A 71,711-nucleotide genomic window follows, 5' to 3' on the forward strand; every position below is an offset into this window, starting at 1 on the left:
TGTGGTGTCTGACCATGGCCTTTTGGAAAGCAACGAGCCCTCTGGGCTTGCTGGCCAGTGTAGGAAGGCCTAGGCAGCATCTGCTTGTCGCTTGCCAGCACAGCCCACCAAGGGGTAAGCCATGGCCATTGTGGGTAGAGGAGAAAGAATCACTCCATTGTCTGATTTTTCCCCTCTGTGGCTTTTGTTGCACAGCGGGAGGCTCCGTGCTGAGGAGCGTCTGCTCACGGCAGTCTTCTGCTCACGCTTCCTCTGTGTGCTTGTGCAGAATCTTGCACTGGAAAATTCCAACCCTTAACACTGGGATTATATGTCACCATGGCTGAATCAGAGTGCACTTCATTTGCTGCGAGCCTGAGAAAGAGCCAGAGAGAGGGATAGAGATAGCATTCCCTCATATAAAGAGAGGATTGAATGAGGTCAGTGAACCAAAGAGCCAGCAGGTCACAAACCCTTGGAGAGGCATGAAAACCTTTTTGGGTTTCCTGTCTGTGGGAGAAAAAAAAAATTCACCTCTTCAAACTCTGAAAACTGAAGTATCTCAGGCAGCGGTGTGGTTGCCTGAGCTGCGAACAAAGCATTTGAGGACTCACTGTGCTTTCTGCACTTTGGTATATTTCTGAAATTTTTGGTGAGCAAGGTTTTAGAAAGTATTTGCATAGCCTTCTCCTTCAGTGTTTCCAGACTCTCTGGGCTGGTGCAAGACAGGAAGGCTGTTCAACTGAGCATGCTCAGAGTGTCGGCAGCTCATCTGTGAGCCGAGCACCAGACCCTCTCACCATCGCTTCCAGGGCCTTTATTCTTAGCTATGTGCTCATGTCCGAAGTGGATCATCCAGAAAGCACTGGAAACATGAGTGCCATGGTGACATTCATCCTCACAGTTCGGTAAATGGCCTCGTGACTGTCTGCACTTTCTTGGAAGATGGACTTTCTTGCATCAAAGGCTGTCCCTCAGGGAAAATGACTTTGGACATCAGAAACCCAGCGTTATAGAAAGGATAGTGACAATTATGCTTAATTTTGGTTTTCATTTATAAGGAACAAATGGATACAAATAGCAGCAGATATTTTAAGCCCAGCATATAAGAATTTTAGACACGAGGTCATGAAAGCAATCTTTGGTGCCCCAGCTTCCAGTTAATTTCAGCCTAATTTTTAATCTGAGTGTCAAAGCACTGTGACAAAAAATAACTTCTATTGACTTCCTTCTTCTATCTTGTGGCCTTGAAATGGTTGTAATGAAATTTGTTTACATACTGTTTCCTAAAAAAAAGCGGAACTTTCTAGAAATGAGGCATATAGGCATATAGGTTTTTTTTATAATGTACCGTGTTAGAACAAGTCTTCAATGCATATCTCGCATCTCCTGGTCTGCCTTAGATGTCTGCCATTGCTGGGAAAACTAGCCTTATGCCACTGGTACCAGGCGGCCCCTTGTTTGGGCTCTACCACATGGCCCTCCTCCTCCCCTGGGCTTCTCTGAGACTGTAGCTGGCATTCAAGTGCACACAACCCTGAAATGGGAGGAAATAAACAAGCAGCCCACAAGGCAATCCCTGGCTGAAAGCTTAAGGCTAAAGGGTCCTTTTTATTGTCCTGAGGCTGGGGGTGCGGGGAGCATTCTCACAGGTTCCTAGATGAGGGGAGTCCCTTCCCACCTCCTCTTCCTGCCCTGCTTCCTTTTAGTACCAGGCTCCTGTCTTCTGGGACCACTCTCCAAAATAACCTCCCTGTGTGAAAGTCCCAGCTGAGCCCTGAACGTGGCAGGGCTCTTGGATTGCCTTCTCTGCCAATCAGATTCAAAAATAAATTTGAAAAATGCTGAATGGGTGACCGTAGGCATCAGCGCGTGTGTTCTAGAGCTGTCAGGGCCACAGCCAGCCCTGACTGGCCGGCCAGTGTCTGAATGTCCCTAAGCTTTGTCAAGCCTCAAGGACATCCTTGGACAGGTGAGATTTGGGGGGAGGGGGATGACAACAAAACCAAAGAAAATGTTTTCCCAATTATTTCCCAACTGACAAATCCTCCGGACCTTCTGCATTGCTTCTGGATCTCAGTATAAATTAAGTGCAAAGGATGCTAGACTGTTCCAGGGAAAACGGAAGGCCTGCTCTTACGGCCTGGTGTCTGCCTGGAGATAAAGGTAGAGCTGATCCGGGACAGGCTGCCTTTCCCACCTCATGACCTCTCCCTGGGATGGTGGGCTGGACCGGTCAAGGCAAACGTGGGCTGTTCAGGATTCAGAACGTTCTGTACTCATGACCCAGGTCAGTGGGGTTCTGCCGGGAGGGATGCTCTTTTTCTGTAGACAACTTCTCCAGCAGGAAGGACATTTGTTGGTGCCCATTGTTGGGTCCCACCCCAGATCTCCAGGTCTCCTGGGCTGGTCTGAACTGGTGTGTCGGAAACTAGGTCTGGGGCCCTTTCTTCCACACCCTGGCTTGTGGCTTTGGGCTTTGGGCTGATTTGTGTTCTCGTCCCTGGACGGAGCCTGAGAAACAAAAGATCAGTTGAGGAGATGGGAGGTAAGGGTGAAAGCAGCTGGAATGGCGTGGGCAAGCACTTGGTTTGCAGTTCCTTGGACCTTGGAAGTTAGCAGTCTGGAATGTGTGCCGTTTTTCTGAGAATGGCAGATTAGTTCCCACGCCAGCTCACAAGGCATAGTAAATCCTGAAGCTAGCTGAAATTCTGCTGTGTCACCATGAAAATGAACAGGCCATGCTGCTCTGGGAGAATGAAAAGCCAGTCAGAACAGGATAAAGCAGTAATGGCAACAACATAAGGGAGGTAGTCAAGGGAAGGTTGAGTTGGCATGAGAACATTTCTGAGGTTCTGGGGTCTGTGGTCATGTCTTTAGAGCATCAAGGTTCTGGCTTCTGTAAGCAACATATTGAGTGTGGACCTGGGCTCTTACCTTCTCTTCTGAGGCAAATTTCCCACCAGTGTGGGTGAAGAATTCTGAGACAAGTTGATGGCTGAAAAGGAAAGTTGGAAGAGTAAGGGAATCCAAGAAAATGTGGAATGTGTGTGTATCTCTGCTATCGAGGGCTTTGAGGGTGAGATGTAGCTGAGCATGCATGGACAGGTTCAGAATTCTCCCTGCCATCAGCAGAAGCAAGGAAGGAAAGCAGATAATCACTGACCAGTGACTGGGCCAGGCAGGGGCTGCTTTCCTGAGCCCTTTTATATGCTCACTCATGCTCTTAGTCCCGTTCCATGTCATCTGTCTTCTTGGTACCTCCTTGGCCAGGGATGGTCATTTGACCAAAGCCTTGCTTGTGAACATACTCAAGGCATTTTTCAAGCCAAGAGGGAAAGGATAATGTGAGTTGTCTTTCTGGTACTGTAACAAAATGCCTGAGATAAGTCAGTGAAGGAAAAGATTGATTTTGTTCATGGTTTTAGAGGCTTTCTTTTTTTTTAATGATTTATTTTTTTAATGATTTATTTACTCATTTATTTTATATGCATTGGTGTTTTACCTACATGTATGTCTGTGTGAGTGTCATATTTCCTGGAACTGGAGTTAGAGACAGTTGTGAGCTGCCGTGTGGGTGCTGGGATTTGAACCTAGGTCCTCTGGGAGAGCAACCAGTGTTCTTAACTGCTGAGCCATCTCTCCAGCCCCCTAGGTTTCAGAGGCTTTCATTCATGGTCACTTGTCCCTGTAGTTTTGGGCATGTGATAGCCTCATAAAGTCTGGTATAAGAGGCTGGGGAAAAGCGGGAGAGGGAAGGCAGGTCTCCTAACATCCCCTCTAAGGGTACACTTTGAGGAAACTCACTTCCTTACATTAGGTTTTACCTCTTAAAGAACCCGTCGCCTTCCAGGGACACGGCAGGCATGAGCAGGCACTTCCGAACCACGGTGAAAGGGGCTCAGGCTCCTGAGCGCTTCTCACGTTCACAAACACAGGTCCACTAGCTGCATTTCCTGGGGTGGTGCACACTTGCCCCTTGCTCTGTGGTACACTGATCCAGCTTTTTCTGTTTTTGTACAAATTATAAGAGCTGACAGCTGAACGGCTGGCCTCCGGAGAGGCAGGGTAGCCTTAATAGAATTAATTAATTGAATAATATTGCCCGTCAAATGGCTCCATTATGCCCGAGAGGGCCTGTGACTTAATTACTGATGTCATTTATCTTTCTATTTGTACCTCAACAATGAGTGACTCAGTTCTCATTAACACTGGGTCATCTTCCAAAGAGAAGAAAATAGGGCAAAAAAATTATCAGGAAATGGGTGTGTGTGTGCTGTCTTTGTTTCCTATCTCATTATCCTGGGAAATCATAACAGACTCTGCTAATTAGAAGGGCATTTAAAGCACCCCACTTCTGTCCAGAAACCCCACTGGGAACATGCCTTCCTCTTGGGAAGAGATGAGGGGCATCTCCAAGGAAAAGGGGTGTCCTTGCTTCAGCTGTCTCGGGCAGGGGCCTATGTATGATGGATGTGGCTAAGTGTCTGCTGAGGCCTGCCTAATCCAAGTCATGGGGAACTGTCTTCGGTGCTCCAACAGTCCCCGGGAGATCGGAGGCTAATTAACAAGGGAGCAGGTGTGAAGACGACCCGACTTGATCTGGCCAAATTAATTGCTGAAATTGGACTTGTGTTTGGTAACTGGAAACAGTGAATTAACTCCAGCCGGATACAGCTAATCCCTAGCTGGCCTGGGACTGTGAATAAAACACATTGGATGCCCAGAGAACACAAACAAAGGATTTGCAGCCTCGGTAAAAATGCATCCTTGTCTGGGAAAGGTTGCGAACCGCTGCAGCCACAGATGGTGGCCCAGGGTCTAGGACAGCCTGGCTTAGGCCTGTGGAAACCACGTTAATAGGGTCCTTTCACCCGGTGTGGACATACATTAAGGTATTACTGCTGGCTGGTTGTAGGCTTTTCTCTTTCTTTACCACAAGAGCGGCATTGTAGAATCAATCTGGCATCCATGAGTGGGAATTTTTTAATTTCATTCTTGTTCCTGTGATGACACACTCTGAGATAAGGAGTTTATTTTACCTCCCTTAAAGGCAGCTACAGTTGAGAGTACAGAATGCACATACATTCCCACCACTCAACTCACTTGCTCTGCTTTAAACAGTCCAAGATGCAAGTCAAGGGGATGGCGCTGCCCACGGTGGGCTGAACCATCCCACAGTAGTTAATACAATCAAGACACTGTCTCATCCACAGACAAACTCAATCCAGACAATCACTGGTCAAGTCAGGCTCTACTTCCTGGTGTTTCTAAATTGTGTCAAGTTGACAATTAAAACTGATGGCCACAGATCTTGATTGCAAATAGGGTTTTTGTAGCTGATTGAGTCTGGATAAGGTCTTAGGCCCCTAATCCAGTATGGCCAGAGGAAATAGGAACTCAGAGACGTACAGGGAAAACTCCATAAGGACATGATATCTGACAATGCAGATGCTCTTAGGAGCCAACGAACACAAGTAAACCACCAAGATGCAGGGGAGGGGCCTGAAACAGATTGTCCCCCTGGTCCAAGCCTGTTGTTGCCTTCATCTCAACTTCTGACCCATGGAACTGAAACTGCAATGCCCTGTCCAAGGTACTTTGTAACAGCAGCCTTTGCAAACGTATCCAGGGGGTTCTGGTTTCAGAGTGTCTGATAACATGCTAATTACTCTGAGTGTGTACCTTGTTGGGACCGGGCTACCTGGTGAGGATGATTGATGCCTGCCTTTGGGTCTGGGCAAGAAGCTGATCAGCAGGCAGATAGCAATGTGTCACCTCCATGGTGCTGGGCTCCGGGAAGGGGTAACATAGGCACCTCCAGGGGATAGCAGGCTGGTGGAAGGGCAGGTTGTGCAGGTGACCTTGTGCTCAAGTCATAACAATGCATCTCAGTGTCCCCTCCTCGCTGGGGGAGTACGTTGTTGGGGAACACCCTGAGCTGGCCTGTGAGGACTCAGCTTCTCTGGGGCGGGCAGGGAGGTAGGGAGGAGACATCGCAGCAAGGGCCACCTGGCCTTTGAGAGCAGAAGAGGAAGGCATGTGATGGCTCCAGGACAAGGGATCAAGGAGACATCCAGCTGCAGCATCGGAGAAGGCAGCTGTGTAGGCTGTAGGGTTTATCCTTCTCTCATGCTTCACGGCCTCAGTCATCAACAGACTAATGCCTGCAGACCACATGTCAGGTCTGAAGTAGGGGGAGTGAGCGGGGACAGACTGGACACCCTCCAAGTAGGAGTCGTGGTCCAGAGCAGGGACATGAGGGTCCAGCTGTACCTAGAGCAAAGCTGCCACTTCTGAGGAGTTCAAGCTTAGCAGAGGCACATTGGAGGGGAATCCAAAGCCATATGTGGTCCCTAAGAGGGAGAGAGGGATTGGGAAATGTGAGGTCCTGGTTCTGAAGGGAGCTATCCTGACCCACGGTCCACCCAGCTGAGAGCTTCCATGTGGTTGGGCATGAAGAGGTAGTGAGATACAGCCCAGTCCACACAGCTCTGGCATTTCCTAGGCATGGGACATCAGAAAGCAGCAAGAAAGGACAGTAAAATTTTCAAGGTGGATTTCTTGGTTGGGTACTGAAGTCATGGTTTCTCTTTTCCAGCTGGCCTCTATTGACTTCAGATTTTTCTCTCTTTTTTTAACTGATGTTTTTATTTTATTTTTTTCACTTTACATCCCAATTGCAGCCCCCTTCCTCCTTACCTTCTGGGTCCCCCCTTCTCCTCAGAAAAGGGAGCCCCACCCTAGTACCAACCCACCTCAGCACATAAAGTTAAATCAGGACTAAGCTCGTTTTCTTCTACTCAGGCTCAACAAGGCAGCTCAGCTAGGGGAAAGTGATGCAAAAGCAGGCAACAGAGTCCATGTCAGAGACAGCCCCAACTCCACTTGCTAGGAGACCCACATGAAGACCAAGCTGCCCATCAGCTACATATGTGTAAGGGGCCTAGGTCCAGTCTATGTATGCTCTTTGGTTGGTGGTCTGGTCTCTGTAAGCCCCCATGGGCCTAAGTTCGTTGACTCTGTCGGTGTTTTTGTGGAGTTCTGAGGCTCCAAATCTTAGCATATATTATCTAAGTGCACAGGTCTGTGTTTCAAAAGGAAAAATAACAATAATTAAGGTTCCTGTAGCTTCCTTCTGTCCAAACCAGTCTTGAAAAACCACTTTTTGGAAGATCTTTACATGTCAGCAAATAAGAAACATATGGGTTTAATTTCTTCAAAATGCACCAGGTTGGGGGACAGCAGGGGGAGAGGGGGCAGCGGGACCTGGCAGGCAGCATCGTTGGATTTGCCAAACCCCAAACATCTCGCACTCTCTGAGAGACGTTGTGTTGTCTCCGCGGTGTCATCTGTCCAGCCCAGCCGCTGCATTCCTGACTGTGTCATCTTAGCTGCCAGAGGAGCAGCATTTACACGGCCCGTGTGCTGGACCGGCCTGGCTATGGGGTTCCAGGATGGCCTCGTCCTGTCTGGATCTTCTTAGCTTGCCACCCCGCTGTGGTAGGAAAGCAGGGTGGAGCATGTGATTCTGAGAAACCTTGCAAGAGAGACTGTGAGGTTAGCATAGGAAGGAAACCAGCTGGCAGAGAGGAATACCGGAAAAAGCCAATGGGTAACAGGTAGGACAAACAGGAAAATCCCATGGTATACAAGTACAGGGGAATGCTGGCCCTATGCAAATGGCCAATAAAAGTTCCAACCCTTTGGCTGTGCTACTGTTGAGAGCATTTAGCATCTCCTCACTCTGGCCACTGTGTTACAAGTTGTTATTTCTACATACAGTGGCTCTTTCTGCTGCTATCCATGTTCCTCTGATTAATTTTTTGTTTTGAGGTTGAAGAGCCTAGACATGGCATCAGGTGCCTACTGGACCCCACATTCACTGCTGACATCACCCTGCAGGTCTTAAGACCTTAAGGTCTTGTCAGCCACCGTAATTTTATGAGGCAATCCATCCGTCATCATCCCTCATCCCTCCGTGTACGTAGTAGAGCTCACTGTATGTGTTGGCTAGTGTCAAGTCCAAGGCCATACAATGTGCTAAGACTCTTGCCAAGTTGCTGCAGATGAGAATTCAATCCATCTACTCCCAAGTGTGTTTTGCAAGGCTAGCCCTGGCTTCACGCACACACACACACACACACACACACACACACACACACACACACACACCATCTTTCCAGTGAACACTCTGGCAGGCTGGGGACAAAATTGATCTGTTTAGCACCCACAACATGTCCACAACAAGCAAATGGGAGATTGGTGACATCATGTTTGTGTATCTTCTGCTACACTTGCCAAGTGGGGAAATTGTTTGCTGCTGCTGCTGCTCATGAGGTATAAGGTGGAGGTTCTCCTCAAGCAGCCACACGGTGGGCAGTGAGCAATCCTCCTGTCTCCTTCCTTCTCCACCCTCCTACTCTGGGCGTTTGTACGGAGACGCCTGTAGCAATGGGGTGCTGGACTGGTCTGTTTGCCTTTGGGGACGTTTCCTTTTGAGGCAGGCAACCTTCCCTCTGTGTCTCCGGGGCCAACATGGTGATAGTGGAAGAGGAAGGCTCCGACCGAAGTGGTGTGGAACGGATGGAGTGGCAGCAGGATAACAGCCCCAGCAGGGAGTCGTGGCTCTGAATGAGTGATGTGAAACAGGAGAGGGAACTGAGGGTAGGGCTCCTGGCAGTGGATGGGGTTCAGCTTGGCCAAGGGACTGGAAATGTTCTTGTCCTTTAGAATGTTTTCTATTGATGTCTAGTGGTTACACGCACTTGTGGGGTACAGTGATGCACCCACACCTGTTCTCGGTGTCTAATGATCAGGCCAAAAGTATTCAGCCTAGCCCTTGTCCTCGGAAGGCAAACCTCTACCTTCCCAAACCCCGAAGTCTCAGAACAACATCCTTCTCAAAGAGTTCATTTTGTGGCTCTGCATCGTGAGCTGGCCAGTTGTAAGAACGAATTCAGTTTTAAAAGCAAGTCTCACCACCGTGTGCCTGAAGCCGGGAGCCGGTGCCCTCTCTAATGGCCTCGCTTTAGAACCTCACCCTCCTGTCCCTGCCGGTTGAGTGAGCTTTTGCAAGCAGAGATGAAGGAAAAACAGCGTTATCTTTATCCTACCCACTTATAGGCCAGACTGGCTCATACACACTGGACAATGGATTTGGGCTTGAGGAGGAAAATGAAACTTAGCGAGATGTTTGCTCCAGGGGGAGAAATTGAGCCCAGAGCTCCAGCCTTTGAGATGGAATCAATATTTTGGCAGGTTAGGCTTAATTGCCTGCTGAGGAGCAAGTGGGCCCCTGCTCCTGCTCCGTTTTCTGAGGTTTTCTCCCTCTTGAGGCCCTGGCATCAGCAATGTCAGAGGTCATCCCTACGTCCAGGTGCACGTTATCACCAGGGCCCTGAGGTTCACACAGCACCCTGATGCATCCTGCCAGGTAGGTCCTTCAAAGGTGCAGCCAGGACTGAGGACCGCTGAGCTGGAGAGATGAAGGCTGATCTCTGGCTGTGTGCAGAGGCTTTGGGCTTTCTGTCACTGCGGCTCTGTGACCCGTGTAGGCGTGAGCAAAGAGCGACCCCTGACAGAGTCCGCCCTGGGAGATGGGAGTTCACTGCGGCTGGCACGGTTGTTGGGTAAACAGGCATCATGAGCCAAGCCCACGGGCTGCGTGTGCATGCACACAAGCCCCACCCTGCGTCTTGAGAACCCCTCACACTGGCTGCCCTGTTGGGCCTGTGAGGTTCGGAGCTGCAGAAGCGGTTGGCATGGTGACCTTACTTTCTAATCGGCCCCTCAACACTCATCACCACAGTCTGATCTCCCATTCAGTAAAGCGGTCCAGTGTTGCAGTGGTGGCCGCATGTCATTGCGGCGACTCCGGAGGCTGAGGCTGCAGGTTGCATGACGGCACACAGGCAGATGTGGGGCTGAGGTGTCTACATCTGGATCAGCAGGAAGAGAGAGAGACGTGGGGACCATCTGGGGCTTTTGAAACCTCAAAGCTCACCCCCAGTGACCCACTTCCTTCGACAAGCCACACTCTGATCCTCTCATGCAGTGTCATGCCCCAGTGATTACGAATTCAAAGCTATGGGCCTGTGGGGACTGTTCTTATTCAAACCACCATGACTTACAAGCATGAGGACCTGAGTTCAATCCCCAGAGCCCAACCAAACAAAACCGAACATCGTTGGTATCATATACTGTAATACCAATGCTATGGATGCAGAGATAGTGGATCCCTGCACTCACTGCTTAGTTAGTGTATCTTTTTTTTAAAGATTTATTATGTATACATCATTCTGCCTGCATGCCAGAAGAGGACACCAAGTTTCGTTATAGTGGTTGTGAGCCACCATGTGGTTGCTGGGAATTGAACTCAGGACCTTTGGAAGTGCAGGCAGTGCTCTTAACCTCCGAGCCATCTCTCCAGGCCCCTAGTTAGTATATTTTAAAAGGTGAGTTTCAGGCCACTGAGATTCTGTCTCAATTCAAAACAAACAAAAAAATGAACAGTGCCTGGGGAATGACACATGACTTCACCCTCTGACCTATACATACACACACAAATGACTGAGGCTCAAGCATGAAGACCTGGCACTCACGTAAAGTCCAGGCATGGCAGGCAGTGTCTGTGACCCCAGTGTCAGGGATGAGGATAGAAGGATCCTGAGGCCCTGAAGTTGACGAGTGGAGACACCCAGCAGTGGCCGCTGGCCTCCCCTGATGTTCCAGACACGCACACTGATGCGTGTGTACTCAGGGAACATGCTCACATGTATCACAAGATGGCTGACTGGGTAGGTGAAGAATCTACATGATTGCTAAGAATGTGCATAAAGCCAGAGTCCGGCAGCCCTGGAGATGCACGTTGGATCCCTGGCTCCATGCAAGGACTTATTCCAGCTGCTGCCCTCTGGGTGACGGTAACCAGGGGCCGCTGTCCTCAGCGGCAGCCCCTCCTCCTTCATGCCTCGCCCAACTCCTGTTTGGAAAAGCTTACTCAGTGTTACTGTCATGATTTTTCCTTATATTTCCACATCTCAAGATGAGGGAGTATTCTTCATCATCTTCTTGGAGATGAGTCGCCAGGACTCTTCCGCATGGACAGATGATGGAATGCATTGATGTGAGAGGCCCTCCCCCCTTCTTCTCCGAGAAGCCTCAACACTTGCACCGGAGGTTAACTTTCCGACCCATGGATGTGGGGGCACACTCAAGCCGCAGCACCGTGCCTGGGATCAGCTCTCTGGATGACCCCCTCATCCTCTGAGACCCCTCCCCGACGGCTCCCTATACCACTCTGCTCTGCCCCACCCTTCCCCGGTTCTTTGCATTCTCTGCTCACCTTCCAGGCTTCTGACATAATCTCATCAGGGACTTCTGCCAAAGCCCAGGGAGCTCCTTCCACTGCTCAGATCCCCAAGGCAAGTCTGGAGGTGGCGTGTGCATTTGCATCGTGCACCCTCAGCGCGAGGACCTGAAGCAAGCACCCGCTTCGTCTGAGGGTGCCCCACCCATAACGGTTGCATCGGAGTCTGTATTTTGGTAGTATCTTAGCATGGCTCCAGGGCACACACACTACACTGCTGCAAATAAAGTATTTAAAAATAACTTTAGATCATTAAAGAAAATCAGGAAAAATTTGCTTATTTAATCAACAAAGCCTAAAAATAAGAAGCCACATTCGGCAATGTGCCTGGACACTGCACTGAGAGTGGAGGGGAGTCCATTTCTAAAGGGACACTTCCTGAGGAGTCTTAGCGCACTGTGGCTCTGTAACGGGGCAGCTTCCTCAGATGATGTCGGAGGAACCTCAGGTAGGACAGGAAAGGCTTTAAGATTTGGTGAGAGGATTTCCACTGCAATCAGTTAGCACTCTCTGACCTGGCCCCCTTTACTCACAGATCCTGGGGTTGGCAGTGGGAGCAGATGAAGCCCTTGGCTAAATGTGATTTCTGGGTTCTCGGCGGGTTGGGAGTGGATAAAAGGATACCAGCATAATCACTAAAGGGCCCACACAGGAAAATGCTGTGGAGGAGACTCAGCGGCATCTTTTTGACCCTGTTATCAGCACAGCTTCCTTCCATGCATTTCCTCACACTAGGGAAGGAAATCTTCATTTATTTAAGTCTCTGTCTTTTAGGAACTTGATATTTGTAGCTGAACACTACTCCTGGCCCATATACAACCCAGATGTCCAAAACAGGGACTTGATTATCAATAAATTATCACTTATAGACAGGATGAAACACTATACAGCATTAAAAAGTCATGTGGTTTCAAATTATGTCTCACAGAGCACAACTCCCCTTTCATGTCAGTCAGTCTCCTGTGCCACTGTGACAGCGATGCTGTCCTGGGGAAGCTAGAAAACGCGGACCTGCCACTTCTCCCCACCGAGCAATTTACCCTTCTTTGTAGGGATGCCCCAACACCTTCATGGGATTCAAGAATTTGATACAGCTACAAAAATAGTTTGCAACTGATTCTTGGACTTGTCTCTTTGCAGGGAAACCACATGTGCATGATCTTTGCTAAAGCAAAGGGCTGGAGCTGTAGCAGAGTAGACGCTGCTTTTGTATTAAAATGCCACATATAAATACTAACGTTTCCGGGTGTTATGGAGTGCTGTCCTTGGAGACAGTCACCCATTTCCGTCAGTCAGAGCAGCTGAGACTACCTCCAGGTGACAATCAACAAGACCCTACAGCCGATGCTCTCTTGTCCACGTTCCATTGTCTCCCATCCCTCCTCCCTTACAGCCTAGTCTTTCCATTTCATGGGCTCCTTCCAAGTTTCCTAGCTTCTGTCCACACTTATTCCCACCTAAACACACACACACACACACACACACACACACACACTTAACAATTAGAAGCTGGGATCCACATATGAGAGAGAACATTACGTTAATATCTAGAAAATATAAATAGTTTCAAAATTTACACAGCAAAATGGCCGGTCAATAAATGGTCCAATAGATTGACATGCAGTTTTCATGATAACAACCACTAACTATATTTTAAAAGTGCTCAGCATTCTTAGGCACCAAAGAAATGCCAATCAAAGCATCTAGCCTTTTCTTTGTTCTACCAACTCTCTCCCTTGGGGATGGATTCACTCTCAGTTCTCTCAGTGTGCTTCTGTTATCCCTGTGTTTCTGCCCAACTCCCTGTTCTGGGACACAGGAGCCTACAGTCCCTCTGAGGTGCGGGCTGCACACCTATGATTGTAGCTATTGAAGTGTGTAAGCCAGAACCATAATACTTAGTAAGTCCTGAATGGCCAGACTGCCATTCTCAAAATTATCCTGTTGCTGTTGTTGTTTTTAAAAGTATTTAAACATTTCTAATATAATAGATATCTATGTGAGAAAATGAATGTCCCTGAGGTCAGCTCTGGTCCTTTGAATAGACGCACATTCCCGTCCAGGCTTCTTGCCCTCCGAGGTGGGTGGAGGTAGGAAGAGAGGAGGGGCTGGAGAGGTGGTGCAGCAGTTAGGAGGACCCAGGTTTGCTTCCTAACTGCCATGTCAGGTGGCTCTCAAGTCCCTGGGTTCCGATGCCCTCTTCTGGCCTCCGGGGGTACCCACTCACTCATATTTGCTCCCCCCCACACACACACATACACTGAGCCTAGTTAGCTCAGTGGGTGAGGGCATGTTAACATGTGGGCATGCTGGGGGTTCCATTCTCAGGTACACACACACACACACAAGCATGCACACTCATGGAGAACTGTGGTAGAAGACTATGTCAGGAAGGACGCCTCCTTCTTTGTGTCTGGTCTCCTGTGGAATCCCAGAGTCACACAGGCAGGCCTTCGTGTGCTCCACTCTCAGATTTAAAACACGTGGGTGAGTGGGGCTTGCTCAGATACTGCCTTTCCTTGTCACCAGGCTCGAAACAACACAATATAACAACTATTTACACGGCATTTACATTGTTCTGGGCACTCTAGAGTAACCCGTGGGTGACTGAGAGTACATGGCTGGGCTGATGAGGTGGCTTAACAGTTAAGAGCACTTGCTGTTCTTCCAGAGGACCAGCATTCAGTTCCCAGCACCCACAGCAGGTACAGGGGACCCACAACTGCTTCTAACTCCAGCTCCAAATGTTCTTGTAAAAATTCATCTTCAAAGTATACGGAAAGATGTGACAAGTTCAATGCAAAGACCACACCAACTTATATATCTTATATGAGGAGTGTGAGCCCTGAGGATTTTGGTATACTTTCGTGTGGGAACCAACCTGCAGACAGAAAATTGCATGTGTGTTTGGAAGAATTAAAGAGCCTAAAGTCTGACAGTATAGACCTGTCAAACCACTTTTTTTTTTTCTGGGATGTTTGTGAGCAGTTTTCTAAAGAGTGCCTGCTCACTGGGCTCTTGACTCTGTGGCTGGCAGCTAACTTCGGGGACACATGCTGACCATGCAGGCCCTCCAGCTGGTGGCCCCCCAGCTCTCACTCTACTACACCATGAACAGGCAAGTCGGGGCAGGTCCAGCAAAGTTGGCGGGATAGTGGAATGGTGGCAGATACTACAAAGGATGGGGATGGTCTCAGATGGGAAACAGGAAATGCCCTGGTCCTACTAAAGTCTCCCTCTCTTTTTGCTGCTCGGGGCTGTCTGCCTGGGCTGATTTGCAGAAGCTCACTCTCCAGGGAGGGTTCTCATCACAGGCAAGGAGGAGTCTGCAGATGGGGGGGACCCTGCTCAGAGGGTTTCTATTTCAGAGCTGAGCTCATTAGTAGCTTCTGCTAAGGATGCCAGTCCCTAGGCACTGCAGATACAGCCTTGGGGACCACTGCTTCCTAATTCCCACCACAAGGGAGCAAACTCCAGAATCCCCTTTCACTGTCAGAATGAAAGAGCGCCCTTTGGGCATCTTGTGGGGATCATCAGCATCACCCCCACTTCTGAGCCACTCATGTCCTGGGATGGTGACCTGAGGAACAGCTGTTGCTTCCTTCAGGCGACCCTGTCACCCTCTAAGCCAGTGGTTCCCTATGCCACCACGCAAGCTCTGTGTCACTTACACAACCTCTCCGCATGTCCTCTGTGTCTCAAATGCTCTCTGAGGCCTTTTTCTTCATCATCCCAACAGCCCCGAAGCTCAGGCCCCTCTATTTCTCCCGGTCATGTCTCTCTTCTGTGGCGGTTGATGCTTGCCAAGCACAGATTCCACCTCTGGCACACATGCCTTGGCTTACCCAATAAGTCTTTCAATAACGCCTGTCAGTCAGGTAAGAAAATGGACTCCTGCAAACACCTTGGCTGGAGACCGACCCCCCACATACACACACACACATACACACACACCTCCATGTGGAAGATGGCAGAGTCAGGACATACACCAGTCCTGGCAGCTTGGCTCCCAGTTCAAGCAGCCTGCCCTAGATATAAGGATCCTGTATTGAACATTTCAAAGGCTCGGTCCTGCCATCCACAGCTTCCAGTGGTTTCCACGGTGCCTCAGAGCCCTGCGGGACAGGGGATTGGCCATGCTGGGAAGCACAGCAGAGCAGCAAGTCTGTCCCTCCCTCCCCCTGGCATCCTTGTGTCTGTGTCTTCCTAGTCAAGGAACTTGGGGCAGTCCTGCACCCCTCAACCAAGCAGGGCTTGAGTTGTCTGAACTCTAGCTGAAAACTTGAAAATGATCCCCCCCCCAAAAAAAAATTATGTGGAGGAAATTAGAAGGCAGGCTTTTACTACATAGGTAATTTTGTTATTAGCCTCATTAAACATTGTTTTAACTGCTGGGGAGGTAGTTCCGCAGCTGTGGAAAGCAGGAGGACCCTAGTTCGGGTCCCTGAAGACCCTGAGTCATTCTAGGTGGCATGGTGGTCCTCCTGGGGTTCCAGCCCAGGCAGGTGGGGTTAGGAGATCCTGAGAGTAAGCTGACTAGCAAGACGAGCATGTGAGGAGCCCTGGGTCTGGTGGGGAGACGGGCCTCCATGTATAAAGGGGGAGAGTCTCAGAGCCAAAGGGAATGATTCCCAGAGGCAACCTCCAGCCTCCACAGTTTGCTCACACACGTCCCCTCCCCACAAAATCTCACACACTTCAACAATGGGAATTAAAAATAAATAAATACAAACATAAAATCTGTTTTATTGAGAGGAAATCCACGCGATGTGAGAGTAAGCATTTCAGAGTCCAGTGGCAGTAATTCACAATGCCGGGAAGCCATAGGTTTTCCACCTATGCTGTAGGCATCTGGGAGGCGCACACCCCTCGGCCCAGCTACATTAACCTTGGCTGTGCCGGTCTTTAAGGCCCAGCTCAGCATGCACATGATAAGGCGCCTGTGTCTTCAGCTGCTGTTTCCACCTGGCACGTTTTTCAGGGTGAGCACCGCGTGACACGCGTCAGCTTGCTCTTCCTTTCCACAGCTGAGCAGCGCCCCAGGGGCTGGGAGCCGGCTTTGTTTGTCCATCCACCCGCTTGTGCTCGGGCTGTGAGCACCTAACAACGGTCAGAGAACAGTTCTCCATTAAACTTTCGGAGCAACCTATTAGCCTCGTTTTTTAAAGAAAACGGCTCAAAGAAATCACGAGGTATCCAAGGTCACATGACAAGTGAGTCAAACCTGTGAGCTAGGGCTCCTCTAGCTGTCACAGAGTCCATTCCTTCCGTTCACTCAACAAACGCTCCCAGCTAGCCAGAGGTAGGGTGGATTTTACAACTCCCAGGAAGCCTTGGGAGAAACCAAACGGGGCTATTTAAAGCTGTAACAGGCCTGGTCCCACAGGAATTCCTTTAAGCACGCCGCTGAGTGCGCGTGCTGATTGGACACTGTGTCTCCGGGCTTGCTCACATTTTACAGGGGGATTTCTGGTTTGACAGAAGCAAAAGGACCACTAGCCGTCCCTCACAACTTTTTTCAAGGACCTGAAGTGGGCTCCCGCTTCGGTCTGTGGCACTGATCTGAGTCAGGGAAAGCCATTGCCAAGCGGGATCTATTGAAGGCCACGAACCGAACGTTAACGGGTTAAATGGGGCCAGGAAGAGGGAGCAGGGGTCGGAGTCAGGCTGGAGGGAGGAGGGGTCCGGCTTGAGCGTGGGGGAGCATCTCCCATCCCCACCCTTCCCACGTCTGGCTGCGGACCAGCCACCCTCCGCCTCCCCGCCCCGCCCACCCGCTGCGTCGGAACCTCGGCGAGCCCACTGTGCGTGCCTGGCTGAGCTCACCTCCGCACCCACGCGGCGACGCCACCACGCTCCGCCAATGGGACAAGGCTCTGCGGGTCTGCCCACCGGTGGAAAATTCCATGCGCTCGGCCGCAGGCCCAGAGGAGCGGAGCGCCGCGATCGCCCGGCGCCCGCCCAGCCTCTGGCCTGATTGTTGATGTGCGACCCACGCTGCTGCTCTTCCACTTCTACGGCAGCAGCTTTGTGCGCAAAACCCCATGAGACACCGGGGGTGTGTGTCACTGCGGGGTGTGTGTGTGTGAGGGCGGTGGTGGTCGTCCTCTGTGTATGTTGCAATCTCCCCTCCTCACCTTGCCCATTTAAGCTATAAATCCTGCCCGGGATTGCCCCCTCCCCCGCGCGCCGCAAATTCCCGGGTGGGACTTGGCGCCCCAGTGTCTGTAGTGGAGATAAAGGACAGGGCATCTTTCTTCATCTGCCTACCCTGGGTCAACGGTGGGGTCTAGAAAGAGGGGTTGAATTAGCAAAGAAACGGGACAACACTGAGGAGTTCCGTACAGGTGACCGACCCAGAGAGACCGTGTTGTGATTCAGACAGGCACAGAAAATTCCAGAGCCGCTGGAGAAGGGTCGTGCTGGTTTGTCCAGATCGAGGAGGGGCTGTGTGGGAGTGTGTGCGGTGGAGGAGCCTGGGAGCCTGCCGTGGGAAGGAGGGGAGGTGCCAGAACCCTAGTGGTGTTGACCAAGTTAATTATGTCAGCCAGTCGTTGTTATTTTCAGGGCCCCGGACCTGTGTCTGCCCTTAGAAGCGCGAGATACCCGGGAAAACAGGAGCTGCAGTCAAAAGGGAAAAACAGTGGTTTCTGGGCAGAGGACAGTGACAGCCATCCATAAAGGAGGTGGAGAGAGACACAAGGAGGAAAACGCACAGGTGTTGCTTCTTGAAGCTAAACGTCTCAGGAGAAACAGATGGACAGAAGAGGAAGAGATAGAAACCCACAAAGAACCCAAAGCCCCGGGGTAGGGACAGTGACTCAGAATAGCAGCTGGAAACTAGGCCAGAGGCAGGTGCTTCAGTAGGCTCAGTCAGTGATGTTGAGTACACGGAGGCCTCAGCCCTTCCAGCCTCCAGGGCAGCTGTCTCTGCTCCCCTTCCTCTCCATGGCAACATAGAAACTAGAATCCCCACCCACCCCAAAGGCAGCCTTAAAACCTAGAAACAATCCAGTTGTCCCCACCCCCATCTGTTCAGGTAAAAGCTAGCCATAAATTCTCCTACCAACCAGTCTGAGAGTGGATACTGTAGTCACATTCCAGAGGGTTTCACTGGGTCCATCTTCATGAGGTTTCACCTCCATGCAAAATCGTATTTCTACATGGATGTCGGCACTTTACTGAGAGGATCAAAGAAGAATAAAAATGAAGTCGGTCGCTGTTGTTAAGATCTCAGACCTTCTGAACTGGGCTGTAAGCTGCCTGCTCTTGATTCCCTTTGAGCTTTGGAGGTTTTGAACCCCTTCTGCACACTGGGTTACCTCACCCAGTCCCTTCTTGTAAGCCTTAACATCTGCCAGCTCCAAGCACAGCTCCTATCAACTGTATAGTTACCAACTCAGGTTCTGAGTTGCAGATTCAGAGGCCACTTCGCAGAGTGTCAGGAGCATTTTCACAACTGCTTGGCTCCGTTCTCCTGGATGTGACCATACTCAATCCTCAGCAGGTTACACTATGCTTTGCTCTTAATTCCGTTGACTTTATCCCAGGTTGGCAAGACTAAGCTCAAAAATACGGCTTTTTTTGGGTCAGCTCTTCATTTATGCTGTGGCTTGAATGTGAAATGTCCCCCACAGGTTGGTGTTCCCAATTCATGTGCGCAGTGGTTTGGGAAGGTTGTGGAAACTTTTGCATGTGGAGCCTTGGTGTGTGTGGGGGGGGGGAAGGTGTTACTAAGTGAGCAGTGGAGGCTTTGAGGTTTTCCAACCTCAAAGACCCACTTCCTGTTCTCTCTTTGCTACCTGAGTTGAAGGCAGTGTGATCAGCTGGCTTCCTGCCCAGCATGCCTGTTGCATCTGTTCCTTGCTGTCATCGACTGTCCTCACTCCCTGCCCCACTGTAAGCGAAAACAAACCCTTTCTCCCTTAAGTTGCTTTTCTTACGTCCTACAGAACTCTGATGAAATAAACCTCTTACTTTTTCCCCTCGTCAATATTCCCTTTGTTGTCCCTACATCAGTAAACAAAATCCAACACAAAGAGAATCTTAGGCCTTCTGGTTCCCATGGTGAGCCAGTGAAGGGCTGGGGAACCTCACCTCTGGTTCCCATGGTGAGCCAGTGAAGGGCTGGGGAACCTCACCTCTGGTTCCCATGGTGAGCCAGTGAAGGGCTGGGGAACCTCACCTCTGGTTCCCATGGTGACCTAGTGAAGGGCTGGGGAACCTCACCTATGAGTCTTGGTTTTCAGCTCTATGGAGTCAGGATTGTTTTCATTCCTGCCTCATTTACCAACCAAAGTCATCAGTGAAACTAAACACAAATGATACTCCCTCTTTGGCAGTGTAGAAACACATGGAAGTGAGTTTTACTCATGAAAACAATTTGTAATGGATGCCATTTCAGTCGAATTTATTGAAAGCAAGAGATACTACAAAATCAACCAGCACCTGCTTTTATGCATCCAGTACGTGTCTGTGAAGCGCCCACCTGTCGGGCAATGTTCCTCAACACAAAGGCCTCACCCTCCAGGAAGCTCACTTTCTCATTGCGGGACATGGCTACCGTAGTAGGACAAGTATACTGTTTTAAAGTGGGGCAAGCAAGGTGGAGAAAAACAGTGTATAGGGGGCCAGGGATGTGGGAGAGTGGGGGGCAGATTTTAAAAGTGTGGCGAGGAAGGCCTTGTGGGGAAGGTGTTCTTTGGGCAGAGAACCAGTGTTCTAGTTTCATTTTGTTGCTTTAATAAAACATCCTCACCAAAATCAACTTAGGGAGGAAGGAGTTACTTGGCTTACAATTCCAGGCTGTTATTGGAGGGAAAATCAAGGTGGAAACTTACACATCCATAGTCCAGAGTAGAGAGAGGGTAAATGGACGGACCCTTGCTTCAGCTAGCTTTCCCTTGTCTTGTATTGTTCGGGCCCCCTGCCTACAGATTGGTGCCACCCACTGTGGGCTTGTCTTCCTGCATCAATCAACCTGCATCTGCAACCCCCAGAGATGTGCCCACAGGCCACCAGATTTAGAAATTTGCTCACTGGAGTCTGCCAGGTCACTTTAAGTTGGCAAGTTGACAACTGCAAACTAACCACTACATCCGGCAAGAAGGTAAGGCGGTGTGTCCCACCGATTTCCAGCAGAGGTCCAGGAGAGGAACGTACGCTGATGCATGCGTCTGAGGTGAGGCTGCGGTCCTTCCTGCTGGGGGAGCAAGGTGAGTGATGTTCCCGGGAAGGAGTGAGTGTAACAGTCCTGGCAAGGATGAGAATTTAGTGAAAAGACACTTCTGACCTTTGCTTTGGCTGTCTGACTACTGAGACAATGGACCCAAGAAATTTGAATTTCTCCTTGGAATCTCAGGGCGGGAGAAGGGAAAACCAGCCGAAAGAGGAGCTTGTTTCTAGAAGAGATTCCACACAGCTGTGACAATTGGTCAGACCACTCTGCAAAAGAGACTGGATCCCAGAGAAGGGCGTGTCGGGATGAGGAGGGGGCGCTTTGACCAGGGCTGCTTTGCTACGGCTAACTTTTGACCTCTATTTACTTTAAAAGTTTGTTTATTTTTATATGTGTATTGGCCTGCTTGTGTACATGCGTACTGCATGTATGCCTGATGCCCTTAGAGGCCAGAAGAAGGCATCAGATCAGCAGAAACTGAATGGGATTCTCTGCAAAAGCAACAAGTGCTCTTAACCACTGAGCCATCTCTCCAGCCCCTTGGCCTCTGTTTAAACCTAGACCTCATGTCAGCCCTAAGAAGATGAGCTTAGGGTGGACACTTTATATGTTTCTACTTCTATCTGGCCACATTGATATTTTTTCTTTTTCTTTTTTCTTTTGTTGTTGTTTACAGATTTCATTTCTACTAATTGTTTCTTTAATTGGCCTACTGAAGTTGGGTGTGTGGTTGAGCTAGCTTGTCAGGGTGCCAGCACCTTAGTTCAGACCCTAACAACTCATGACATGAGCAGCTCTTTGTCAGAGACATGTTATAGCTCTTAGGCTGTCCTGAAGCAGCTGTCCTCAATTTGTGGGGTGCAGCCCCTTTGCAGTCAAAGGACCCTTTCACAACCGTCTCACATCAGATATTCTGCATGTCAGATGTTTATGCTACCATTCTGTAGAAAATTTACAGATAAGAAGCAATGAAAATAATATTATGGTTGGGGGTCACCACAACATGAGGAACTATATTAAAGGGTCGCAGCCTTCGGAAGGTGGAGAGCCACTGTGTCAGAGGCTCTGACCTGAGGAGCTATGACAGAGAGCGGTGGCTTCGAAGAGACCAAAAGCAATTAGGGACCAGTATGCAACCGTTTTATCACTTGCCCTTCTGTGGAGGAGCCTTGAATGCAAAGGGATCCTAGAGCTGTGAACCTCTTGGATGCTCCAGGTTGTTCTGGGTTAGATGCTCAATGGAGCAGATGCAGACAGGCAGTGACTCAAGTACAGGGAGTGGAGGGTGCATTGTGAGTAATTAAGTCCTCTGCCGAGACCCAAAGAGACCCAGAGGGGCCTTTGGCCAGTGTTATCTGAGTTGCCTGCTCACAGCATGAGCTGCTGTGTAGGGCCCTCAGCCACAGGGTCATGAAAAGTCCTACTGGAGATGTAAACAAGCCTGCTGTTGGATTATGGAATGCTTTCCCCAGGGAAGGTAAAACAAAACAGACTCCGGCATCCAGGCTTCAGCCTCACATCCGTCACAGGCCAGTCAAGAATTGGGGTTATGGCCTAAGGACTGCTACCCCCCACTTCAAAAGCCTCCTTTGTAGGTCTCTGGCCTTCCTTGGTCAGGTGACCCTAAACCCTTTCAACTCTGCCAGGCAGGGAGGGCGTTCAGGGATTGAGACATTAGAAGTCATCTGGAAATTCCCATAAAGCTTGCCCACCCAGGCTGGTAGGGTGTTTCTTAGCTCCTCTAGAGTACAAGTAATGGGGGAGACACCCCACCACCACCATTTCTGACACACACACACACACACACACACATTTTCGAGACAGGGTTTCTCTGTGTGGCTCTTCTTTGAAGGTCTGGTAGAATTCTGCACTGAGCCACCAGGAACTGTGAGTTTTGCACGTAGGAGACTTTCTGATTGTTACTTCTATCTCAGTGGATGCTATGGGTCTATATAAATTATTACATTTTGATTTAATGTGGGCGGGCCATTCTGTGAAGGGCTGTGTTGTTGAATTCAGTGTGCAAGTATTTTACTGAGAACTTTTGCATCTATGTTCAGCAGAGAGATTTTCTGTAATTTTATCTTCTTGTTGGGTCTTTCTCTGGTTTTTGGTATCAGAAAAATACTGCTTTAATAAAAAGGAATCTGAAAATGTTCTTTCATAGAAATTGAAAAAAAAAATTATAAATTTCACATGGATACACAAGAAACCCAGGCTAGCCTGAACAATTGAGAAGAATTTCTGGAGATTCTCTATTCCAAACTTCAAGTTCTACTACAGAGCTATAGCAACAAAATCAGTATGTTTACTGTCATTAATTATACAAGTTGACCAATGACATTCAATCAAGAACTTAGATAGAAGTGTGATTTCCTGCAGCCATCTGCTTTTTTACAAAGAGGCAAAAATATACATTAGGAAAAAATACAGAACCTTCAATAAATGATGCTGGCCAAACTGGACAGCTACACATAGAAGAAACTAGATCCAGATCTCTCTTCTTGCACAAGCTCAGCTCCAAATATATTAAGAACCTCAACATGAGCCCTGATGCCCTGAATCTGACAGAGGAGAAAGCAGGGACTGAAATGCCCTCAGCTTGTTGGCACAGCTTATTCTGAACACGACCCTGTGGTGCTGGCTTTAAGACCAATAATCAATAAACAGGACCTCCAGAAACTAAAAAGTCTGTACAGCAAAGGACACTGTTATTCAAACAGAAGCAGCCTACAGAATGAAACAAACAAACAAACAAACACCTTTATCAGCTGTATATCTGATGAAGGGTTAATGTCTAGAATATACGAAGGATAGAAAATATCTAAAACATTTTTTAAAAAAGTAACCCAACTGGGGCATGGAACTAAACAGAAAGTTCTCCAAGCAGGAAATGCAAAGAACTAATAAATAGTTTTTAAAATGTGAAACACTCTTGGCCATCAGGGAAATGCAAATTAAACTACTTTAAGATTTTATTTCCCCCCAGTCAGAATGAGTAAGATTTAAAACAAGTGCTGGCGTGAGCATGGGGAAAGGAGGACATGCATTCGCCGTCGGTGGGCGTGCGCACTGCTGTCACACTGTGGAAGACAGTGAGCTGCTGCAGTAGCCCCGAGGAATCTGCCACGTGATATACCTCAGAGCGCATACCTAAAGCACGTCGTGTTCTACCACAGAGACACCTGCTCACCCGTGTTCACTGCCTCTCTACTCACAACAGCCAGGAAGTAGAAGCAGCACTGACGCCCGTCAGCTGATGAATGGGTGACGAGAACGTGGTACGTTTACGAAATGGAATGTTACTCAGCTAGTAAGGGAAACTAAAACCTGAAGTTTGCAGGTTAGTGGATGGAGCTCAAGACCATCATTCTGAGTGAGGTGACACGTACAGAAAGACAGATGTTACATGCTCTCTCTCATGTGCTGTTGCTGGCTTTGAATCTTTGAATATATATGATTAAGTTGGAGTGCTCACAGAGGTGGGAAAACTGGCAGGAAACCATGGGGAGTGACTTTCAAAGGGAGGACAGACGGGACACCGGTGGTGTGAAAGGGGTGTGAGGAAAGGAGTGCGATGGGAGGTTAGGATAGGGGAAAGAGTATGGGAAAAAATAACCAGCACTAAATACCTTTTAAAAAGGCATGTGGAAACCTCCTACTGCAGAATCACACCTGCAGGCACACGTGTCTAGAAGACCCTGTCCTTCTAGACGCCAGTCACTCAGACAGAAAACCCAGGGACAGAAATCCTCAGTGAGGCCCGTAACCACCCAACACGTCAGGCTATTGCTCTTGTTTGCTTTCCAGAACCTGAGGGTAAGACCCTACTGTTGAAGCTGCCACATACTTGAATCAAGGGACACGGAAAAAATCAAACTGGCATTGACCTACTGTCCGGCTCTCATGGTGTAGGAAGGTGCTAGTCACACTATTGAAGGGGAAAAGCAGCCATTAGTTTTACCCCAAGTAAACCCCAAGACCTACAGTAATGACCAGCATATCAGAATATCCCCAGTGGTACAATAGTGGCATGAATGTTATTTGAGTTACCAACAACTTTTTCCCATCGGATTTAAGGTCCACTCTGCAATACTAAACCCATAACTTAACAAAAATAGGCGACCTGATAGGTCACAGGTGCTAACAGAGCTCCGACCACTATTGTGTTGTTCAATGGCCATAGTATTAAACCTGACTCCTAATGAGTTGTCATTTTAGCCGTAGATTACTGTACCATCCGGTAATAGTAGTAGGTGACAATTAGCTCAGAAACCCACAAGTAGTCAGCTTGCAGAGAGCAGGAGAACGCAGATCGACCGGACAGTCAGTTGCACAGAGGCACGCACAGTGCTTGCGACAGCGCGCACAGGGACTGCAAGAGCTTAAACCAGACAGACTCCCAGCAGGTCTCCCCCTGCTGAAGAGCTATTGTCATGTGCTCACTAACGGGAAAGGGACTGTCCTATTTCTTCAGGGATGCGGCTCCTCAGAGGCTACCCACGCCCCCGCATATGACCCTTCTCCCATACACACGCTGGCAGCGCTGAGCAGAAAACAGTCAAATACAGGAAGTTGGTAGGAAACAGTGTGGAGGGATGGGGGAAGAATTGGAGCAGAGGAAGTGGGGGCAGGTAGTTATTTTATGCATGTACACAATTCTTAATAAAATCCAGCGTGTTTGCCAAGACATGTTATTAAAGACAAAATGAAATTTTCGATTATATAAATGATCAGTCCAATAAAAGACTGAAGAATCTGAAACTTGTTTTCACATAATAACTTAATTTCAAAATACAAATCAACATAATTAAAGGAAGATAGAGGAAACCATCCATCTTGGTCAAGGCTAAATCACACGATTTTATGTTTCATTTTCTCACTTATTAACTTTCAAATTGTGCTTTTTTTGTCCAGTTGTGCTAGATTTTATTATGTATGCCTGGTTTATTAACATATTACAAATAGTTGCCTTTAACTTTTAATTAATAATGTGACGGTTTCCATTCATGCATGCTCTCCCACACTTTGGGATGTTGTCATTATAGTATAATTTTGTTTTTGCCTTTGCCATGTAGCCTGTAATTCCTGCTTTGGATGGAATGGGTCTTTGTTTTCCCCCATGTATTGTTCTTTTCTCTTTATTCCTTCCCGGAGTTCTGTGTATGGAAATGGCTTTCTTTAGCTTAAAAAACATGGAACATGCTCTGAAGGCCATCACTCAGCACCTCTTTCCTGGATGAATTACCCAAGTTTTATTACACCCCCAAAACAATGTGGGAAGCTGCTTGCCCCTATGACCCCAGCACTGTGAGGGTGGAGAGAGAGGATCACCGGGGCCTCCGGCCTCAGTCCTGCTTCTGTGAGAGACCCAGTCTCAAGAGAATAAGGTGGGTGCAAAAGGAACTTTTATTTGCCTGCTTCAGCTGTTGTCTTGGAGAATTATTGCTCTGCTAACCGAGGCCTAACCCTGGAAGCTTCTAGCCTCGTACAGTCTAACCCAGGCCTAGAATGTTTTCAGCCTCTGAGACTTACTGCTGAATAAGCTCACCCTTTCTAGTTCTTTCTGAGCTCCGGGCTGGCCGGATCAACTCAGAACTCAGCTGTTCTGGCTCAAACTCTTCTCCCAGCTGACTTATTCAATCTGGCTTCTCTCTCGGCCTCTGATTTACTCTGCTTGGCTCAAACTAACTCCAACAATCTGCTCTAATTTCCTGGCTCCCTCGCATTCTCTGGCTCATTCAGTTTTCTCCTAAATTCTCTTTCTGCAATCTGTCTCTATTACTGTCCCAGTAAAATGGTCTCTTCTCTGTCTTTCGCTCTTTCTCTCTCTCTCTGCATTGCCCCTTAAGTAGCTTCCCTTTCTCTTCTCATGAGAGATGGGCATGTCTTATTCTGTAAGATCTTTCTCTGATTCATCACCTTTTCTGCCACTCAATTAGACATCACTTTCAAACATGGGTGCTTCCTTCTACAAACTAACCTTACCTTTGTTGTTTGGGGTTAAAGGCGTGTACCACTACACCTGGACCTAAGCTTTTCTTTACCTGAAACTTGCTCTATACCAGGCTGGCCTTGAACTCAGATCTGCTTGCCTCTGTCTCCTGGATTAAAGGTGTGTTTGTATTCCAGCTGGATGACACAGACCTACAAGATCTTTGGATGTGATCTCTTGCCAGAGCAGCATGATCTAAATTAAAATTTCTCTACAGGTGGAGACTGATAGAGCAGGGTACAAAACATCTTTCTCTGGCCTCTTCATGCACACACATCTGGACACACATGTATGCACACCACACACACACACACACAGCGTAATACTCTCATGCACACACAAAATTTAGTGAAACTTCTTTTTGCATTGTAAGTAGGCAATCGACACATACACTGCATCTCAGTTTAAAGTAGCCACAATGTTTTATCAGAGCAAAGAGACACCACACCTGCACACTTAAAACATACTTACAGAGTCAATTATTTTAACTCTTCTTTCTAGGCTTGGGCTACTTCTTAAATTGAAACTAAGGGGTCAGGTCTTATTTTGATTCTGGAAAGTTCTCAGCCACTATTTTTCAACTATTTCTCTATTTTTTTTAAAAGAAATATATATATATATATGTATATATTAAAACTCCTCTCATATATTTGGTCCCTTCGTTTCAATGCTTGTGTCTCTTTAAGTTCTCTCTCCTCTTCTTTATCAGCATGCTGGAAAATTCTCCAGTCTTGCAGTTCACCCATTGTGTGGTTACCTATGGCGCCCTCCAGCACTGGGCGGGTTTTCCTGTGGAGACGCACATTTCCGCCAGCAGACTTCTACCCGGTTCTTTAACAATGAAAGACCGTCGGTTTTCCTCTGTTCTTGCGGCTTCTTCTTCTTCCATGTTAAGCACCTTATCGACATTCCATTCTTTACCTCTGTGTGGGCAGTCCCCTGTGTCATATGTCTCTTTAGCATTATCAAAATGCACACACTAAAATAAATAAATAAATAAAAGTAAAAGAAATCATTTTTTAAAACACAGCTTAGTAACCAAGAAATGCACTAAGGTTGTGGTGGAGGAAGACACAAGTCTCTTCTGCAGAAGTGGCCTCCAGACCCAGAGGACAGGGACTTGCTGTGAAAACACACTAGAGAGGAGGAGAAAATGAATCACTGGGGGAAAACCCACAAATGCAAGAAACAGGGAGGACAGATTCTGAGAGAGAGAGCAGAGGACGATAGTGGAAGCATCAGCTGCTCCGGGAGCCGGAGCTACCAACACCAGCTAGTGTTTGTGAGTGTGGGAATTGAACTCCGCTCCTCTATGAGAGCAATACATACTCTGAGCCATCAAACTGCCTTTCACATTCATCTTCTGGCCGGAGGCCATTGCATCAGGCAGGCAGAATGTCCCCATGCTCTCCAACAGGACTGGCTTGAATTCTGATCACCAGTTTTGCCCAGAGTCAAAATAGATGGCAAGCATCCTGTGGTTGCCATCTACTGGGGGGGCGGGAGGAATCCTTGTGGCCTGGTGTCCTTTTTCTAGTCACTGGCTGCACTTTGTGAGTGTCAGCCTTCCCTGTTATTTTGACACTTATTCTTTATGCACTGGTGTCTGGCCCATCTCCCATGTCCACACAGACATTCCATTCCCATCTCTAAGATGGCATCCACTGGTAGGCTCTCTTAGGTACCACATTCTCCATTGGGACTCACTATATTGTTAAGGCGTCCCCAGCTTCTGATCCTCCTGTCTGTACCTCTTCCCCCACAAGTGCTGAGATTAGAAACATAAGCTGCCATTGCTCATCATGTGACACCGGGGATCAAATCCCAGGCTTCTTCATACATGCTGGAAATCCCTTTACCGACTGAACTATCTGCCCCAGCCCTTCATGATATTTGAAACAGAGATTGGACACCCAGGAACTTGTTGTGTCTTTGTCTTCCATTTGTGAGCCTGCTGCAGGCTAAAAGTGCTCTCCTCCTGCCCACCGCTCTAAACACCAGGGTCTATGAGGTGCTTACCAAGGCTTGCCTTACTACAGAATTGCTTTTAAGGCTTCTTCTTACAGGAGCCTCCTCAGGTTTGGCTCCCCGCCTCATGATGGGGGATAGAGGTTGCACTGAAACTCCCTAGGGGGAGTTGGGCACATTCTTTCTTAGTGCCAAGAACTGTACTTTGCACACCAGTTTCCTCTTCCACAGCTGGTGGCTTCAGAAGAAGCTGACTGCCTTTTCAAGGTCTATTCAATGTCTCTAAATGACCTAATGTCATCCTCGGTGCTGGGACCTTGGATTTTGTTTCCAGTTCGAAGCCCATCCTTCTTGAGTCAGCAGAATTTGAGTGGCTCAGAACGCAAAGGGAGCTGTTTACTTGGTGGGGACCATCATTAAAATGCTTAAAATTCCTGCAGCGGTCTTGACACCAGACTGAACGCGAGGCCCACACCAAACCCAGAAATGGAAAGAACCGAGTCCTTGCTGCCATCCGTGAGCCATTATTCAGCCACCCCAAAGCTCCCTCGGGGGACTGTATTGCACAAGAGAACACTTTCCCTATAGATGCTGCTGCCTCGAGTTAGAACTGGTGTTGCATGTGGCCCAAACATCCAGTGCAAAGACTAGTTATACTAGAAATAAACAAATAAACAAACAAAAAACACCCACGTCCCCAGATCCACGGCAGCCAAACCCACCAATAGTATTTTAAATCGCCCAGAACCTGGGCTCTTTTGTAAATAATTCCCGAATTTGTGATGATTGATATTGATTGTCATCTGGACAAATCTTCAGTCACAAGCAATGGGGGCTTATCTGAGGTGGGCAGACACAGCTTAACCATGGGTAGCACCATTCCAGGGGCTGAAGGACCAGAACACATCATTAGAAAGGAAGAAGTAAGCTGAGTGCCTGCGTTTATCTCCCGCTTCGTGGCTGAGGGTGCCAGCCACCTTGTGCTATGGCCGCCATGACTTCCCTCCCATGATGGACTGTGCCTGGTCTGTGAGGCAAATTTTATCCTTCCTTTTTCAAGCTGCCTCTGTCAACTACTTTATTGTAGCAATGGGAAAATTAACTTACACAGAGTAGAAATTTTCTTTTTCCTCTTCTCCACCCATCCTATCCCCCTTCCTCTTGGCTCTTCCAGCTTTCTGAAAGGGAGCACAATGCTCTTGCATAGGTTCCCTTTTCAAGCTTCCCATTTGTGGAGAAACTTGCTGGTGTGGGGAGAAGGGAAGGCTCACTGATGTGGCCTCAGAGCCCTGTGGGGAGCATGTACAAACGGAGAGGGGAGTTCCTCGTGGGGGACACTTGGTCCAGCGAGGTCTGCACTCTCCGGGAAGAGCTCACGGCTGGGAGACAAAGGGCACTTCCAGGGGAAGATCTGGAGGCCAGTCCTGTTGAGGAGCTCGCTTGCAGCACCTCCCTGTCAGGAATTCTGCTCCTGGGGGCTGATGAGGAGCTCGGGCATGGCAGGCTTTGGGGTTGCTTGGTTAGCCCCATGGAGCTTTCCCTTTCCTTGGTTCTGCTCTATAGCTATTGATATTGGCCTCATCCTCTGGCTGGTTTCATGTGGAGGCCTCAACGTGGGAAATAGCAGGTTGGAAATGAAGGCAACTGCTATGGCCTCGTAGGAGAGAGGCCATTCCCATGGCTTGCCACGCCCCTGCATGCAGCATTTTGTCCTGTCTTGTGGGCCAGCCTGTGTCTTGGTCTCATCCTGCAGGAATAGGGGGCAATTGGGTCTCCTTAGCTCCTCTCCCAGGCCTGCCATGAGACTTCAGTGCATGGGGCAAGATGGAGATCTGGCCAAAATGGGGAATCTTTGAAGGAGGGTGATGTAATATCAAGTCCTTCTCTGATGCTGAGATAAAATTCCCTGGCCAAAGCAACTTCAGAGAGAAAGTTGGCTCATAGTTCTGAGTTCCAGTCTATCATCATGGGGAAGTCAGGGAGCTGGGAACTTGAAGCAACTTTCATATCACACCCATAGTCACAAGAGCGAAGAGTAAGGCTCCATGGTCTTGGGTCCTCTCAGGCCCTCAAGCGAGCAATGCACGGATGCACGCTGGCTAGTGTGCAGCACACCTCCACTCGTACAGTCCAGAATGCCCCGTCCAGGGAAGCACGCCATCTACAGTGAGTGGGCCTTCCCACCCACCTGCATTAGTGCAATCAAGATAATCTCCAACAGATGGGCCCATGGGGCAAGCTAATCTAGACAGTGCCTCACCAAGACCCCCTCCCCAGGAGATTCCAGGGTTTTTTGTCAGATAGTCAATTGAAACTAACCGTTTACAAACAGATGCCAGGAAAATCAAGCTCCCCACCTATAAATAGTGTTTGTGGGATTTAGGCATGGTAGGAATTGGTCTGTAATATTCCTAACACCTTTCTCAAACCTGACAGTGAGACTGTTATCGCCTTATTTACACTGGAGTAGATGGTACTTAGCTGATGGTTTTTGATGCTGAACCGTTTCCTACCAGGGATGGGTGGACTTCAGCCAAGTGCAATGACAATCCACGTTCCACAGAGGCTAAGAGCCCTGTAGATTCAGCCTTTTCTCTGGATGCTTCTTGCCATGGACCGTAGAATGCTCACTGCCAGCCGCACCAGGTCTGTTTATAATAAAGGAGAGCTTGCCAGACACCAGGCAGGATTTCACTAGAGGGCCAGGTCAGATGCAGACCTTTAGAGAATCATATGTCTGCCCATCCCTGTTCCAGCCACCCGAGACCACCCAACAAATGATGCCCTGGAGGCTTGGCATGCAATTAAGAGTGAAGAAATTCTTAATCAAATCATGCCACTCCAAGTGAATTGGGCTGGAATGAAGAAATTATGTAGAACTGCCCACAGTGGAAATTCACCAGGCCAATACTCCCAGGTTGTTTTTTGAAATAGATACTGTAGTGTTCTGTAAAGTTTTGAGGTCATTTCCAAATATTTAAAAATTTTTCCACTAACTAGGGTTGCTTTAGGAAATAACACACACACACACACACACACACACACACACACTTGTACACATACACATGCACACATACACACATGCAAACACAAGCACACACGAATGCTCTGTGTGCATGCAAGAAGCAGAAAGCCACATCAGACCCTGCACCCAATGCCCAAATTATCTTTTCAAACAGGCTGAGAACTGTGACTCCCCTCTGTCCTCCTTTGAGACACTCTCATTTAAAAAAAAAAAAAAAGTTTGTTTACCTTTCCCTGCTCAAGAATGTCATGACAAGCTTTCCATTCATTATCAAAATATCCTTTTGCCACTAATTTCTCCTCTTGGTTAAAATAAACCAGGGCTGGCATCACTTCTAGAATTCATTCTTCTGTAAACAAGGGAACATTTTCTTAACAGATTTGAAGACTCCTTCCATGAGAATTTCCTGTGCAATTTCTCTGTTTATTAACGCTACTTGGCACACAGGCAACAAAGACCCCAAAGGGCAGGGCCAGCCTTAACTATTTTGTCCTTCGAAACCAGGCTCCAGTTTCTCAGGCTGGTCTCTGCCGGGAACCTAGCCAGCATCTAGTCACATGACCTAGATCCTGAGGATGACTACTGTGTGACCTTCTGCTGTGACCTCTTGACATTTTGGGATCTCAGTTTCTCCAGTTATCATGAGTTTTCCCTTGGATTTTATGCTCTCAAAGCCTTCTCTCGAAATTCAGTGGTAAAAGTTGAAGTCTTCAGTGTCTGAATGAGTAAAGGAAAAAAAAAAAAAAAAGGATTCTTGAAAACAGTAAATAGCTTTGGGATTCAGGATTAGGTCTAAGGGATCCTTGAGTGAGGTATTTCCTTCCAAAGGTGGAACACAAGAAAAGCAGGTCGGTCGGAAACTGGTTCATCCCCACCGGCTTTCTCTCTATATCCATGCCCAGGAATGCTCCTGGACCCTCAGGGTCTCTTCTGCATCTGGAAGATAGAAAAGGGTGCACAAATTTGGGAGATGACTCCGTCAGGAAAGTGCTTTGCCACGCAAACATTAGGACCTGAGTTCAGTCCCCAGAAGCTACATTAAAGTATATCCAAGTGTGTGACTCACTCTGGTCATCCCAGTGCTGGGGAGCTCCCTGTCCAGTCAGCCCAGCCTGCTTGTAGAGTTCTGGGATAGTGAGGGACGCTACCCTGAAAAACAAGTGTGGGGACTGGAGAGCTGGCTCTACAGAGGACCTGGGATCATCTCCCACCTTCCACCACCTGGGACTCCCAGTCCAGTGGACCCAGTACTCTGCAGCCTCTGTGGACGCCAGGCACATATTCAGTGCACAGAGACACGCGCAGGCAAAGCACCTACACACATAAAGTTAAAATAGATAATTCTTTTTCATTGAACTTTTTATTGATTCTTTGTGAATTTCACATCATGTGCCCCAATATCACTCATCTCCTCGTCTCTTCATACCTGCCCTCTGCCCTTGCGATCTCCTCCCCAAAAGGGGAGAAAACTCTCACTATGGAAGCTGTAAAGTGTCACAGTGTGCCTCACGCTGTCCCCTTTCATCACACTTCTTTATTGCAAATGTTCGCTGCCACAGGTCATTGGTCTGCTTCGAGGTCTCTGGCTCCCACCTCACTGTCGCTACTAGATCCTCTCTAGTATCCTGCCCGAAATCCTGTTGTTCTGTGATTGATCGGGCAGCTTCGTGTACTCCAGCTTTGCCTGAGCAAAGAGAGAAGTGAAGGCCACATGTGGTAGGGACTGCAAATCAGACAAAGCACACAGGCCCTAAGGGACCAGGTATTTGTGCACTGGAACCCCCAGGTGGGGATGTTTGGAGAGGCTTAGGAGGTGTGGCCTTTCTGGAAGAAGTAGGTCATCGGTGGTGGACTTTGGGAGAGGATAACCTTTACTTCCGGCTTGCTCTGCTGCTTCTGACTTGCACTGAAGATGTGAGCTCTTGGCTTCCTCCTCCAGCTGCCATACCTTAATGGATCCTTGTCCCACTGGAGTCCTAAGCCCAGATGAACAAGCACGCGCTCTGGTTTTATCATGGCAGGAAGTAATTAACAATGGATCTGAGTCCATTGACCTAGGAAGTTGCTGCCCCTAAGTCAGAGGCTTTGAGAAACAAAAATGATGCAAATGACACCCTCAGCCACCCATCAGTCGTGGCTTCCACTTAGGAGACAGGTGTTTGGGTAACACAAAGACGGCATAGCACATCCTTCCTAAATCGAAATTCACGTAGAAGCCTTTTCTCTATTATGACAATTGGTCTCCAATTTCAGCATTAAAATGTCCATTCTTTTATGTAATCATGGAGACAGGTGGTAGATTTAAAATTTTTTTTTTAATTTGACAAAAATATGCCACTTTTTGATGGTCCAATTTTGCTAATTTCCCTCTTGTTATTTTGTCCTCTTTCTTTCAAACTCAGAGGTGTTTGAAGCCTGTGGTGTGAAGCTGGCATCCCTTGGAGCTCAGCGAGGACCGTCCTCTCACTTCTGGCTGGTAGACGATGTGTAGAAGATACGCCTTCCTCTTCTGAGTCATGTCCTGAAGGAAGGGACCTGTCTCCTGCCTTGCTCCCTCTTCTGGAAGCCTGATGGACGTGGTGGTGTCAGACGGGTCAGACGAACCTGACACCATTCAATGCCACACATTCTGTGCTGCCAAAGCACGGAAGCCTGGGTCCACAAATCAGCACATCACCATGCTGGCCCAGGGCCTTTTTGTAAGCCGGGAGAGAAGCCACCCATTGACAGCTCGACAAAATGAGCCAGCATTTACACGATGCTTGTTGTAATGGTAACATGGGATTGCCCGGAGGTAAAGTCCAGAAGGGAGAGGACCTCAGTCAGAACCTCCTTCCTGTTCCGTTAGGGATGGCTTGCCCAGAAGTTGGCTCCACCCAACTGCACCAGAGTTTGGAATGTTTTACATAAAGTTTCTTGTTTTCTTGTTTTTAACTGTATTTCTGTCCAATTCCTTGTTCCAGGACCCAAGAACCTGGTACCCTTTTGGAGGTGTTCATCAGACTTCACATCTGCATGGCAGTTGGGAGCCAGGCCAGGAGGTAAGGCTTATGTTTCTAATCTCTTAAAGTGTCCTCTCTTTCCAGGGGAGCCTGGATTGTGAGCGTGGGTTGGGAAATCACTTACCATCATGGAACCCACTATTGCAAGACTCCTCTGACAGTGGTCATGAGATCAGAAACTAGTCCTCAGCAGATGCAAACATTCATATACCAAGGCACACAGGAAAACCACACACTGCCGAAGCCCACTCCTGACCAGAACTGACGACTTAAAAGGGGCCTGCAATGCTGTCCTTCTCTCTCTGCCCTAGCAGGCGTCCATGCTCTGATTTCCTGTTCCTTGTGAGGATGAGGGTTCTGGGTCTGGGGTGGGGGAGGGGCTACCCCGGAAGTCACTGTTGGTCAGACACCAAGGGTTCAGGTCTCAGTCCCCTGGGTGCTACAGAGCCTGGAGACACAGGCTTGTAGGCATCCTTCTAGATGGCTCTGGGCAGCAGCAGTAGTGTTGTGGCCCTGGGTCTGCAGGGTAACAGATGGTGGGCCGTGGTCCAGAAACAGATTCAAGTTACCCCAAGTCCATGTTCCAGTGAGGTCACAATATCGTGAAAGTTTTATCCTAACAGAAGAAAGCTGTAAATCACAACAGCTCAAGTGCACTGCTGGGGACGTCAGGTACACGGAAGACAGCCGAGTGCGTGTGCTGGTTGGTTTTTGTCACCTTGACACCATCTAGAGGCACCTGGAAAGGGAGCCTAAGTTGAGGAATCTCCTCCATCAGATTGGCTTGTAGAGTGCTTTCTTGGTTAGTGAGCTGTGGGAGGGCCCAGCGCAGTGGGGACAGTGCCACCCTGGGAAGGTGATCCGGGGTTGTATAAGACAGTAAACTTATCAATGTACAGAGAGCAAGCCAGGAAGCAGCACTCCTCCATGGCCTCTGCGTCAGCTCCTGCCTCCAGCTTCCTGCCTCGAGTTCCGTCCTGACTTCAGTTGATGGGCTGTGGCTCAGGAGCTGAAATGAAGCCCTGAGTTGTTCTGGGTTGTGGTGATTGTCAGACAACTAAGAGCAAACAAGGACAATGTGAGAATCTCTGCTCCAGACCTCAGACACTATCTGCTCATATACTCAGCATTGGGTCAGTAGAAGCTAGAAGTCTGTTCATGGATTTTCCTCATAGACACAGGATGTTAGGTCATAGAAATAGAAAATAAACGGCTTTTGAGAGACTACATACCCCAAGACAATCTAACCTAAGCCTGCAGCACTGCAGCCTCTCCATGATCACTGAAGTTGATTGGTTGGGCAGCCTTTGTAAAGGTCTAACGCCGGAATAGCTTCTCTCTGGGAACTTTGCGTACACCTCAGTGCAGGCAGACTTCTCCTGCCCATCTGCCCAGGGAGAGCGTGTCCATCCCTGGGAAGTGTGGTGCTCCACCCCCGCCTCTTCAAATCTTGTCCATGAAGAACTGAGGGGGCCCAGGAGCTCCTCCGTGCTAAACATCAGTGTACTAGCTTGCTAGGACTGCCATGATCAAGTACAGCGGGCGCGCTGCCTCAGAGAAGCTGTGGCCTCCCCGTGCAAGGCCCTGGAAGTTTAAGCTCATGGTGTTGTCAGAGATGGTTCCCACTGAAGGCTCCAGGGTGAGTCCATTCCAGGCCTCTTAGCGTCTGCTGGTTGCAGAGAGCTTTAGCCTTTCTTAGATGTGTTGGGAGATAGAACCCCAGGCCTCTGGAAGAGCAGCCAGTGCTATGAAGCCCTGAGCCATCTCTCCAGCCTGCTCTGTATCTACGTGTAATTCCTCTCTCGTGTTAAAGACGAGTCACACTGGACATCAGCTCAGCTTAGTGACCTGATTGTATCTGGAAATGCCCTACTTCAAATGGACCCCTCTGTGGGGTTTAGAGCAGCGGTTCTCAACCCTCCCGATGCTTCGGCCCTTTAAGAGTTCCTCATGTTGTGGTGCCCCCCAACCATAAAATCATTTTGTGGCCACTTGATAACTGTAATTTTGTTTCTGTTTTGAATAGTAATGTAAATATCTGATATGCAGGATATCTGATATGTGACCTCCACCCAAAGGGGTCAGAGCTGCCATTCTAGAGGTTAAAGTTTGAGCATCTTTTTTTGAGAGGAACGCTATTCAAATTGCAATGATCACTGAAACTCATTTTTCTTACTTCTTAGATGAAAATTATTAAAGTAGAAATTCCAACTGGTTCCCCAGCATCTGCAGGCAAAGGTCTGTGTGTCTGAGTCACGTTTTCTTTGGGAACCGTTAGGCAATAGTGCTGTTCTTTTGCTTATTCATCCCTTGGGGAAGGGAAAGTGTGGAGGTCATGCTGTAGGATTAACCAGTGATGAGGGACTTTGTGCATTGGTGGAAGGATGCACTCTTCAGACCAAAGTAGAAAGAAAATGCTTATTAGTTTACTACAAAGAGAGCAGCTGATACAGCAACAGAAGAGCTGCCTATACATGGTGATGGGCTTTGGGTGCCTCGTCTGGATAGGTCCAACCACTTTGTGTACAGCTTCCTTGCATGGAATTCCTCTGTGTAAATGAGGTCAGTCCTCATTGGTAGATGTTCAGCCCCCAATGGTTAGAGTGAGTCATTATGTGTGTAATTTCCCATAATGCAATTGAACCATATGAATGGGGCCATCTTTGAGGTACAGGGATTGGCCAGTTCTGTTCCGCTGTGGCGCAGTTTGGAATCTTGGGTAAAAAGGACAGGTGGTGCTTCTGTTTGGGGGATGCTTTCTAGATCACACTTGAATTAGAGAATGTTTCTGAGCTCTTAATGGCCCTCTACAAGCACATACATTCTGCACATTAGTTTAATGATAGCTTTTTGGTACACAGGCAGCCTAGTGAGCTTTGACCAGCTTACTTTTTCTTGCTGTTCTAAATCTCAGAAATAACAGGAAAGACACAACTTTAAGTGAGGATACAACTACACTCAAACGTCAGGAAAAATGACTTTGGCATGGTCCTTTAATTAGTTAAATACAAAATCACCCTTTGATTCAGCTAATTAATTGCTGGATATACAGCCAAAATAATTTAAAACGTGTTCAGATAAAAGTTTATACACAGCTGTTCATGAAAGCACTGTACATAAAGGTCATAGGTGAGGCAGCCTAAGTGTCCGTTAGGAGATGGGCAAGCAGACATGGTGCGTCCATACCGCAGTATCTACTGCCCAGTCAAAACAGAGCGGAGTGCTGACACGAAAGGATTTTCAGACATTTTTCAAAGTAAAAGAAGCTGTGTCTAACAGATCATACATTGTATGATTCCATCATTTTAAATATCTAGAGTGAGTCACTCCGGAGACAGAGAGCTGATTGGAAGTTACTAAGGGCATGAGGTGGGGAGGGAAACCTCGAGTGCTTAAAGGGACAGAGCTTTCTTTTAGGGGTGATAATGGTGTTTTGAATCTAGATAAAGGTGATGTTTGTACAAAGCTCCAAAGTGGGCCTTTTAAGGCTAATTTTGTATGACATGAATTTTTACCTCAATTAAAGAGATACAGACAGGCCAGGGATGTGTCTGAGCTGTACAGGTAGGTACCTTACTGAGGTGCAGGCCAGTGACCTGAATTTGACCCCCAGAACTCATGTGAACATGGAAAGAGCCAGCCAAGTTCACACAGTTGTCCTTTGACCTCCGTTCATGTTCTATGGCTCAGGCGTGTGCATACACACAAATACATATTGTATATACACACACAATAATAGATAAAAAATTTAAAGACATACTTTTAAAAAGTACAGAAGAGGAAGTCCTGAGGATCAGAGAAACAGTTCCTGAGAACACTGTGGCCTCTGCTGTGGCAGGAATTTAGCTTGGCATCCACACCATCCAGCCCCACAAAAGCTTGCCATCAGCCGGCTCAGCCTGGGCAGCATCCACCACGCTGTCCATGTGTAACCCTGGCAACAACATGGAACTTAAAAAAAAAATCACATGGTCTGGTGTTGCCTGCTGTTTGGAGCTCCAGGGTGATGCCAAAGTCCTAGAAACCACAATTTACAAGATTCCTTCGTGTGTTCTTGGCCTCACTCCTAAACCTTCCAACGTTGTCTTGAAGCCCCCTGTTTTCTCTGGAATGCACTTAATGGACTTGGACGGCCCACCATCTCTGGTGAAGAATAACACGGCTAAAGAGTAAATAGCTTTCTCAAAAGAGCTGCAAAAAGCAGATTATGTGCAAATTCAGAGACCGCTGCCCTGTGCCAAGGTCTGTTGGATCTGAAAGGTCCTGTCAAGTTTCGGGCTCACAGCTCAACATTTATATGGTAATTTATGTCACTTATTAACTGTGGTGTGTTTGTGGCAACCTAATTATGGCTGCCCTCTTGGCTTGTTTTGGGAACAGCAGCAGAGATTGTTTTGTGACAAGAGCTTTGTCTGGGGCCTTCTTCTGTTGCATATCTGGGGAAGGCTGGAGACCACTGGGCAAATCTGAGGTTCTTGCCTGGAGGATGCTGAGGCACAGATCTCCTCAAGGTAGTTTGGGGAGCTGGCGTGAGTGGAACACCATGAGGAGCCCCACTCTTGCCTGGGGAGAGGTTTGATTAGTGTTTGACATTCTGATATTAGACGGAGATCCTGAGCTGGGAATTGCCTATTCTGATGGTCAAAAGGTAGGGTTCTGTTTTCAGGAGCCTGTCCTTTCTCATATAGGCTTGGGTAGAAGATGAAGCCACCTTGCAAGTCTCCGCCCTCAGGGCATTGGGATGCAGTGGATCATGAACCATAGAAACCATAGGAAGAAGCAAATGACCTCAGGTTCCAGCTCAGAACCAAATGGACCGGGAACCTAGGCTCTAGGTCAGCTCTTCAAAGGACACTGGACCTTGACATCCCTTGGAAGAACCCAAGAGAATATCAGACATTTATTTGAGGCAAACACTACATTGAACCCCCTAGACAGTTGGAAACGGGTAGTTTTACACCTGCATGTTCATGGAAGGACAGGGCCCTAAGCAGCAGTGTTAAGACGGCTCAGTGGCTTAGGGAGGTGGGATTAGCTCATGTGGAACTTCCTTTCCTCTTTCACCTTGCTGGAAAGTAACTATCTGGCCTGGACTTTTGTAAACTCTAACTCAGCAACTCCACACCTATATCCCCTGAGACTTCAGGGGTCTTGGCACTGGCTGTCACACTGAGGACTTTCTAAAAAGACAAAAGACGACTTGAAAGTCATAGCTTTTATTGATTTCTTTTTCTTAAAAAAAAAAAAAGACTTAGGAACTGGGAGAATAATATAATTCTATTTTAATTTTAAAAGATCTAGTCTTTAAATTATGCATATTAAGTACACATTTGAGGAGATACGTACTTGAGAGCACAGATTCCTCGAAGTCCAGAAGAAGGTTCTGGATCCTGTGTTAGGGGGTTTTTATGGATGTGGTGGAACACCATGATCAAAAAAAACTTGGTGAGGAAGGGATTTTTCACTTCCGCAGCACAGTCCACTATCAAAGGAAGTCAGGGCAGGAACTCAGACAGGGCAGGAACCTGGAGCAGGAGCTGATACAGAGGCCAAGGAGGGGTGCTGCTTACTGGCTTGCTCCCCAGCAGCTTGCTCATAGAATCCAGGACTACCAGTCCAGGATGGCCCCACCCACCGTGGGCTGGGCCCTCCCCCACCAATCACTGCCTGAGAAAATGCCCTCCAGGCTTGCTCGAAGCCTGAGCTTATGAAGGCATCTTCTCAGGTGAGCTTCCCTCCTCTCACATGACTTTTTTTTTTTTTTAATGCAAAGTTGGCACAAAAACTGAAGCTAGAGTTACAGGTGAGTGTGAGTCACCTGATGTGGCTGCTGGGAACTAGCCTTGGGTCCTTAGCAAGGGTGGAAAATGCTCTTAACCCCCGAGTCAGTGGTGTAAGGGAGAAGGTCTATCCCATACCTTCCAAGAAGAATGAGCTGAAATCTCTGTCTAAAGGTCACAGTGTAGAAAGGTTTGCTAGAAATGGATTGTGCACTTAGATTTAGAACATACAACTTTTGGATAAAGTCCTGGGAACCCAGGGCTTGAGAACAAGTCCCTAGACTTGATACCAAAATCAAGGCACAGTAACGCCTCCACAGTATTCGGGAAGGCAGAGGCAGATGGGTCTCTGAGTTCGAGGCCAGCCTGGTCTACAAAGTGAATCCAGGACAGCCAAGGATACACCGAGAAAAAAAAAAAAACAGAAAAGGAAAATTTAATAAATTTTACACTAGTAAAAAGAACACATTTGTTCTGAGAAACATTGTGTGAAGAGGGAAAACAAAGTATATCCTGAGAGAAACTTGTCTGTGTACCCCTTTGGGGGAAAACCATTCCCTATGTAGGAATTCTAACCAGCCTAAGAGAGGAGAAAACTAGCTGAGAGACAGAGAGCAAGGATGCATTTATTCTCTCTTGACTGTGATATGACATGGTTGTTTGAATTCCTGCCTTGATTTCCCCCCAGATAATGAATCGGAGTGTGGAACTCTAAGCCAAATAAACTCTTTTCTCTACCCTGTGTTAAATTATTACAGCAACAGAAACCAAACGAGGACACGAGGTGACCTGACTTGGCCACACTCACAGCCCACATGTGGGACAAGGCTCAAGCTGCTATTGTTTCCATGTCCAGTCGCTCTGCAGATGTCAAGTCCAGAACTCACAAACACATGGGGGGGTGGGGGGGGCAGAAGAGGGACTGAGCATGCTCCCAAGAGATGAAAAGACACAGCTTCTTCCGGTGTGCCGAAGCTCTGTGACTTGTGGCATCTGAGAGCATCTCACTGGCCACCGGGATGGTGGGAAGCTGCTCAGGAGAAGCTCTCCAGCTCACGATGCCCTCAGAGGGGACCAAGGCTGAGGGAGAGCCAGGAGGCCTGAGCTCCTTGCAGCCTGCACGTGGATGTTCCTCTTTGCCTGGCCCTCTCTCCGGGCCTGGAGACCACCAGGAGGAACCCGCTATGCTTTCCTGTCCTTGCCTCCAGACTCACTCCAGGTCACAGACAGGAGACATGCTAGCATGGCTGAGAGGTCACATTCAGACCCATCCTGTTAGTGTAGCCCATCTTGCTTCATACCATGTGGATTTTTTGGGACTCAATGATTAGACAAAAAGTCAGAAGCTAACAACATTGGCTCTTCCTGCCAGAACCTCTTTACCACACATTTTGGAGTTGGAATCGGTTGCCTGATTTCCGGGGATACTGCCCACTGGGAATGCGGGACCATGTGCCAGAATGGTGGGGCCTCATGTGTCCCGAGGACGGCCTGAGTGGAGACTGTCCAAGCAGCATCTGTTTTGCAGATTAGGAGATACACACAAAGGAAGCCATTGTGTCCGGATGGCCAGGGTAGGGCTGGGGTGTCTGAGCACTAACAGCCATCGGATGGACCTGGCCTTCTTTGGAGAAATCTTTGTCTTCTTGAAAAATACTTGAACAATCGGATTCAGAAGCCCATGACTACTGAGAGGGAAGTGACGTATGAGCTGACTACCTCACCTGCTTTTAAAGCGTGTGTGCGTGTGTGTGCGCTCAGCTGCGAGCACATGTGTGGTGCATGTGACGTTGGGACTCTTTCTGCAGTTGCTCCTCCCTTTGTGTTTTGAGACAGGGTCTCTCACTGGACCTAAAGCTCCCTCCTTTTGTCAGACTGGCAATGGACATCACTGCACAGCAGGGTAGGACTCGGACCGCATACCCACTCTCCCTGGCAGGGAGCAAACAGTTCCACAGAAGGAGCTGACTCTGCCGAGGCAGCGTTGTAAGCAGTACCCTTTTTATTTAGGACAGTCTGAGAAAATGTGGGCTGTGAGGCCAGCTCAGAGTGCCTGTCTTAGTGGTCAGCTTGGCATAGCCTGGCATTATCTAAGAGGAAAGCCCCAGCTGAGGAATTGTCTAGGTTAGGTTGGGCTGGGGGCATGTCTGTGGGGTGGTCTTGATTATTGATTGATTTGTAGGGCCCTGATGACCCAGGCCTGTGCCATTCCTGGATAGGGCATCCCTAAACTACAGAAGAAAGCTAGCTGAGCCAGCACGCAGCATTTTCCGTGGTTCCTGCTGTACTTCTTTGCTTATGAAGTGAGCTTCCTGGTTGTAGGTGATGCTGTGTGGAATAGCAACCAGGCCTGCCTTCAACTTCCTGCTTGAGTTCCTGCCATGACTTCCCTTGATGATGGACTTGTGACATGGAAGTGTAAGCCAGATAAACCTATTCCTCCTCTGAGCTATCTTTGGTCAGGTGTTGGCTCAGAGTAAAGGGAAGTAAACCAGAACAGTGCCTGCACACCACACCTGGGCGCCCCCCTTCTGGGCTCTCACACCAGTTGCATATGTGACTCGGGAGGAGGGTGACGCCGATGCGTTATGTTGGACTGAAGCCGGACTCATGCAGATGGTCTCATTTCCACCCCAGGACCCTGCCCAGGACACGGCCTTGCATTTAATCCACAGGCCTGGTCAGATGGGCTTCCTGCATTGTTTGGGCTGTAGCGTTTGGGAGAGGAAGATGACAGCATGAACACCCACTGTCCTTACCACATCCTCCTACAGGACCACCACGACGTCCCCTGCTGATGGCAAGCTTGGCCACTTGTCTGAGGTGGTGTTTTTTAGGTCTCTGCATTGCAATGCCATTGCTTCCTTGGAAGACAGTCACTGCAGCTCATAACTGGGAAGTGGGGAGCCGGGCGCCATTTCCTCGAGATGTGTGTCATCCTCCAGAAAGCGTTTAGAATTCTACGTGAGAGGGCAGGCGAGAGTGCGCAGGGGTAAAGGCGCTTGCCACCACGCTCATTACTGCTGGGTGGTTAGTACCCCCAGCTCCCCTCCATGGACAGGTGTGGCTGTATGTGTGTGTGTGTGTGTGTGTCTGTGTGAGCATTTTCACAGATCATCCTGGTTTCCTCTCTTTTGTGATCTGTAAACATCTCTTCTCGGAATGAGGGACCTAGTTCTTTTCACCTGCCATTCCTTTATGTGATTTTGCGTACATATAAGTATATTTATATTAATTTTATATATAATACTGTATGTTAACTGTATACAATTATGTACATATGTAATTATATGTACGTGTCTGTATAGGGGTATGTGCACATGAGTGCAGGTACGCACAGAGGCCAGGGCTGTCAGATCCTCCTGCAGCTGATGACACACAGCAGTGAGCCTCCTGCTGGGAATGCTGGGAACTGAACCCTGGTCCCCTGGCGCTCTTTGCTGCTGAGCTATCTCAACCCTGTGACTTTTCAGCCCCACTGTGTGCACACACACATTTTCAAAACAGTTTACCTGTCGTGATAGTTACTCATGACTGCCAGCTTGATCTGGCTGAGCGCTACCTAGGGTTCTGGTAAAGCCTGGCTCTGGCTATGTCTGTGATGGCATCTTCAGAGGAGATGGATGAGGGAAGGACTATCTTCCTCCAGCATGGTAGGCGCCATTTCACAGGGACTGGTTAGCATAAAATAAGGGAGGGAGGGAGCCTGCGCCCTTGAGCCTGCTCTCTCTGCTCTCCTCCAAGGCTACCTCCACCATGAGGCTGGCTGCTTGGTTCTGAGCCCTCTCTGTTGTGCTGATTGAGATCTCTAAAAGCAGTGACCCCAAAAGAATCCTTTTCTGGCTTGAATTGTTCCTCTCAAGCATTTGCCCGAGTGAGAGGAAGTCTGCCCGACAGAGGCCTGCACACACGTGGATAATGACATCGAGCACATGGACAGTGATGTCAGCTGAGAACAGTGCTGTGACTGGAAGCAGAAGACCCCCCTCCCCCCCTGCTCATCCCCCGCTCATCCCCACAGGTACTCCCTCAGCGCCCTGCTTCCTCTGGCCTGCATCTGAGCCTCTGGCCTGTAGATCTCCCATTAGATTTTACTGTAACTGAAATTGAAAACCACCAGGGTGGGGGCTGGGGGGATTCTCCGTTGGTAGAGAGCTTGCCTCACCAGTACAAGGAGGTCAGAAGACACGAGGCCTGCTGGTGTACTTTTGCAATCCAGCACTAGGGGCTGAGATAGACTGAGACTCACTCGTCAGCTCCCCCAGCCCAAACCACAAGTTCCAGGGCAGTGAAAAATATGTTGAAAGAGGCTGGAGAAATGGCTCGGCGGTTAAAAGAGCTGCTCTGCTCTTCCAGAGGTCCTGAGTTCAGGTCCCAGCAACCACATGGTGGCTCACAACCATCTATAATGTGATCTGATTCCCTCTTCTGGCCTACAGGTGCACATGCAGATAGAGCACTCATACATAAAGTCAATAAATAAATAAGAACTTTAAAAAATGTGGAAGAATAGACAGGTTATAGCCAAATGGAGAAATCGTGGATTGCTGGAGGGACCTGAGCAAGTCACCCCAGAAGTCAAATTTCTCTTGTGAAATTTTTTGAAAATCAGATTTATTTCTACTTCCATTTCCCCCAGTAGTGAAATTGCCATGCTCTTTTGTCTCTGTATTTTTATTTTTAGAATTGAAATTATCAGATGTCTTCAGTCTCCCTGACCACACAATAAAATGATAGTTACGGAAGTAACATTCCATTTTCGTAAGTACACCTGATTCTCCCGTCGGCCTTGCTGGCAACACACACTTTGCAGACACCGCTGCCCTCCCTTTCCTGGCTCTCCTCTGGCCTCCTGCTTACTATTCAGGGCAAGTGTGTAGGCGTCACATGTGCTGTTTTCAGGGAATGCCAGGCATGTCAGGTTTTCCTTTGAAGAAGACTATTTGTACAAGCCTAGTAAATGTTTTTGACATCCTTGAAAATGTGGATTGTACCTGAGGAGTGAGACCTCAGCCGTGGTGTCCTTTGCTCCCTGCTTCCATGTGCAATGCTAGTGCACACCTACACACACACAGATGTACATGTGTGAACATACCACACACACATATACACACCATACACACCTCACAAACAAAGACAAGACAGTGGAGTGTGAGGGAGAGTCTCACATGTGAAGCAGCCCCTTGTTTCCGACCATCAGCCCTTTGATCACGAAACATTCCGTCGACTGTCCGGTTTTGTGCTCATGTGGCTGTTGGGTCACTGGGAGGCACTTTCTCTCTGTAATCCCACAATGAGAAGAGACGTTTGGGGGAGTCAGGTCACTGCATAGGAAGAGGAAGACAAGCCAGCGCTGAGAACACCCTGTGCACACGTGAGCCCTTCCCTCACGCCGCTGAAAAGCCCTCCCCCTCCCGGCGTGATGTGTTGCCCCATCTTGCGCACATGTGCTGCTCACCAGAGAGAGCCCAGACAGGACGCACACAGATGCAGTCCAGGCCTCTCATCGTCTGCTTTCAGGTTTGAAGGCGGCTCTTTTAAGCTCACTCCGATTTTTACCCAGAAGTCCAGTGTCTGAAAGGAGACAACAGAAAGAGCAGAGCGTGAGTGGGCAGTGGAGTCAGTCTTTAATGAGAAAGGTGTGGGAGGCTTTAGCACCGGCACTTCACGCCTCTCCTCGAGCTGTGCAAACAGATGCGTGACGGCTCCCTTGAGTGTTAACCTGGTCCCGTGACAAAAGCGAGCAGGACAGGGGACGAACCGGTGCTTCCCAGCTGGTGGTTCCTAGTTCATCACTACTTACCGCGTGCTCCTGTCTGTCCACACAGTCAGCATCCTCCTGTCAGTGCTCAGTGGGGCTCAAGTATGTGTCCTGTCTACCCTGACGGCTTCATATGAGAGGGAGTTATGTCTGTCTAGAACGTGACTGCATTTTCACCTCTGCTTATCTGCTTAACTCGATTTCAAAGCATTGTAATTAAATTGTTGCAACTGTTTGCTTCCGAAGATGTCAAGGGGCTGGGAGAAATCCCATGACTTCTTCCAGGGTGCCCGCAAAGCCGGAAAGACTGTGTTGCGGAACACAGCCATGGCTAATCTGATAAGGCCAGGCTTGACAGTGATAACTCACTATCAACTTGGTCAGCTGATGCCTCTCAGCCCATCATAGAAGAGGACAGAAGATGGGTTTAAGCGTCCGGCTTGGCAGCACGCACCTTTACCCGCTGAACCCTCTCATAGGCCTGGGGTAGGTTCCGAAGAAGTAACACTCCCACAAGTAAATTGCTGGTGATGATGACACCATTTTCAATTTAGAAAGGGGATAAACAAGTCCATCTGTATACTCATCAGCGGCCAAGCTGAAGACTAGGAAACAAGGAGGAACTACTGAAAAGACGAAGGGAGACATTTATGGTTACAGCAGCTCACGTGTCCATAACTGGTAGAGAAAAATCAGCAAGTGCACGGAGACTGTCATCAACACTATGACATCAAAAACGAGTCACAGAAGTGAAATTGTGTGGAAGGTGCTCTCTGAAGATCACGGAATTAAGTCATGAGGCATGACAGCATCTCCTGGGGGGTGGGTTCAAGCCTGGGAGTCCAGGTGTGGCCTGCGGCTTAACACGTGGGGAATTCTAGGGTGGTGGTTACAGGAGAGTTCGAAAGGACAGCCATGGAGGAAAGATCAAAGATGACTGGAGTGAGGAGAAGCAGAAAACAGGAACCATGGAGGCAAGGGGGCGGAGACTCCCGGGAAACAGCAGGGTTGGATGTAGAGATGGCTGATGACAGTGGAGTTGGAGCAAAGCCTTCGGGTTTCAAGACGCTGAGCCTATCGGTGACCTCGGCAAGAGCAACTGATGGGAAATGAGGAAGTATCTCTTCCTCTTCCAGACAAACCTCTTTCCCTCTTGGGAAAGCCCAGAACATGAAAACAAGGCAGTGGCTGGTGGGGACCGCCAGGGCCAGAGGTGAAGTTTTTCTCCCCTCTCTCTTTTTTCAGATGAGGAATTTGTTGTTTTTAAAGATAAAGGCAATTCAGACATGTTCTTAGACTGAAGATTAAGAAGTGTTAGTGAAAGACCGTGGAAGATGCAGCAGGCCGTTGCTTATGGGAACGAGGCTGCTGAGGAGCGGTGGAAGGGTGGTGCTGACAGTGGGCAGACATGAGAGGCGATGGGAATGGATGAGTGCAAATGGCGATAAGCTGTGGGCGTCACAGTCTAGCTACGGAGTGTCTTCCCAGAAGAGTAAAAAGCACCCCCAGAGAGGGGGGCTATTTTGGATGGAGAAATAGAGTTGATATCTTACACCTGGCCCTTCTTTTCTCTCTTCTCACCCACCAGGAGTGACCAGCTCTCTGTCACACACTGCCACGATGTTCTTTCCAAGCCTGGGGACCGAGCAGTCAAATTCTTGGAAACCGTGAGCCAGAATACACTTTTGCTCCCTTGAGTTGTTCTCTTGGGCATCTTGTTTATGGGCAAAGAAGTAACAAAAGCAGCAGGGACTGAAACCATTTACACAGAGTGCCACTGCAGGTTCAAATTTTAACTTTTTGCTTAATGTCTCTCAATATGCCTCCCCAGCCCTGACTTTCAGGCTGTAGACTCAACTTCTAAGTGTCTCACTCTTTCAGCCACCTAGAGGCATTCCTGCTCTCTGCTTATCATTCAGGAAAGCAAAGAAAGTCTCCTCCCAACAAGGCTGCCTCCTGCTTCTCTCCTCTTTCATCTGTTCCCTCTTGGCCCAGGCAGCTGTCGCCTCAAGGGTCCTGGTGGTCGTGCACTGTAGCCTCAGAGCAAATGAGGAGGCAGGTATCGCTTGTCAACAGCGGCAGAGTGTGAGGTAGGCTGGTGATACATGTGAAGGGCGGTTGAATATGGATCACAGAAAACGCATTGTGTGTGTGTGTTTAAAAATAATGTATGTGTTTGCCGATACACATCTGCACACCTGGTGCCTCTGAGGGCTACAGGAGGCCATCAGAGCCCCTTGAACTGGAGCTGCAGACAGCTGTGAGCCACACGTAGACGCTGAAAATAGAACTGGGGTCCTCTGCAAGAGCAGCGAGGGTGCTTAGCCACTGAGCAGCTTCAGAAAATGGGTTCTGAGGTGATGGGTCAGATGAAAGACAGCAAGATTCTTTCTGAGTTTCACCAATTCATAGAGAATGGGCAAACGATTTGGTAGAGAAACAATGGAATGAGACGCTGTGGCTGGAGGAGGCTGAAGGGTCTGGTGAGGAGCAGGCCTCAGAGAAAGCTCCGAACTGAGAAAGTCCATGCTTCTGGTTGGCTCTGAGGTGCGTAAACCTCTCCCATGCTGTTCCTTAGAGCCTGAACAGGAGATTCGAGCGTGTCAATAAGCAGAAACTGAGCCTTGTGCCAAGACGTGCCTCAAATCCCAGCACTCGCCAAGGCAAGGAGGATCACGAGTTTAAGGGCAGTGTAACTGACAAAAGCCTACCCTTTCTCAAAGGTAGCAGCCTAGCACAGACCTCCCCCACCCCCTCCCCGTTGGTTCCAACATTTTTTCGAACTCCTGACTTGGAGTTCAGACTTTTCCCGGTGGGCACGCCTTATCTCACGGTACCCACCATGATTCGCTGAGTGTCCGGCTCTCTTTCTCCATGGTGTCTCTCTACCACCCTTTCCTTCTGCCTGTGTTCTTTATGCCTCCTCTTTCTAGTCAGTTTAGAAATGCTAGAAATGAAATAAAATAGAACCCACTAGATTTTCTCATTCTTTTCCTTCTGGCAAAGAAGTCCTGGCTGTGGACCAGCAGTAGTAATGTGCATAAAAATGACAGAAAAAATAATGAAGAAGAAAAAACACCAATCCAATACTGGAAAATGACTTCTCTAAAAATCGGGGTTGCTACCCGGAGCCAAGATACCGACTGCTGTGTGTCTGCTCTGAGTAGACACGGTGACTACAGGCTCCTTGGCTTCCGAGAGCGTTTCACAAGTGCATCACAGCCAGACCCCCTTCAGAGCAGACTTAATTAGGATAAGCGATACTAATGTGTTGTCCTGGAGACTGCTAGCCATGGTCCATTTGTCCAACGCCGAGGCTGAGGGTCACGCACGCTGAGCCCTCACGCCACTCTGTCGTGCTTCTGGTTGACTTTGGGCTTTGAGTGCAGGCGCTGGCTTGCACATGCCCTCGGGAGGGAGTTCTCTTGCCCCATCCCTCTCCCCACCTGCAATCACCTGAGGTCAGAGCAGCTATGCCCATATAAGAGCAGCTCACAGGCTGGCATGTGTAGCATCCCTTTGCTCCATAAGGACAAACCCCCCATTTTGTGGAAGATAGATATGGCTGCTTTTCACACAGAGGCATCCAGAATATGAGATCTCACCAGACTTCAGTACAGATGTGTGGCTGCAATCATTCTGGCATTGGTGTGGAGACTACAGTGTGTGACCGCAGTGTCTGCTAAAACGGCTGAGTTGCCAGGCACATTAGCTGTGCCACCTGTCTGCCTTGCTGACTCAAACCACCCCCCACCCTGAGACACAAAGAAATTCATTGTTTCATTTTTTTTTTCCATCATGATGCCATTTTCTGGGTTCTAATTGAAAGAGCATGTGTCCATAGCATATGTCCATCAAGGAGCGTTGATACAGGGGTGTGTGGCAAGAGTTTATTGTTGAGATCCACAGGGGGTGGGCAAGTTGGCAAACAACTGGCCACTCTCTGGTCACCTTGAATTTTGTCTGCCAACCTCAGAGACCAGGTAAGAGTAGTGGCATGGAAGACCACTGAGAATCCTTCAAGAGAAAGCTCTGGACTTTGCCACAAGGTCCAGGGAGCTACAGGAAGATACAGCCTTCCTGAGGTTAGAGTGGACAGATGTGGGGGGGGGCACAGTTTCCAGGTCACAGGGCCCTAGCAATGCGCTGCTTCCTCGTGACTGTCAGAGACTGAAGAGAGACACCAGCCTCGGTCCTCACAGTGCTTCTCCACAGGCGGCCACCCTCACAAGACGATTCTCAGAAATCTGAAAGGGGCATTTCAGTTAGCTGCCACTCTCTGAGCATAGGCAGGAGAGGCTCAGCACAGACCACAGAGATTCAGCAAGGCGCAAGCTGGTGTCTCTGGACAAGGAATCACTGTACTGAAATGTCCTTTGAGAAACATGGGCTAGACAGGGCACTGAGGAGGAGCCCACGTAGAGCGGGCTGCACCTAGGACAGGACTTATTTTGGAGTGTAAACAGGGAGCCCAGCCAGTCTTTGCTTGACAGAAAAGCACTGCTTTTCGGAGCACAAAGCCCTCAGAAGAGAAGGCCCAGTGCTTTGGGCTCTGGGCTGTCGCTGTCCCAGAGTTGTCTAGGAACACAGAACTCCTGTGGCAGTTTGGGAGAACTGAGGCTGCAGGAAGGACAGGCTCTCCAGAAGACAGCATGACCCCTTGACTGATAGCCAGCCGAGAAGAGGGTTTGAAGGATTGCTTCCCCTTCTGGCGGCACTGCTCTCTGGAAGGATTCACCATGAGCCTGCTGTCAGAGGGAGGGGCGGGAGCAGATTCACCGCTCCATACCTGTAACCTGCAGAGAACAGAGCATGCCCCAGACCAAAGTTGTGTTCAGCTTCTAGAAGGTTCTCTGTGTTTGTGCAACCAGGTTCTTTGTTCCCAGGGCACTAACCCTCCTCTTGCCCAGTTGCAGGTCTGTCGATCTCTTCCCTCCAACCAACACAATAATATTTTGCCAAAGCTCAGAGCCAAGTTTAGAAATAAAGGAAGATAAGTTCCTGGCTTTGGTTCCTGGCTTTTATGCGCTTTGCTTCATTGAGGGCATGAGCAGAGCCTGCCAGAGCCTTGCTAATTGTCTCCAAGTGAAAAGAGTGATTGAAAAGAGATCTTAGACTCCCATGGGCATAACACCCTTCATTTCACAATGGAGAATTATTTTTGTGGTATTTGTTTTATGATTCCTGACCCTTGTTCTAAATCCTGCTGGTGTGTTTTCATTTAAAATGTATTAGCTGAAACTTGGCATGGTGACTTGGCTCCATTAAGCTCTTCTACAACTTAATCCATATTTTATTATACTGGGACCAGAGTAACCGAACTTAATATGGGAGGCACCTGGGGGATGAACTGAGAGACTGCGGTACTTGCTGTACGTTTAACTCTTTCAGTTCCTCTGGGCAACTAACTAGAGTGTTGTAGTTGGATTTGAGAAAGTGGCTGCCGGCCTTCTTGCAGTGAGGGCTTGATGTATCTCTGGGTGAATGGCAGAGACAGTTGAGGGTCTAGGGTCTGGCAATGGTTTGGGGCACATCTGTGGATGTGGGTCCTTCCCCGGAACCATGGGGAATGCAGACTCAACTCTCCCTTGAGGCCCATGGACTCTTACCTAAGCATCCTTTGGTCAGTTCTACCCAGAGCACTCACGGCTCGGAAACCTTAGCACTTCAATATGGCTCCCTTTATCTTCCTTCCAACTGCTTCTGTGCCACCTGGGAGAGGCAGCCACTGTCTACCCGTTGACTCCTGAAGGCCTTTATCCTCTATTACAGTCAGTCTGCTGGCTCCTCCTCAGTGGCTTTGCCTTGTGTCTGCCTCCCTCCATCTTCACTGCTCTATCCCAGGTCTGTTAATGGTTCTCACCTGGAGACTCACCAGCCTCCTGCCAGTCTTTCTGTTCGTGCTTGTGATCGGGTCCAATCGTAGCTTCCTTTTCTATGGCCAGAGTGATCTATAGACAGAATTAATTCAGCTTACAACCCTGCCCCAGCCCCTTAGGTGCTCTTACTGTGCCCAGTTCAGAACTGAATCAGCCCCACTTTCCACAGACGCTGTGTGATCTGGCCCCTCTTCCCCTCTCAGTCTCCTCGAACACCCCCATGCCTGGGTTGAACTAGCTCGGGCAGACTCTGCCAGCCTTTTCCTTGAATCCCTGGCTCGGGCTTTGCCCTCACTGGGGCCTTTCACCACTCCACCCAGGGAAATCAAAGCACCTCTGGCTTTCACGATTCAGTGATTGTTCTCAACAGTAATGTGTTCAGCTTACTTGTTTTCAAATGCTCCTATAGGAACCACATGTTTGAAAATGGTGATTTATAGAAAATTAGAAAAAAAGTAAAGGTAAAGATTAGTGAGGGTTCTTCCTTTCATTGGCTCGCACTGAAAGGAGTCATTTTACATTGAACCCATCTGGTGTTCATGAAAAAAGCCAGTCTGTGCCATAGACTACATGTCTGTGACACTACCGCTCCAAACACACGTTGAAGAGTTTGCTTCTAGTGTGGTTGTTTTGGAGATGGAGCTTTGGAGAAAAGTTTAATTCATGAGGGCAAAATGAGATTGATGCAATAGTTTTTTTAAAAAATGTGGACTATTCCCATGTTCCTTCCTCATAAGAACCCAAGGAGGAGTCAGCCATCCACAACCCCGAATAGTGTCCTGGGGACAGCTCCGCCAGACTGGCACGCCAATCTCAGGCTTCCGGTCAAATGTGTCCTCCCCACCAGATGGTCTCTTTCCAGTTACTAATCATAGTAACTGGGAAGGACTAAGAGTTTGCAAACCTCCGTGGAGAGAAGGTACATTTTCCAAAGCAGACAAAGGAATGAGACGGGTGGAGGCTTTCTCATGAGCAGCAAAGATGAATTCAGAGCGAAGGTAAGCCCACAGGAAGTTAGGTCAGCCTTGGAAGAGGGGTGGATCTGTCATGGGTTATATTGATCATCAGCTTGATGATCTGGAAGCATGATATTGATTGATCCAGATCAATTGATACTGACCTGGAAGCATGGAGAGATGAAGGTGTGCCCGTGGTAGAATTTCTACATTAGGTTAATTGATGCAGGAAGACACACTCCAATGGTAAGAAGCACTGTTCCATGGGCTGGGACCGTGGATAAAAAGAAAGTGCATGGGACTCCACTACCCATCATCCCCTGCTTCCATCATCCCACCATCCCCTGCTTCCATCAGCCCATCAGCCCTGCTTCCCCCACTGCAGACGTGAGGGCAGTCACCTCAAGCTTCTGCCACTGTCATTCCCCATGGTGATGGACGGCACCCTCAAACTGGAAGCCAGAATAAATGCCTTTACTTAATGTCGCTCATGTCAGGTAGTTTATCACAGCAGGAAGACAAGTAACTGATGAGGATGCCAAGCCGGGAGCTTGGTCCTCAGGTCCCACTAGGAACAAGTTCCTGGGCCTCCTGCAGGGCAGGACTCCCACTCCAGCCACTTAGCTCTCCTCATTCACGCTGTAGGAACCAAAGGGAATTATCTCAGCGGCTCTTCCTGTGTGACTGACTGACGTCAGAAGTAACCCAGACAGCAAACACCTTGCAGGGTTAGAACCCAAGAAGCTGAGCATGTGACTTTCAGGAAGGTGACAGAGCTAGTAATCTTGACCCATGCTCAAGATACCAAATCGGATTCTGCCAGTAGACAGCTGCCTGTGGACACCCGTGACTGACAGGTCTGTTACAGCACTGGTCCGACTGCGGTGAACTCTCATTGTGTGTCTTCTAACTACTCCCCACATTCTCGGTTCTCTGCCCCACCCCCACTGTCCACCACAGAGATACCTGGAGCCATTCTGGGCTGACTTCCTCACCACACAGAAAATTACTTCCTGCCATTTGTTACACGAAACAGTGTCTGAACCTAGGCTTTTGTTAGCACCCTATGTTCACTGGTCACTAAGTATTTATGTGCAGGGTTCACGTATGTTTCAGCAAATCTCCGTGAGAAAGATCTGGTTGCAGTGGAGTGCAAAAGTTCACCCCATCTTTAAGTCTTGTTATAACTGAAGTGATTTTGTAAATTGCCCAGATCCTTTCAGGGACGTAGAAGTAAGTCTAAGGCGTGTGTGTGTTTGTGGACACACAAACTGGCATTCATTGAAAACTAATGTATATAAGATAAGGTGCTAAAATTAAGACCAGAAATTGTATTTTCTAATAACGTCACTTGCATTCGCAATGAACGGATGGGTGCTGTTTTCCCATTCAAAGAAAAAATGAGACTAATTAAGGAACCCAAGAGACCGTGGATAAGATGGAGCCTGTGAAATGCAGAAGCTACTATCTACCTTGAAGTAGAAGGGTGCACATTCCCCTGGCCCATCTGCTGTGCATTTTCTCTGAGCGTGTGAGGAGGGCGTTTTCTGTCTCTCCCTTTGCTGTTGCCCTGTGTATTTCCCTAAAAGGAGCCCACCTGCTCGCTGCCCCCCTAGGTGCAGGGTTCAGCCCGCTGCCTCTTTTTCTGGGAGTTCCAATGGGTATTTTCATGAACGGCACAGATGGAGCGGTAAATTGACTTTGCTTACAGAGGCTGCTACCGATATTCTTGGGCCTGAATGGCTTCCAAACCAGAAATAATCCTCAAACTTGCAAAATTGGGAAGTCAGATGCAATTTTAGTGTTCCCGTCAGATGGCTGGATGCAGTTCAAAGCTCTCTGGAAACACTGCAGTGGAAAGCATGAGCCACTCAGGTGGCCTGATACGGACTGTTCCCAAGCTGGGCACGGTGCTGGTTGCCTGGCCGTGTCCTACCAAGGGAGCAGAAGATTGCTTCGAAATCTGAAACACAATTTCTCTATAAAAGCTTATTTGTTTATTTAATACATATTTACTTCAGGTAGGCTGGGGGACATGGGACAAAGAAATGAGACCCAATTCCTGAGTGCACTGTCATGACTAATGGAGAAGGGCATGTGGCCAAGAGCCTTTGACTTATCAGTGTCCAGAATGGACCCCCTGAGGATCGGAGGAGGTTCCCTGCTTTTGTGAGCTGAGCTGTGGCTCTGTCAAATCCTTGTCCCTAGAACCTCAGACTGAAACTAGTTTTAGATAGAAAGCCTTTATAACTGAGGGATAAAAGGTCATGAGGTGGGTCTCTGACATATGACTGGAGCCATTAGAAGAGGTGACTGAAGAGACACCTGCAAGTTAATCCACAGAGGGAGAAGACACAGGAAAGTGGGGAGAGGCCTCAGGGAAAAACAAAACAAAACCAAACACCTCGCCAACCCTCTGAGCTCAGACTTCGCTCTCCAGAGCAGTGGGAGACCTCTCATTGTTTAAACCACCTTACCTGTGGCATTTTGTTATGGTAGAGCCCTACAGAACGCCAGCCTGAGTAAACAGGAACCCTTTCCCCACCTCACTCTCCACTGCTTTTGTTTTGGTTTTTCCAGACAGGGTTTCTCTGTGTAGTCTTGGCTGTCCTGGAACTCACTCTGTAGACCAGGCTGGCCTCGAACTCAGAGACCCACCTGCCTCTGCCTCCTGGGTGCGGGGATTAAAGGCATGCGCCACTACTACCCACCCCCACTGCTTTATCTTAATTTCTTTTTTTTTCTTTATTAATTACACTTTATTCACTTTGTATCCCCCCTGTGGTTCTTTCCCTCCTCCTGTCCCAATCCCTCCCTTCCTCCACCCTCTGCATGCATGCCCCTCCCCAAGTCCGCTGATAGCGGAGGTCTTCTTTTCCTTCCTTCTGATCCTAGTCAATTAGGTCTCATCGGGAGTGGCTGCACTGTCTTCTTCTGTGGCCTGGTAATGCTGCTTCTCCCTCAGGGGGAGGTAATTAAAGAGCAGGCCAATCAGTTCATGTCAGAGACAGCCCCTGTTCCTATTATAATGGAACCCACTAGGATACTGAACTGCCATGGGCTACATCTGTGCAGGGGTCTTAGGTTATCTCCATGCATAGTCCTTGGTTGGAGTATCAATCTCAGGAAAGACTCCTGTGCTCAGATTTTTTGGTTCTGTTGCTCTCCTTGTGGAGTTCCTGTCCTCTCCAGATCTTACTGTTTCCCACTTCTTTCATAAGATTCCCTGCACTCTGCCCAAAGGTTGCCCATAAGTCTCAGCATCTGCTTTGATAGTCTGCAGGGCAGAGCTTTTCAGAGGTCCTCTGTGTCAGGCTCCTGACTTGTTCCCTCTTTTCTCCTTCTTCTGATGTCCGTCTTCTTTGCCTTTCTGGATAGGGATTGAGCATTTTAGCAAGAGTCCTCCCTCTTGATTAGTTTCTTTAGGTGTACAGATTTTAGTAGGTTTATCCTATATTATATGTCTAAATGAGTGAGTATATACCGTGTGCATCTTTCTGCTTCTGGGATAGCTCATTCAGGATGATCTTTTCCAGATATCACCATTTACCTGAAAATTTCATGATTTCCTTGTTTTTTTATTGCTGAGTAATATTCCATTATGTAGATATCCCACAATTTGTGCATCCATTCCTCCACTGAGGGGCATCTGGGCTGTTTCCAGCTTCTGGCTATTACAAATAAGGCTGCTACGAACATGGTTGAGCAATTTTCTTACTTTCTTATTCCAGCATGTGCTGTCCTTTGAAATCATTCCTCAGTTTTCTATTCCATTCATTCCCACTAGAATGCCAACCCCATGAGCGTAGGGACAAGCTCTGTCTGGACCCTAATCTAGTCTCTGGAAGAGTTCTAGGACAGCAGGTGCTCAATGAGGCGCTGGAAACAAAGAGATGGAGTGCTGAGAAGGGTCCCGAGGCAGAGCACTGCAGGAGTCATCTGACTGATCTAAAGCGAAGGAAATGCATCCCTGCTCGGAATGCGTGAACAAGGTAGAGAAGACAGCACCCTGTTTGCTTACCTTGGTGTCCTGTTCGGTCACTCAGAGGATTTTATCATTTTCCCAACAACTTGGCCTCATTTTTCGATTTTAGCTGAAACCGTTTCACAGGCTGGCCCAGCCTTCCTGGTCCAACCGTACCCGCTCAGGGTTCCTTTCCTGAAGTTAGCGTTCTGTGTGTACATCTATCTGTTTATCCTCAGGCAGTCTGCCTTCAAAACTGTGCACGACATAAGCCTCTTTTCTTTGTAAAGTAGCCGCTTAGGTATTTATGGTAGTCAGAAAAAATAGACCAATATAATTCCTATTCCAGGTCTCCTTGACGGACTCTGTACTAGTGGTAAATGAGGTCACAAAGGAAAGACTGGACACAGTAAAACATGCACACGTGACATACAAAAATCTGCAAAGAAGATGAGAGCTGGAGGTGGAGAAGGCAGGCCGAGGAGGTTTGCTCTAAGTGTCAAAGGAAAACCTCTCAGTGTGCTGTCCTTTGCTCGGGCGCTGGAGAACTCGCTGAGAGCGCAGTAGCAAAAGATTAGTGAAATGTTTGGCAATTGTGTTACGGTCCAGAATTTAGTGGCAAGATGGGTTATTGTGCTGGAGTGGAAGGTCAGAGCTGGCTTGCGAGATCTGACTGTTGACATTTCAGGAATTTCATTAGCTATTATCAAAATTATCATATTTTGCAATGACCATATTTTGTAAGCTTACAATTAAGTAAGTTTTATTTTAAAACAAGGATAATAAATATTCAAAGCTCTGCATTTTCTCATTGTCTTGTTACTCTCTATCTGTGGCCTAAATGTTACTCCGCTGTGCGTTTTCACGTATCTCTTCTCTGTTCAGCCATGTTGGTAGCTGGAGCTCAGCTGTGGCAGACGCAATCGGCAAAGGGAACGAATCGGGGCTCTTCTCCACACAGAGCTAGGTGAGACATTTACCAGCACCCCACTGTCTAAAGGGATGGAGACTCCACTGCATGCCTCATTAAGATCAGGGTGATGGAGGAAGGAGCCTGGGGGGGAAATGGAACCTCGAGGAGGTAATGATTTGGGTTTCACAGCTCAAGCACAGGGAAAAGCTACTCTGCACGGATAGAGGAAAGTTGTGTTTCGGTCTCCAAGATGGCGAGACCTTTTGGTTTTATGTTCAGACTCATTAGTCCTGCATTTGGTGTTCCTCCCGTAACAAAAATGAAAATCTCTCCTGAAAACTTGCTCTTCACTGCATGACAGTTGCAGGGAATGTGACAGACTGCGGGTGCGTTTCACTCTTCTGTATCAGATGGCTGGATAGATGTTCACTCTGTGTGAGTAGGGAGGGTCAATTGCCTCAATATGGACAATGATGACAGAACACCTGAGAACTCAATTTAAATGCCATCGAATTAGGTTACACTGAGGGCCTCTACCTCCTGGTTCTGCCTTTCCCTTTTCAGGTGGTGAATGTCTCCTACAGCTGAGAGTGGTGGGAATTAGTCACTAGGTAATAAAGACCCAAGGGGTCCTGGGATTGAGGTGGGGAGGCAAGGTGAATGCACATTCTGACCTTTGACCTCTTTTGCTTCCTGCTCAGTGGGCTGTGCATGATCGCTCCCAGATTTCATAACCATCATTGTCATTCCTAGAGACCACTAGATATTTCGTTACATTATGGAGTACACTCCCCCAAGCCACTTCCTCCTCACAATTGGGCTCTTGGGCCACTTCCAGTTTTCTTTGTAATATATGGCAAGCTTGACATATCTTTTTGAAAATATGTTTTTGTTTCCTTGGAGTTATTCCTTGGGACATTTTTCCCCCTTGAGGCCTTATTGGGTCAGAGAGGAAGAGAATGATTTTATGGCTCTGAAGTTGGCCCCTTCCCCCTTTATAGTGTCACCAATAAAATTTAGGCTGTCTGTCTCATCACAGTCCTGCTAGCTGAGGAGACAGAAAGAAAGGAAGAAGGAAGAAAGGGAGGGCAGGAGAGAGGAACAGTAGAGCATGGTGCAGGGTGTGTGGTGGCCTCAACAAAGATCGTAGAGTGGAGAAGCATTTCATCATCCCAGTAAGCAACAGGAAAAAGCAGGGCATGAATTTTTAAGGGCTGGAATAACAAAGAAAACCACATGTACACACATATAGGACACACTAAAGGAAAAGCGATGAAATGCCTTGTAAAATAAGGCAAGAATGGAATTTGTTTTCCCCCTTGGCATGTTATGATGCAAAAGAATTGGTGGAATTACTAAAATTTTGGAAATAAACTGTAGTGTAAGCTTTGCCTTTGTGTCTGTGAAATATGTTAAGTCAAACACAATGAGAGGGGTATTGTCTTTCTTCTTGGCTAGAATTCTGTTTTCCTCTGACTAAACCTAACCCAAAGCAAGAGCACTGAGCACACTGTGGGGCTGGTGTCTGTGGTGTGAAGGATGCTCGGTACTTGAGTATAACCCGAGAAAACAGATCTGGACACTCCTGGTGTTTCCGGGAGTTTATGGACATATGCAGTGCGTTCCTGAAGGAAGGGCAGTGGCATTTTGTCTTCATTATGTGGGGACATTTTTGTAAGATTCCCTCTAGGGCTAGTGAGATAGCTCAGTGGCAAAGGCATGTGTAGCTGACCCCTATGACCTAAGTTTGATCCCAAAGGCTGACACGGTGGGATGAGCTGACCTCTGATCTGCATACCGCGGCCCACATGTGAGCATGTGTGCACACCCACATACCCACGAAAATAAAATGCAATAAATTAAAATTTTTCCCTCTAAAGTGACAGGGCCATGTGTTTAGGATCACAGAGGATCCTGTCAAAGGAAATGAGTGGATAGGGCCACCGTATTATTTCACAAGCCACAGCCACGTCCTGGGGGTAGGAAAATGTCTCTCAGGCTGCTTTAGTTGTGCTCTGCATCTGGTTGCTGGTTTTTAAGTCATTGTGACCATCATGAATCATCCATTATTTCTAGTCCTTGGTTTAGAACACTGAGATTTCAGCGTGCATATTTACACTGCTCTTTGACAAAGACAACCTGATCTACAAAATTCATCAAGTCCCAGGTAAGCCAGCTAAGAGCACTGTTAGCCCCAGCCTGAAGGAGAGAAATTTATTACTCCCCATGGGGTGGAATTGAATTCTCCAAGAAAGGAGAGTTAATTTTCCTCAATTTAGCCCATGTGCCTTCACTGCCTCATCTCCTTTGGAAATGGTCCCATCTTGGTGGCCTTTTAGCCAGGTCCTTCTCCTCCTTGTTGACTGGGGCTTCTCATCTGGAACACTCTGCTGCTATTCCCCCATTTCACCTTCCTGATAATAGCAGAGGCTGAAACTCCTGCCTCCTGGGTCTCCGCAGAGCTGATTCCCCTCTGCTTCTGCCAACGCAGGGGTGACCCTCCTGCTGGCACTTCCCACCACATCCTTCTCTGTATCTCCTCACGTTCACCCTTCTCTGTATCTCCTCACGTTCACCCTTCTCTGTATCTCCTCACGTTCATCCTCTTGACATCTCCACAGGTGAAGCCCCCTGGCTGCTGCTGTCATTGGGAGGTTCGGGAACTCTCCAGTCCCTGGCTGGCTTTCTATCTGCACCCTAGCACCAGGCTCACGATTGCTCACAATGTTGGTGAGCTGCCCCTACGCCAAGCTTTTCCTTGAAGGAATACCACCCTTCTCTCCCCACGTCATTCCATAATGTGCAGTGTTCTCATGCTAGTCTGTTCCTTTGCCTGGGTCCTCTTTCAGTCTCCCATAACTGACTGCATTCTATCTAAAACTATGTTCTTTGTCTTCACTCTCTTTAGAGTCTGGACCTATAAAGTGAATTTTATGTCTGTCTAACTCCCAGCATGTACTATCCCCAAGAATCATGTCCTTGTTAGGTCCATGCAGTAACAACGTGCTAACAGTCTTAGGTGCTGTTTCCCAAGAACCCAGGCTACATTTTCAGAAAACCTGTGATCTGTTTGGTCCACACAAACCCACTGCTTAAAGAATACACTGTGTAAACTTACAATTGAAGTAACCACATTGAAAAAGTTAAGAACTTCTAGAATGCAGTTTTCTAATTATTTTCCCATGGCTTGGTGTCCTCACATCATCTGTATGTTTTATTTCTCTGGCAGAAACATATTACAGTGATACACTAATATCTATCTCTTTCTGATTGCCCATTCTGTGAGGTCATGCCAGTAGCTTGAGACCAGCTCTTAAGAGCAAATGCTGTATCTTAGGTTGTTTCAGTTCTGGTTCAAAACATTCCCTTGCTATTTGCTAGACTTGCCTGGCTTCAATGACTAGAGTCATAGAAGATCTACATCTACATCATCAATCATTTCACCTTGGTTCTGTGAAAACACCCCCTATTGTGCCTTCTCATTCCTCAAGAGATGGTTATTGAATGTAGCAGCATACATTATGCCATAATGCCTTGAGGTGAGGCTCAGCTCACAATGGAAACATACATCAGTTTTAAGGGCTTGCGCTTACTTGCCAGGCCAAGGTCGCCTGATATGAGGAATTAAATCAGGCCAGGTTGGAGGGGCTGCAGACTTTTTACAACTTTATCAGCAATAGAATATAATTGCAATTGCCAGTTGCAGTTGCCAGGATACAGTAATGATCCCAAACGCTACAGGGTACACAAGATTCATATCTAGGACCAACTGGTCTATCAAGTTGCCGTGCTTTCTTGACTACCAAGGGGCATTCAGAGGAACACAAAGCAGCTTGCATGCTTCACTGCCTGAGGGCGTGTGTCAGTCTCTCAGGAACCAGAAGGCACATGGTACCCCAGTGCCATGGACTCTAACCTGAAAAACCTATGACGCATGGCTCTCAAGGCAGCGAGGCCAGGCCGACCCCCTGGCTCCCTGTACCAGTTAGCCTGTAAATGGAAAATGACTTTACAAGCCCAATCCAACACACATCCCAGCTCAGCCTGTCCTGCCTTATACACACGTGGAACATTGACATCAGCTGATAGTTGGGAAACCACCTAAGAATGACACGCTCCTGTGATTGACATTGTTCTGATGGGACATGCAGCAGTCTAAGCTAAGACCCTCCGAGCCGACCCGCTGGGAGCTGGGGCTGCCTCTGCTCCTTTCATGTGACTCTTCCTTCTTCTTGCCCACTGCGCCTGTGCTGTGTCCCTTGGTGTAAACTCTTTCCTCCGCTAACAATCATCTTAGTCCTCCCCATGACTCATCCCCTATGAGAACTCTCTTGTATGATTTTTTTTTAATCCGTTCTCAAATCCTTTGAATCCTGAACCAAGCATTTAGCGTTCCAGTGATATGTGTCAGTCTCTGTCACTGTTCTGATTTCTCCTGTTGCTGTGACCAAACACGCCAACCAAAGCAACTTAAGGGAGGAAAGAATTTTTGGCTTATACTTTCAGGTCATAGTTCATCACTGACGGAAGTCAGGACAGGAGCTCAGGCAGGAAATTGAAGTAAAACTATAGAGGACCGTTTGTCCGCTTACTTACCCACTCATGCTTAACTAGCTTTTTTTGTACAGCACAGGACCACCAAAGACTTTTGCCCCTCATGGTGAGCCAGGCACTTCTACATCAATGAATACTCAAGAGAATGCCCCCAGACATGCCCATAGGCCAATCTGATCTGAGAGATTGAGACTTTCTCAAATGCCTCTGGACTGGATCAAATGACAGTTAACGCAAACTGGAACACTCATTATTCAGGATATTCTCTTAGAATCTAGTGGTGACTGTGTCCTCTGCTAGCTTCAGCTCTGGTCTGAATGGTCTATCGACGCCTGATGGATTTGCTCGGTACCTGCTAGCAGAGGCAGTCACGGTGGACAGACCGTCCGTCCCTTTACTTCAGCAGCTACTTTGTGTCTCAGTACACCACCACCACTCAGTAAACTCAAAGGCTCAACGGAGATAGTGGCAATGTTTGTTCTCTTTGTGGTACTAGGAATGGAACCCAGCACCTCCTGAATGCTAGGCAAACACTCGGCCACTGATTTAAGTCCCCAACTGTCATCCATAGTGGCCATTGTGGAACTTTAGAAAGGACACCTTCATCAAAGTTCTGTGGATCCTATTTTAAGTGATGAATGTTTCTACTTTAAAAGGAAGCACCGAAAGCTAGAAATGTAGGTGAGCCTGTTCGGGAGCGAGAAACAACAGGGGTTTTCTTGCTCCAGCCAGTCTTTTCTTCATGCCTGTAGCACCTTCCAGGGGAGACTTATGGCAGGCGATTATGTGCCTGGAGAAGTTGTGTGTGACGAAGGTGGAGCATTGTCCTGTATCACCGCTGTGAGGATGAGCTGCCGTCAGACGGGGAGGACGGAGCTGGTATGTTGACTGCTCAGATGTGAATGTGTATCTACGCCCTCGACTGACTGTCTTTATTAGGAAGGCTTCTTCCATTGGTTGTATTTGTTCAACATATCACCATTAAAGAAAGCTGCCTACAAGGAGAGACAGGAGATCTAGCAGCAGAGAAGAGAGTAGGAGATACATAGGGGATTGGACAACTGTTCAAGCCCTTGTAGCTAAAGCACACCTTTGCCAGCTCCTCTCTGGAGTCCCAGCATTCATGGGATGCTGGTTGCCCTGAGCACCAACTCTGTTACCACAAGATCAAAAGAGGAAAGTACATCAGGTGCCTTGTGATGACGTCTACTCACGAGACTAAGAACCAAACAGCCCCCAGGCTGCCATGACCATGGCACCCTCTTCCCATCAGTCACCCGGAAGCAAGAACAAAAGGCTACTTTAGATCACCCTGACTGCACTGGTCCTCTTATCTCCTTCCCAAAATAAGGAAAGACAGATGTCAGGATGGACACCCAGCACGGAACTGGAAAGAGCCATTGGATTCTTCTCAGAGGTGATACTATGAGCATCACCTCTGAAAGCTGGGTGTGTCCAAAAATTTCTCCATAAATGCAGTGCATATCCATGCTTGGTTTGGGTGTGTTTGTTTGTTTGTTGTTTGTGCTTTTAAAAACCCCATGAAGGAACTAGCCTAGCTATGATCATTCCTTTGCTATGGGCAGAGCAGCTGAGGCTGAGTCTCATGGATAGCCCCCAATGCTATGGTGAGCCCATCCGTGAGAGATGCAGGATGGGAAGCCAGACACTTATTTTTAAGCCCATCATGAGCTGGCAGACACCCACCGTCATCTATAAATTTCCAACAGCACCTCAATGTCCTACTTTTTAATGAATGCTTCTTTCTAACCACCTCATCCAGACACTGGGAAGAAACTGCTGTGGAAGGCACTGGGGTTTGTATGAAACAGATCACCTTGAACCTCAAGGTGAACCTCAAATGACTGCTCTGTGTCCTGGAGGCTGGTGGTGCTGTCAAAGCAGATGCTAGCTAATATGGTACCTATCCCATGGGGCTTTGAGAGGATCAGCAGGGGAAAGTGAGGTGGTCTTTTGAAAACTAGGTTGTCACAGGCATGAGGACCTCCCTCATCTGAAATCATACAAAGACCACCCACACGCGTCGCTCTCACACAGAGCACTCTAGCTTTCTCTGACTTCCACCTGCATTTTCCACATGAAGGGCATTTAGAAGCCACACAGTTGTTGACCTTCCTTAGTGGCTTCTAGAAGATGCTGTGGCAATTCGTCTGGGAACACTTCCATCACTGGGAAAAGGAGAATCAGCGTAAGCTCATGATTCTGTAGCGCTGTACGGTCTGACGGCAAGCCGCATTTCTGTCTTTGGAGAGGCATCGTCTGCCCTCCAATTGCTGTCACCTGTAGAACGGCCTGGTTCTTTAGTGGAGGACCCTGTGGGTGAGTGTTGTATCTTACTGGAGAGTCGGGAGAGTAGGAAAGAAAGCACTGAGTGCTCATCAGGTAGGGATGCATGAGTGCGCATGTGTGTATGTGCACACACGTGTGAGCATGCACATGTGTGTGGAGGCCATAAGTCACCCTTGGATGTCATTCCTCAGAATCTTGTTTTGTGAGACAAGGTGTCTCACTGGGCCTGCAGCTTGATGATTAGGCTAGCCTGGCTGGCCAGCAAGCCCCAAGGATGCTTATCTTTGCTTCCTCATTGCTGGGATTTCCAGCATGTACCACTGTGCCTGGCTTTTAAAATGTGGGTTCTGGGGATTATGTTTGCACTGCACAAACTCTCCTGACTGGGCTACCCTCCCCAGCCCTAGTTGGACCCACTGCTACCCACTCAAATGTGTGTGACTCTTCTGAGAATCAGGGCGTGCCTGCAGGGTGAGACCAGGCATTTGACCCAGTCTCAGTAATAGGTTTACAGAATAAAGATATCTTTTTTTTTTTTTATTGCTTTGTTTTTGCAAGCTTCTCATGTCCCTTTCCCCATGGCGTTTTTGCGGGTAGAACTTCCTTCCAGTTCTTTCTGCAGTTTGAGCCATCTGTTGCTCCTCGGGGGAAGCTAGTAAATAATTAGAATTGTTATGTCAGGATGCAAAGAGAACAAGACAAGTCTTGAATCTAGACCTTGTAGAGAAAGGAAAGGATTTTTAAGATTCTTTAACATTAGAAACCAAGGCTGTGGCTCTGGCAGACTTTAGCCAGTGACAGGCAGGCCTTGAGCTCTTGCTCCAGAGTGGGAGAAGGAGGATATAATATACAGAGAGAGAGAGAGAGAGAGAATTTGAGGCTCACCCCAAAAGTCTTGGCATCATGGATGCAGAGAGGGAAAATCTCTGGGTTAGAATTAGGGGCCTGAGCACTCACCTCTGTCTGTAGCATGTCCAGGTGGGTGTCCGGAGTTGCTGTGAACATGCTAGCTCAGAAACACAGGTGGACATGTCTGTGTTAACCCCCAAAGTCAGAACTTACTGAATAACTACTTAAGTCCCAATCTTCCTTGATAGTTAGCCAAGGCAAACACGGATTTCTGTGTGTGTGTGTGTGTGTGTGTGTGTGTGTGTGTGTGTGTGTAAGCATGTGTGTGTATATAGGTTATAGAGAAGCTGCAAATAGTTAAGAACCTGAAATACCGCTCAAGGAGGAGAGTGTGCTGGAAGGCAGAAGCAGGGGAAAGCATAGATGCAAAGAGAGGCTCTGCTGGAATCATATAATTAACCTTTAGAGAGCCGCTGGGAGGGTCAAAGCTAAGCTGTATCTGAGGTCAGGTTCAGCTCCCCGTGTGAGGCGTGTGGGAGCTGTGGTGACACAGGGAGGGGTGGGACAATCGGGTAGACACATGGAAGGCAATTCGAGATGAACGTAGCTGCAGCAGCATGAAGCCTCACTGAACGCCGGGGACGGTTGGGTGCTCTCTGCCAGCTGGTCCCTTGATGCACACACCAGGGGGTCACAGGGCAGGTTCCTGTGAGCTGTCGCTCTTCTTCCACGGTGTGTGTGATGGGTTCTCAGGCCTGGTTACATTACCGTGGTTTTAATATATGCGCGGGTTCGTATGGCCTCAAGTCACTCTGATACATCTGTGGGTAGTTCTCGGGTCACTGTTAGGATTGGGTCGTTAGTCTGTCTGTGCTTTGTGGTTGGTGCTGGACATGTGGTGTTTTATGTGGACCCTCATGCTTCACCCAAAATGGAGTCGAATTCTGTTTGTAAAATGGAGTCCTTCAGGACAAGACACAGCTTGAAAAACTATTGCTTCATACAATATGGAGTAACCTAGAGCTGGGCCCAACTTGATTTCAACAGAAGCATGCTTGCTGGAATGCTTCCCTGGGTGCATTACAGAAGAGCGTCTGTGGTCTGGAAGAACTCATCAAACACACCAGCCAGAGAAAAACGGGGTCCACACTCTCACCTGGACCCGCCCATATAGAGGAAGACACCTAGCACTTCAATGGTGGTGACCCCCATTTACTTGTCACCTGACCACCCAGCATGCACTCTGAGAGCTGACAGGCCAGCAAGTCCCAATGTCTCAGGAGCTTTGGTTTGGCTCAGTGACCTCTGAGGATGTTGCCTGGACTAGATCCCACCCTTTGCCTCTTCGACGTTTCTAGAACTGTGTGGATGCATTAGCAGTGGATGACAATAGCCAGAGTAAAAGACCAGACTTGATGCTGTTTAACACCCAGAATCCATGGCTGGGGCACAGGGTGGTCACTAGATAATTAGAGAGAAACAAAAATTAAGTCTCTGGAAAATGCTTCTCGCAGGTTGTCCTCAGAACCATCCTGGGTCATGCAGATGTAAAACTAAAGACTGGCCTCCATTATCAACTCCAGTTCAATGGACACAGGCACGACATAGGCACCCATGAAGAAGCAAGTGGAAATTGATGTTAAAACCATGGCTGGGGGCTCTCCAATCACGAGTTCAGAGGTGCCTTTTCCTTCTTCTAAATCAGGACCACGGTCTACCTTTCCTTCAAATGCTTGGCCGCCATGGTGGAAGGGAGCAAAGCAACAGAAGAAGGAAGTCTGAATTGTCCTTGAGAGACTATTAGAATCTGAGCTATCCTCAAAGGAACTGACTGTTGACTGAGCTGACTGGTTGTCCAAGCTGAAAGGTGAGGACTTGGGTGGGGAAAGCCTGAGCTCTGATTAACTGGCCAGGCAGAGCTGCTTCAGGTGCCCACAGATTGGAGGCTTGTGGAAAACAGCAGCTGGAGCTGTGGAGAAAATCAAGAACAGCCTCGCTGAGTCTCTGGAGACAATATAAATACTTATGTGGCCTTGAGATATTTGTAGCTTGTGTCCCCTCCCCCTCAGCAAAAATTTTAAACCAAGAACCCAAATGCCTGGAAGATTCTCTGAAAAGCTGCTCTGCCCAACCTGTACAGCCATTAGTACTAAATGGCTAACGCAAACAAATCAGCCAGTTCCTGGGTTCTGGGATTTCCGTTTTCCTTAGTTGGCAAAGCACGGCTAGGGCAACTGAAATGACCTCTACCAGGGCTCCACGTTCCATCACAGACACTTTCAGTGACGCCTTACTACGATTCTGGTTCTGGCCGAAGAGGAGGAAAACCTCCCAGCATGCTTTCTGTTCACCTTCTTGCCAACTTCTCCTTGGTGGATTTAGTTAAGACTCAACTTTTCAATAGCTAACAAATTCCTTTATCTCAAGGATCTATGTTTCCTTTGCTTCCTGTTTCTTGAACTTCCGGTTTTCTCTAGGTTCTTCCTTTTTCCCCTCACACTTCCTCTGGTCTATGGTTATTTTCTGTCTCATCCTACACAGATGAGTGGGTGATTAGATGAGGGCTCCCTCTTAGACATGAACATCCCCCAGGCACCATGATGGAAATAGCCTAGGTCAAGCACTCCAGCTTTCCGAACATACCACGTGTCTGATTGTCTCTGGGTTTAGTGCAAGATAGGTACAACCATAAAATAATATGAAAGGCTCTCTACAGAGAGCCTCCTTCATTGTAGTCATCATGCAGTGACCTTTTATTATTGCTCTTTTGTTTACTTATTTTCTATAGACACTGTCTGAGTAATGGGCTTGTGTGTGCCCTCTCCCTTATCATACTCCCAGGGCTACAGACTGCATTCACTATGATTCTATACGTTACTGTGTTGAGAACAAAGAGACAGACAGAGGGGAGTGAGAAGTGAGATGGGAGAGCCACAATGTGGCAATGACTTAAGACAGAGGAAGGGGAAAAGAAGGCAAATCCCTCTCTAGTCCCCAGTAAAAGGGGACATGCTTACTGTCATTTTCTCTTTATAACACAGTTATAGGAATTAAAAGTATTGACCATAGCTGTTCAGACCCATCTGTCAGTGGCACAGGCCGAGGACACTCATCTACCTGTGGAGACCTTCATTGCTCTGCCGCCAGCTGCCTGTATGGCTCCTCCTCCATTGTAGCCACCATCTGTGGCAGGTTATGCTGTTAAGACAGTTAAGACTGTCAGGGATGATGGGGGAAGGGAGGGAGGTGCATCCTGCTGGTCCCACTACCCAAGTCGTCTGAGACCCTGAGGGAGGAGTCGACTCTAGCTGCCTGGAATACTGTGGGACTCCTTCCTCACCAGGCCTCTAGAGTACCATCTCTCAGTTAGACATCATGTCCGAAGGCTGTGTGGCTTCACCCTGTGTCCCTCACTAGCACTTTTGTGATAACTGTAGGCAGCCATTGGGACAGGGAACAAAGACAGTAGCAGAGGAGACTGTGGCCCCATGCGAATTACTAAACCAAGAGGCATCTGAGGACAGGGAGAAGGAAAGTGAGAGGGCCTTCAACTCTTCTGATTCATGTACTTCCTGTAGGGTTTGGAATTTTCTCATAGAGTAGAATCCTCCCTAAAACATTAACATGCACAAAACTTTGATAATGTTACTTTCTCTACAACTTAACACATCTTCCAGCCTTAAGCTGCATTTGTGTGGCCTGCTGAACAATAAGTGTGGCCTGGTAAACACCACAGCTTTCTTGCAAGGCTGAGTTAAAATGATAGCCAGGTAGGTAGCAGGCATCATCACCAGGCCTGAGCCACTTTCTCCATCATTAGCTTACATTCACTATGGTATTTGAAGAAATATTTACAGTATTGGTGAGGTTCTGTGGGGCAGAAGTCACCGAGCCAAAGAACAAGTCTGGAATACGGCTCCCTGGAAAATATTTTCGAGAGGACCTTTGCCCTTAATTCATGTCAAAACATATACAGGAATGCACCTGCCGTGTGTCTTGCCAGGATGCCGGGGTTGCAGAGGTATGCGGGACCCTTGGGTGCAGGTGCCAACGTGTGCATTGCCAGGGAGTGAGCACACTGTTACCCCTGGGTGTCGCCAGCTCTGGTGGAAACAAATAAGACTGTCTTCCACATCCAGGACTTCTGGTTCTCAGCCAGAACCTGGGGTGAGTTGGGAGTGAGGGTGGGGTGTCAAGGAGACTGCTTGGGGCTGGAAGATGAATGGTTTCATCAGTTCAGCTGAGAAGGAGGAGGAGGAGGGAGATGGGCCCCAGGGCTTGCAAAACATCACATCTTGGCAAAAATAGTTTGAAAAACAGGAGATTCCTGGAAAGCAATATTGCTGACATGGAGAGCATGTTTGGGGCCTGCCAGGCTGTAGGGCAGGGTTTGATGCAGATGCAGCAGAGGTGTAGAGGCCGAGAGGGAACAGATCCGCTCTCCCACTCCTTGTCTGTCCTTGGAGTTGGTCTGGATGCAGGCAGGCCTTCAGCACCCCCACAGCTGCTGCTGGAGAGGCCTCCATCTTGGCCTATGCTCACCTGGTTCGCACAGGAATCAGCCCTTGTGCGATCTGTGTCCTACTTCTGGGCCTTCCACTGTGTTCAGCTTTTTTCTTCTCCCTGTTCCAGGCTCAGCTCTGTCACCCCCTTTTCCTCAAGCCTGCATCACGCAGGACACTGGCCTGTACTCCTCTGAGCTACCCCTCGCTGCCCTTGCTCACTGTGTCAGCCTTTCTCCCAGCATAAGGCAGGTGTCTCTTCCTTTTAGGATGTCCTGGAATCCATAGGCTCCTTGTGTGAGGGTAAAGGCCATTCTCAAACAGTTGCAGGAGGCCTCTGGCAACCTTTGGTTGCTAGTGTCATGGCCCATCACCATTGGGCATCTCCAGGCCTTTTCTGTCTTGTGAGATCACAAATACTCAGAGTAGGGTGCTGCCCCTGAGGAACCAAAGCACTGCACCCTGCTGCCTTGGGGTGTGTGTGTGTGTGTGTGTGTGTGTGTGAGACACTCACATTGCAAGGCACTTGGGGACCCCCATGAAGCAAGCAGATGGGTGTGCAGATAGAATACGTAAGAATGGGCCATTGGCTGCTCACTTCAAATGCTTTCTCCAGGACACTGAACTGGAAGTAACTGGTTCTCTAGGACTTTCTCTCATCCATTGTGAGGAGTGTGCTGAGGGAGAGTCTGAGGAGTAGGCAAAGGTCTGACCTGTTGGGTACTTAATGTCTCCGTCTAAATGTGTCTATGGACAGCCTGACCTGCTGTGCTGTGGATGGGACAGTATTCAGATCCAGCGTCTTCACAGAGGTGACCTAGGTGATGAGAGGTGTGATGGCTTCCCATCTGACTGGGGTCATTATGAAAGAGAATCAGGTTACAGATACCCGGAAGGATGACCATGTAAAGCGTCAGAAGAAAGCTCGCTAGCTGTGGAAAGTTTTCAGGATAAACAACTGTGCCAATGCCTTGACCTTGGGCTTGTAGCCTCTCCAATTGTCAACAAGTAAATCGCAGTTGGTCAATGCTCGCCCGCCTGTGGTAGTTGCTGTGACAACCCGGGCCACTAATACTGTGACTTGTTCATGATCAATGTGAGCGGTCTGACGACTCACAATATAAGTGCCATTCACCTAAACTCTGCACACTTCCTCACTCTTTTCACAGGTGTGGAGCCGCAGAGGGAGTTCCATCAAGGAAAGATGCCAGTCCTGCACTCATAGGCTAGGCTGAGAAGAAACATACACATTTGTCCCATGTGCCCGGGAGAGCCTGGGTGAGTGGGAACAGAGACAAGAGACCCAAGTGGGCCTTGCCTAGGAGGTTCTGTCCTCCAGATGAGCAGGACTTGGTAGGTAGCAGAGGGAGAGTATTTAAGGCTGCGGGTCCCTACGGAGCTCCACTGAGATGGAAGGGACCCAGCATTAGCATGATTTCCCACAATTCCCACCTATGGTTTCTTTGGGCTCAGGAGCCCAGGCTCTCTGACTCCCTTCAGAGGGTCATAGGAATAGCTGTGAGCCTCTAAGAGAATTTTGCCCCCATCATCTGTGGTCTCTGAAGGATTGTAGCCGAGAACCTACCCCAGAGAGCAGTTTGTGGCCCTGTATGACATCTATGGTTCTAGCATAATTTGCAGAGATTGAGGTAATTAGTTTTAATTGAAAACCTCTACATGCATTTCCGGCTGTGATGTTCTCCAGATGACCCCGCCCCAGGCCTA

General features: G+C 48.3%; 2 long non-coding RNA genes across 2 annotated transcripts; one reads left to right on the top strand and one right to left on the bottom strand.

Moving 5' to 3' along the window:
* Positions 1-16,108: 16,108 nt before the first annotated feature.
* LOC132648605 (uncharacterized) lies at positions 16,109-17,393 on the bottom strand. Its single transcript, XR_009587043.1, has 3 exons — positions 17,177-17,393; positions 16,575-16,682; positions 16,109-16,450 (listed from the first exon to the last, which is right to left on the bottom strand). It is a non-coding gene; the product is annotated as an uncharacterized LOC132648605 (long non-coding RNA).
* A 16,544-nt stretch (positions 17,394-33,937) lies between these two features.
* Positions 33,938-41,185, top strand: LOC132648474 (uncharacterized). The gene is made up of 3 exons (XR_009586865.1): positions 33,938-34,310; positions 34,480-34,557; positions 41,057-41,185. It is a non-coding gene; the product is annotated as an uncharacterized LOC132648474 (long non-coding RNA).
* Positions 41,186-71,711: the final 30,526 nt, after the last annotated feature.

This window comes from Meriones unguiculatus, chromosome 17, assembly GCF_030254825.1.
Source record: "Meriones unguiculatus strain TT.TT164.6M chromosome 17, Bangor_MerUng_6.1, whole genome shotgun sequence".
NCBI classification, from domain to species: Eukaryota; Metazoa; Chordata; class Mammalia; order Rodentia; family Muridae; genus Meriones; species Meriones unguiculatus.